Consider the following 72,089-nt stretch of genomic DNA (forward strand, 5'->3'; position numbering starts at 1 on the left):
TGTGTGTGAGGGTAATATCCTTTCACCATACTTATTCAATCTGTAAAGGGAGCAAAGAATCTGAGAAGCTGGATTATATGAAGAAGAATATGGACGGCTCATTTACAACCTGTGATATGCACAGCTAGCTCACTGAAAGTGAAGAGAACTGGAAGCACTTAGTGATGAAGATCAAAAACTACAACCTTCAGTATGATTTACAACTCAGCATACAGAAAACAAAAATCCTTACAACTGGACCAATAAGTAACATCATGATAAACAAAGTACTGAAGTTGTCAAGGATTTCATTTTACTTGAATTCACAACCAATGCCCATGGAAACACAGTCAAGAAATCAAACGAGGTATTGCATTGGGCAAATCTGCTTCAAAAGACCTCTTTAATGTGTTAATAAGCAAATATGCAACTTTGAGGACTAAGTTGTTCCTGACCTAAGCCATGATCTTTTCAATCACCTCATACGCATGGGAAAGCTGGGCAGCGAATAAGAAAAACCAAAGAAGAATTGAAGCCTTTGAGTTATGGCGTTGGTGAAGAATATTGAATGTACCATGGACTGCCAGAATAATAAACAAATCTGCTTTGGGAGACGTACAGCCAGAATGCTCCTTGAAGTGAGCATGGCAAGAGTTTTTCCCATGTACTTTGGACATGTTTTCAGGAGAGATCTGCCTTTGGAGAAGGACATCGTGCTTGGTAAAGTACAGAGTCAATGAAAAAGAGAAAGACCCTCAGTGAGGTGGATTGACAGGGTGGTTGTAACATTGGGCTCAAACACTGGAACAATTACAAGGATGACACAGGATCTGGCAGTGTTTTGTTCTGTTGTTCATAGGGTTGATATGAGTTAGAACCAACTTGATAGCACCTAGCAACAACAACGTTTATAAAATATATGCATACATAAAGCTTGGAAGCATCAATAGGTTCTCCTAAAAAAAAATTTCATTGTTTTTATTCTAAATTGATTTTATATTTAGATTTGAATTCCTCTGTAATTCTAAGAGTTTTTAGTGATTTTTTTCTTTCATTGTTTGTACCTATTTAAGTTTAATTTTGGTGGTGATATTTTATTTTCATTTTTAATTTGCTTCCTAATGAATAAAGAACATAACCTACAACTTATCAACTTTTGGTATTTATGAAAGTACCTTTTTTTAAAACAAATTGCATTATCAATTTTATAAATGTTTCAGAAGAATAAAATGAGAATGTGCATTTTCATTTTCTGAGATATCAAATGACACACATGTGCACACACACACAAACACAAGAAAACGTTTTGCTTTGAACCTTATTCTTACTCCACATGCCTCTCATTCACTCATCAAACGTATGTTGGCTACTTTCAACATGAAACACACTGTGCTATACACAAGCCATAATGACTTTTTACATTTTTCTGTTTGATAGTGTGTGCTACTTTGTCATCAGATAATTTATGAAAGAACTCTCTGGAAGCTTTTCAGTGTTATAGGTAATGCTGTAATGGAAATGATTATGCAAAGTCTTTTTGCTTCTGTGGAACTGTCCAGAGCACTAGATAAGTTAGGTCAAATAAAAAAAAATCATTTTTAGTCACCTTTGTTTCCTGGATTGCCACACTATTTTTCCAAAGGCCACATTAAATTAGGTTGTCCACATGATAGATCATTTTCCAGAATAGACCACATGCTAGACCACAAAACAAGTCTCAACAAATTTGAAAATTTTGAAATTATACAAAGAGTCTTCTCTGGCCATATTCGTATGAAGTTAGAAATCAACAACAGGAAGAAAAAAAAAATACATGCGAACTAAATAACACACTGCTGAAAAACTATTGGGTCATAGAAGAAATAAAAAGTAAGATTAAAAAAATACAGAAAATCAAAAGAAAATGAAAACATATCACAACCTTTGGAACACAGCAAAAGCAGTACTCAGAGGGAAATTCATAGCAATAAAAGTCCACATTAAAAAAAGAAAGATTCAATATCAATAACTTAAACTGACAACTTGAACAAATAGAAAAGGGAGAGTGAAAGAAATTAAAAGCTACCAAAAGAAATGAAATAATAAAAAGTTGAGCATAAGTAAATAAAATAGAAAAACAATAGAAAAAAATCAACAAAACTAGAAGTTGGTTCTTTGAAATAATCAATAAAATAGGCAAACCACTAACTACACTGACAATAGAAAAACTGTGAAGAAGCAAATAACCAAAATAAGAAATGAAATTGGAAACATTACAACAGACTCAAATGAGATAGAGGATCAAAACAGAATAGTGTTAAAAACTGTACTTTAACAAATTTGAAAACCTAGACGAAATACACAAATTCCTAGATACACACTACCTACGTGTGGCATGACTCAAAATGAAAAGAAACAGCTGCAAACATCCGTTAATAATAGGAACCTGGAATGTACAAAGTATGAATCTAGGAAAATTGGAAATCATCAAAAATGAAATAGAAGGCATAAACATTGATATCCTAGGTATTTGTGAGCTGAAATGGACTGGCACTGGCCATTTGGAATCAGACAAATGTAGTCTACTATGCCAGGAATGACAACTTGAAGAGGAATGGTGTTGCATTCATCGTCAAAAAGAACATTTCGAGATCTATCCTGAAGTACAATGCTGTCAGTGATAGGATAATATCCATACGCCTACAAGGAAGGCCAGGTAATACGACTATTACTCAAATTCACTTGCCAAACACTAAGGCCAAAGATGAAGAAATTCAAGATTTTTATCAGCTTCTGCAGTCTAAAATTGATGGAACATGCAATCAGGATGCATTGATAATTACTGGTGATTGGAACGTGAAAGTTGTAAACAAAGGAGAAGGATTGGTAGTTGGAAAATATGGCCTTGGTGATAGAAACAATGCTGGAGATCGAATGATAGAATTTTGCAAGACCAACAACTTCTTCATTGCAAATACCTTTTTTCACCAATGTAAACTGCGACTGTACACATGGACCTCACCAGATGGAATACACAGGAATTAAGTTGACATCTGTGGAAAGAGATGATGGAAAAGCTCAATATCATCAGTCATAACAAGTCTTGGGGCCAACTGTGGAACAGACCATCAATTGCTCATATGCAAGTTCAAGCTGAAACTGAAGAAAATCAGAGTAAGTCCACAAGAGCCAAAATATGATCTTGACTATATCTCACCTGAATTTAGAGACCATTTCAGGAATAGATTTGACGCGTTGAATACTAATGACCGAAGACCAGACAAATAGTGGAATGACATCAAGGACATCATCCGTGAAGAAGGCAAAAGGTCATTGAAAAGACAGGAAAGAAAGAAAAGACCAAGGTGGGTGTCAGAGGAGACTGAAAGTTGCTCTCGAATGTCGAGCAGCTAAAGTAAAAGGAAGAAGTGACGTAGTAAAAGAACTGAACAGAAGATTTTAAAGGGCGTCTCAAGAAGACAAAGTAGTAAAGTATTATAATGACATTTGCAAAGAGCTGGAGATGGAAAACCAAAAGTGAAGAACACACTCAGCTTTTCTCAAGCTGAAAGAACTGAAGAAAAAAGTTAACCCTCGAATTGCAATAGTGAGGGTTCTATGGAGAAAATATTAAATGATGCCGGAAGCATCAAAAGAAGATGGAAGAAATAAACAGTCATCATACCAATTAGAGGTAGAAAATTCAAAAAGACCCATAACAAAAGAAGAGGTTGAAATGTCATCAGAAAACAGCAAAGAAACAAAAAAAGCCCAGGGCCAGATGGCTTCACTAGGTAATTTGACAAAATATTCAGAGAAGAGTTGATACCAATTCTGATCAAAGTCTTCAAAAACGTAGAAGAGGAAGGAATACTCCCTAACTCATTCTATGAAACCAGCATCACCCTGATACCAAAACCAGGTAAAGATATCACAAAAAAAGAAAGTTAAAGACCAATATCCCCCATGGATATAGACACAAAAATGTTCAACAAAATTCTAGCCAAGAGAATTCAACAACATATATAAAAAAAAATTATATGCTAAGATCTAGTGGGATTCAAGGACGGTTCAACATTACAAAATCAATCAACGTAATTCACCACATAAATAAAACAAAAGAACCACTTGATCATACCAATTGATGCAGAAAAGGCATTTTATAAAATCCAACACTATTTTCTGATTAAAAAAACTCTCAGCAAAATAGGAATAGAAGGGAAATTCTTCAACATAATTAAGGGCATATATGTCAAACCAACAGCCAACATTCTCAGCAGAGAATGACTGTGCACCTTTCCCTTCAGAAAGGGAATGAGACAAGGATGCCCACTATCACCACTCTTGTTCAATATTGTACTGAGTGTCCTAGTCAGAGCAATAAGTCTCTTTCTTTAGATGAGCATGTTTAATTTTTATGAGGTCCCAATTAATCTAACTTGTCTTCTGTTCTTTGTGCATTTGTAGTTGTGTTTGTTAGCATATTTTTACAAAAAAAAAAAATGAAGTTCTGTAATTTTCTCCTTTTGTTTTCTTCCAGGAACTTTATATAGCTTTAACATTTAGGTCTTTGGTTCATTTTCAGTTAGTTTTTGTGTATGGTGTGAGGTATGGGTCCTATTTCATTTTTCTGCAAGTGAATATCCAGTTTTGCCAGCACCATTTAATAAAGAGATTATTTCTTTCCCATTAAATGGGATTTTGTCTACTTGTTGAAAATCCGTTGTCCACAAATGGATGTATTTATTTCTGGGCTCTAAATTCTATTCCATCAGTCTACGTGTCTATTATTGAACAAATAACAGGCTGTTTTGATTGCAGTGACTGTATAGTATATTTTGATATCAGGGAGTTTGAAGTCTCCTACTTTGTCCTTCTTCAACAGTGCTTTGGCTATTCAGGGCCTCTTTTCTTTCCTTATGAAATAGGTCATTAGTTTTTCTACTCCTGTAAAGAATGCTGTTGAGATTTGTATCAGAATTGCATTGTATCTGTAGATCACCTTAGAGAGTATTGACATTTTCACTGAAATTGGGACCTCATAAAAATTAAACATTTATGCTTATCAAAAGACTTATCAAATGAGTAATGAGTAAAAAGAAAACCTACAGAATGGGAAAATTTTTTCAGAAACATTGTATCTTGTAAGGGTATAATATATAAAATATATAGAAAACTTCAACAACTCAACCAAAAAAGACAAATAACTCTATTAAAAAATGGTCAAAGGACATAAACAGACACTACATCAAAGAGTGAATTCAAGTGGCCAACAACCACATGAAAATATGCTCAAGATCATTAGCCATTAGAGAGATACAAATCAAAACTTCAGTGAAATACCATCTCACTCCGACTAAACTGGCACTGATAAAAGCAGACAACACCAGGATACGAGGAGATTAAAACCCTTATCAGTTTCTGGTGGGACTGTAAAATGATACAACCACTATTGAAAATGGTATGGTACTTCCTCAAAAAACTAGAAATAAAACTACCTTATAATCTAGCAATCCCACTTCTAGGTATATACCCTAGAGACCTAATAGAAATGACAGGAACAGACACATGCACACCTATGCTCATTGCAGCATTATTCACAATAGGAAAAAAGTGGAAATAGCCTAAGGGCCCTTCAATGGATGAATGGATAAGCAAAATGTGCTACATAAATACAATGGAATACTACACAACCATAAAGAATAATGATGAGTCAGTCCATGAAACATATTATAACATGGGTGGATCTGGAGGACATCATGCTAAGTAAAATAAGTCAATTGCATAAAGACAAATATTCTATGATCCCACTTTTATAAGACAAGAAAAGATACATAAACAGAGACCAATGTTCACTGGTTGCTACCAGGAATTGGTGAGTGGGAAAAAAATTCATTATCTAGATTGTAAATACCTGTTATTTTTGGTAATGGGGAATTTAGCACAGAGCGTGGTTGTAATGAGCACAGCTTGACCAAAGTAAACCACACTACTAAGAAGTGCACGAGAGAAAAAAGATGTTTGTGCTAAAGAATATAACACATATAATTTGGCAATAACACCAACAATAACCAAAAAATGAGTGTATGGTCACATATATAATTGTATAGGCATATATGTGTACAGGTAGGTACAGGTGAGTACATATGTGTGTACAGGTAGAAGTATCTATATGTATGGGTACATATATTCATAGAGGACACAGTTACAGATACTTCTCAGATGTAACCAAAAGCATTGTGAGAATGATTTTCTGGGTTTAAAGGCTTAGGTCCTTGGTCTCAAGGAACGACTCATTCAACTGGTACCACAAAGTTCATGTTCTACATCCTGGTGAGATGAGTAGCATCTGGGATCTTAAAAGCTTGCAATTAGCCATCTAAGATACAACTGTAAGTCTCTACTCTTCCGGAGCAAAAGAGAAAGAAGGAAACCAAAGTCTCAGAGAAGAAACTAGTCTACAGGGCTAATAGTCTACACAACCCATAGCCTCATCTACCCTGAGACCAGAAGAACTAGATAGGGCCCAGTTACCACTACCAACCATCCTGATCAGGGTCACAATAGATGAACCCTGATAGAACAGGACAAAAATGTCGGATAGAGCTCAAATTTTTAGAAAGTCCAGGCTTACTGGACCAGTTGAGACTGGCGGACTCCGAAGACTATCACCCTGAGTCACTCGGTAAACCCTGAACTGAAACTATCCCCTGAGGTCACCTTTTACTGAAATAACAGGCTGACATATGAAATAAAGAATATCCGTGAGTATAGGGTTCCATTAAAAAACCACCTATAGGAGACCAAAAGATTAACAATTACTCTGAAGCAAAGATGAGAAGACAAGAGAAGCAGGGAAACTAGAATACTGAAAATGGAACAACCAGAAAGCAATTAATGAGAATATTGACACATTATGAAAAATGTAACTAATGTTGCTAAACAACTCATGTAGAAATTGTCAAATGGAAACCTAATTTGCTGTGTAAACTTTCATCAAAAACACAATAAAATATTATTTAAAAATATTTATTATATATATGCAAAAAGAAATAGGTTGTGCACAAAGTTGAAAAGAGTAGGCACATTTTCCAGCCCCTAGGCATTCATTTCAGGTCTTCCTCTGGAGTCCTCACAGAAAAAGCAGCTAAAATCCACAGTACAGGTACCTAGTTCTAATTGAATTGTGTGTGCATTCATGGAAGTGCTTCCTTTAGTCAACCATGACATACTTGTTTCTTGTGCCATATCCCAAGTGAGTCTGACTGTCCATTCTCCCACTACAAGTGAATGGACAGTATTTTTGTAATTACAAATTGTATATAGTTGCTCAGATAAGTGGGGAAAAATAGTGATCTCTGCTTTTTGAAGGTAATTACCAATTATAAATGATCTTTTTAAAATAAGTCTAGTGACCACATGACTGTATGCTGATACTTATGGCATAAAGGAAGTTAATCACTAATTTGTGGTTACATTGAATAGTTTGGGCAAAAGTTTAGGGTTGAAAATCTGCAGACCATGCTCCTATTTCTGCCTTTAGATTGACCAGGTATGTGACACTTGACTAGTTCTCTAGTCCATTATTCATAAGTGTTTCATATTTTGCATAGACCTCTAAGGCTTCCTACAGATAAACATTCTATATTTCTAAATTCAGACATCTACATCCATATTAAAAATCAGCAAACTAAAATTCTTAAAGCAGAACACTAAATACATACATTGGAAAAGAAGATCTGAAATCAACAACATTTGCTTCTACCATAGAAAACTCAAAAAGAAAAATTAAATCCAACATAAGGAGAAAAATAATAAAAATTAGAACAGAAATAAAAGAATTTGAAAATAGAAAAACAATAGAGAAAATCAATGAAATCCAAAGCTGGTTCCTTGCAAAGATCAATAGTATTGACTCACCTCTATGCAGACTAACCAAGAAAAAAAGAAAGAATGCAAAATTACCAATTTAAGAAAGAGGAGCCAGCACCACTGATTCCATGCATGTTAAAAGGAATGCTATAAAAGAATACTATGAATAACTTCATGCCCACATATTTGATCATTTAGATTAAATGGTTAAATTCCTTAAAGACACAAAATACCAAAACTTGCATAAGGAGAAATAGAAAATCTGAATATGTCTAATTCAAGTAAATTGATTATTAACTAATCAGTAACCTTAAAAACAAAACATCAAGATTGATAGATTAAAGGCCCAGTATCCAAAATATACAAAGAACATTTAAAACTCAGTAATAAGAAAAAAAAAAACAACTAAAAAATGAGCAATAGATATGAGAAGACAAATCTCCAAAAAAGATACATAGATGGCAAATAAGCATATGAAAAGATGCTCAACACCATTTGTTATTAGGGAATTGTAAAATAAAACAATGAGATACCACTATACAGCTATTCAAAGAGCTAAAACACAAAAGTAAAAAAACCTGACTATACCAATTGCTAGCGAGGATGCCGAATGACAGGAATGCTTATTCATTGCCACTTGGAATACAAAATGGTACAGTCACTTTGGAAGACAGTTTGGCAGTTTCCTTAAAAACTATCCATAATCTTACCATGCAGTTCACCAACTGACTCCTAGAGGTTTATTCAACGTATTTGAAAATATATGTCCACACATATACCTGCATGTGAATATTTGTGTCAGTTTTATTTACAATAATCAAAAACTGGAAGCAAGCAACATGTCCTTCAATAGGCGAATGGATAAAGAAATAAAATGTTATTCACCTCCCCCTTCAAAAAAAAGAAAAAAATAAATGAGTTATCAAGCCACAAAAAAAAACATGGAGAAATCTGAAATGCATATTTATAAGTGAAATAAACCAATTCAAAAAGGCTACATTGTATGATACCGACTATACAATATTCTGGAAAATGTAAAACAATACTGACAGTAAAATGTTCAGGCTTCCAAGAGGACTGTGTTGAATAAGTAGCTGAATAGGTGAAGCAAAGCAGAATTTTTAGGTCAATCAGACAATTCTCTATGATATTGTAATAGTGGATTCTATGAACCCATAGAATTTTGTAGCACAAATAGTGAACCTTATAGTATGAAAAAAACAAAAACAAAAAACCTAATCTAGGATATCAGGGGATCCCAGGATGGAATGCAGACTATAACAAAACAATCTAACTGTATTACAAATGTATAGAATGACCCATATGGTAATGGAGTAGAATTGAACACATTGGTATAAAATCATGTATAAAAAGAAAAAAAAGTATAGCTTAATATAAATACAGATGGTTACATATAGGCTAGTACACACATGTCTATTTCCTTGGTCTTCCAGATGAGAGGCTTAGAAACAATAGCACCTCAGTAGCGATGAGCACACTTAGCATCCAGATCTTGGTTTCTAATGCCACTGTCCAGTACAAAGAACCAGGACTCCTTGGAGACATGGCTAAATCTAAGATTGGGGCAGGAAATATACAAGACAAGCAAGGAGTATCTTGTAGTGCCAGAAAAAAAGAAGTGCTAAAAAAAATAAAAAACAATGATGAGAACACAAGAGGTACTGAAAAAATTCCCAAAGACAAAAGCTGAAATGATTTGAGCAACAAAATAAAGTATTGGAGTAAAAATCAAGGTATAAAGTAAATATTCATGTATTCATACTGATATTAATAAATGCTTGAATAAATGGGAGAGAACAGACAAGTCTCCAATGCAGAAGATTTCCAAAAAACTTATGTGTATACTCTGCCTCTAAGGAGATGGAGTATAACTTTCCACTCCTAGGTATGCCCTATACACAGTGACTTTTTGCCAAAGAGCAAAGTATGGAAAGGAGGAAAAAAGAGTAACTTTACAGTGGAGAAATCTGACAAACACTACCTCAGCCAGGTGATCAGGGTCAACATCAATAGTGATAAGTCATGTTGATAGTATGTACTCGTGATACTCTGTCATGACAATTATACTCTATCTGTGGTCTACCTTTTAGAAAACCATAATAAACCAGACCAGTTCCCTTTGTGTTGACTCTGACTCATGGTGACCCATGCATATCAGAGTGTAACTGTATTCCATAGGGTTTTCCATAGCTGATTGTTTGGAAGTAGATTGTCAGACCTTTCTAATGAGGTGTCTCTGGGTGGACTAAATAATAGAACCTTCAGTTACCAGGCAAGCATACTAACCATTTGGACCACCAAGGAACAACCCCAAAACCATAACATCAGACAAATCTCAGTAGAGGGGCATTCTACAAAATGCCCAAGCTGTACTTAAAACTATCAAGGTCATCAAACAAGGAAAGTCTGAGAAACTGACACAGCCAAGAGGAGCCTAAGGAGACTTGATGACTAAATCTAATATCCTGGTTGGGATTTTGGAACAGAAGAAAAGAATATTAGGTAGAAACTAAGGAAATCTAAATATTGTACAGGCTTTAGTTAACACTAATATGTCAATATTGGTTCACTAGTTGTAACAATTGTACATGACAAATGTAAGATGTTAATGAAGGATGACACTGGATATGGGCTATATAGGAACTCTCTTTAGTATTTCCACAATTTTTCTGGAAATCTGAAACTGTTCTAAAAATTTTTTATTTAAAAAAAAGTCCTGATGGAAGCACTCAGCAATGACTGAGGCGCAGAAAGCCTCATCAGCAAGGATGCATTTAAGCTTAGATAAGAAGGTGAGGAAGAGTTGACAGGTGAAAGAGGAAATTCTTTGCAGTCCTTAGAAATAGTTGATGTAATTGCTGGAAGGTGAGAAAAAGTGTGGTCCTTGAGAGGCACCAAAGCAAGGCATACCCCACAGATCCCCACCAGCTAATCTTTCTCTGTCAGCAGAGGCAAATGGCAAGAGCAATGGCAGACCAGGCTGGACAGTCTTGGAAGCCACATTCATTAAAAATCTTGAACTTTCAGGGGCAAATTTGAACTTCTAGGCAACTTTTTAGGACAAAGGGAAGCCAATGAAGAATTTTAAGTAGAAAGTAACATGACTCAACTTTTTTTTTTTAAAGATTACCCTTAATGTTTTTAAGAAAGTGATGGGCTCAGTTCACATGTTTCATTTCTCTGCTTCCCTTTATTCCTTGCCATTGGAGAACCATGAGGGGCTTCTTCTGTGACACCCTCCTTTGGATAGTTATGTGAAAGGGAAGTCTCTTGGTCCAATCCCCAATTCCATCCTACATGCTCGAGAGGGAGAAGCACATTATTACAAGGAGGTTAAAAATCTTCATTCATCTCAGCTGAATCTCCCCTCCAGCCACCCCAAGGAGTCTCAAAGATGTTTATCAGTTACCTGAAACTTTGGAAAATAGACTTCTGCCCTCCCTCCTTCACACACAATATTTCAGTAATTAGTAATCAATTACCACTCTGATCCTGAGTCAAGCTCAATTCCTTTTCCACCATTTTTTATCTTCACCAAAGCTGTGCTGACAGGCAATTGAGTCATCTCTCGAGCCTGCCAAAAACCACAATCTACACAAAGGAGAGAAAATAAAACCACGCACACTGGATAACAGATAATTGGATAATTAGCCCTAGCTGAAAGCACGCCTTGGAATTTGCATCAAAATGAAGAGAGTTGTCAAAAAGAATGCTGATGTCAGGTAATGGACAAATTTATTTCAGAGAAGTAACTCAGCGGGGAAGATTGAGTCATCCTCTGACTGATCCTAACTGCAGCATCCTCACTTGTTTCACCTCCTTTTATTTTCTTTTACTATAATCTAGGCTCCACACCATCACCAGAGAAAACATTCAAAAGCATCACGCACCTTATTTTTTTTAAAAAACAAGAGGTGGCAGGTTGTCCATTTGCTTTCACTTTTAGGATTAAATTCAGTTGTAAAAGACCTTCCATCAACTGGGCTTTTCCTGCATTTTCAGTTTCACCTCCCACTCCCACCATGACAGCCTTAGATGTTATCATTCAGCAGTATTGAGCTTTAGGTTGTATTGCAGGTCCCCAGACTCATGCCATTTCTTAAATCCACTGTCCATCTTTCCTAAGAGCTGTTAAAGACACCACCCTCATGCCTGATGCTCAAAACAACAATCAAGGAGTCATTCTTGTCCACTCTTTCCTTTCCCCCCACATTCAATCTGTCATAAATCCTGTTGATCCCCTCTACCACTTCTCACAATGTTCAGTGCTAATACCCTAGACTAAGCCACTGCCAATGGACACTAGAATGTGATCTCCTGACTTGTAGTCTAGGGCTCTCTGACTGGTCTTTGCAACATTTCCAAACTGGTTGTCCTTCTACTATTGATCTTCTACAATTAACTGGGCTATTAAAAATAGAAGTTGGATCACATTACTCTTCTACCTAAAACTTTCTAATGGCTTCCCATTGTTCTTACAATACAATCTAATTTTTTACGTTGTCCTACCTCATGATCCACCATTCGTCTGGCAGTTTATCATACTGTTGTGGCTTGGATGTTTCTATGATGCTGGAAGCTATGCAACTGGTATTTCAAATACCAGCAGGGTCATCCATGGAGGACAAGTTTTAGCAGACCATTCAGACTACCACAGACTGGAAAGAATGTCCTGGCAATCTGCTTACAAAATTTAGCCAATGAAAATGCTTTGATCACAACAGAGTATTGGAAGGTGAGCCCCCCAGATTGGAAGGGACTCAAAACATACAGTGGCCACAACAATGGAGTCAAGCATATCAATAATTGTGAAGATGACAGCATTTTGTTCTGTTGTACGTGGAGTCATCATGAGTTGTGCTGACTCAATGGCAGCATCATGGTAGGATGTATATCTACTACCACACACCTCACTGGCCTTCTCTCTGTCCTCAAATACTTCATTTAAGTTATAGCAGGAGTGGTAGAGCCCTAGGGATTGGAGGAGGCTGTTAAAAATAAACTCAGAACACCATTAATAGAGTTGATATACAGGTTTAATAGACAACTTTAAAATTGGGCAGCATATCACTACTGAGTAAATCAGTGCTCCAATTAAGATTTTTGGAGCACTTGTATATAAGTGGAGTCCTGTTGGTGTAATGGTTAAGAGCTCTGCTACAGTTGCAGTTCAAATTCACCAGTGTGCCTTGGGAGCCCCTTGGGGGCAGTTCTACTCTGTCCTGTAGGGTCACTATCAGTGGCAATTGACTCCAAGGCAAAAGGTTTGGTTATATATATATATATATATATATATATATATATATATATATATATAATATATATATATATAATTTCACCAGGAAGTTTGAACAAAAAATTATTGATTGGCTGATGATTATGTCAGAATACATAAATCTTATAAGAGAGCAATATTTGCTCAGACATTATAAAGAATAGGAACCTTGCTAAGACACGTCACAAGACCAGTGAGCCATGACTGTGAGACCTTTAGAGTCTTAGAAACAAGGCCTAGTCATTAATCTTCGATTGTTTTCTGAAAGAACAAGTTTCAAGGGGTTCCAGTGAGCAGAATCACCAAAATGCCATCACGTGAAAGTAGACAACCTACTTCTAAAGGCTACTTACAGTTTAAGGCACAGCTGTAAGCTTTAAAGATTATATATGTGTGCGTGTGTGTGTGTGTATGTGTGTGTGTGTGTGATGTGTAGCATATAGCTTTCTATCATTTAATAAGATGACCTTTAGTGTTCTGGGCAAGAGAATGCTCTGTTTTCCTAAAGCAAAACATATACTTCTATTTCACAACCCTTTCTTGAAAACCTCTGATACAGCCTCCTTATTGCACAGCTGAGAAAGGTAATAGGAATTGTCCTTCACATTTCAGCCAGGTAAAATGTTGGGGCATGGGAATCCAGGTGCCCTGACCCAGTCCAGTGCTATCCATGCAGGGCAAAGTATCCAATGGCGAGATGAACACAGTGCTTACCTTGCTTACCAGATCACCTGCAGTGAACAGTTTCACATTTTTTCACCATATCAAAGACTCTGCTTCTAGGTATGGCTGGCATCTGTCTCCATCCCAACCTCACAGCACCTTCCTACAGAATCAAAGCTTCTTTTCAAATTTACAGTCCGTGATAGGGGTGAATGACCTGGTAAGCATAAGGAAGAGCAGGCTTGTGCTTACTTACTAATCTGTAGTGAACAATTTCACGGGAGCTTCACCACGTCAAAGATATGAAACCCATGTGAAATTGTTCACTATAGGTGATCTTGTAAGCAAAGTAAACACTGTGCTTGCCTTGCTTGTTGGATAATCCGCACCTGAATCTATGCTATACAAAACTGCCTATGCTCAGTAGTTTCCCCATGATCCAGGATCAGACAGCTTGGGTCCAGGGTCCTTGTTTCCAGCACAAAGAGGATCTGAACCAGGAACCACAAGCTCACATCTTAACAATATTGATCCTTTTGACCCATGAAGTAAATATACTTTCCCATTCATTTTGGCCTTAAAAAATTTTTTTTAACTGAAAAAAAAGTTATCTCACCAATATTTTGTAGTTTTCAGTGTGCAGGTTCTTGCATAGTTTTTGTCAGATTTATCTATAAATATTTGATATTTGTGAAGCTATTGCAAATGACACCTAACAATTGCAAATGATACTGTTTTTAATTCAATTTCTGATAGTTCTTTGATGACACACAAAACTATAATAGAGTTCTGAGTGTTGATCTTGTATTCCGTAACCTTGCTAAACTAACTTAATAACTCTAGTAGCATCTTTCTGGATTCTATCAGATTTTCTACTCAAATTATTATGTTTTCAGTGAATAAAGGCAATACGGATGACTTTTTTTTTCCTTTCTTAATTGTACTTGCTAGAACCTCAAGTAAAATTTTGAATAAAAGTGATGAGCAGACATCTTTCTCTTGTTCTTGACCTATAAAGGTGAAAGCATTTACTTTTTCATTAATTAATATGTTAGCTTTTATTATTGTTATTATTTTTATAGGTTTTCTTTATCAATTTGGAGAAGTTCCCTTCTTTTCCTGTTCTTCTGAGAGTTTTCATCAGAAGTGGATGTTGGATTTTGTCAAACGCTTAGTCTGCATTTATTGAGATAAGTATGTCTGTCCATCTTTCTATCCATTATCCATCATCCATCCATCTATCAATCGATCTATCGATTTATCTATTGTTTGTTAATGTTAAACTATTTTGATAGATTTGCAAATATAAACTTTCATTCTTGGGATAAATATTGGTTGTGACATATTATCCTATTTATATAGATTGAATTATATCTGCTAAAATTGCATTAAGAATTTTTCCATGTTAAAGAGATATTTGTCTGAAATTTTCTTTTCTTGCAAATACTTGCATGGTTTTGGTATCAGGGTAATGCTGGCTTCACAAAATGACTTAATACCCTATTAAATTTTCTGAAAAATCTGTGTAGGATTGGTATCACTTCTTCCTTAAATGTTTGGCGGAATTAACTAGTGAAGTCACCAGGGCCAGGAATTTCTTTTGTATAAAAGATTTTATCTAAAATTCCATTTCTTTAATAGATACAGGACTGTCCATATAGATATAGCTAGCTACTTATTGTTGAACCAGCTTTGGTAGTTTGTTGTTGTGGCGGTGGTGGCAGCAGTGGTTGTTTGTTCCTTTGTTTTTGTTTTTATAGCGATTTGACAATTTCATTTGTTTACTGGCATAAAGGTTACTACACTGTTTCCTTATTATCCTTTTAATTTATAGAAAACGTGTTGTAACCTTTCTCACTCTTGATACTGATAATTTATGTTTGCTTTCTCTCTCTTTTTCCATTTTCCTTTTTTCTAGTCTGCCGAGAGGTTTATCAATTTTCCTGACTTTCTAAAAGAGCCAGGTTTTATTGATTTTCTCTGTTGTTTTTAATTTTTTCTATGTATCTGATATATACTCTGATCTTTATAATTTCCTTTCTTCTGCTTACCTTGGATTTCATTTGCTCTCTTCTTTCTTAGTTTTTATAAAATCATAGAAGCTCATTTCTTTGATTTGAGAACTTCATTTTTAGTACAGACATTTGCTGTGTAAATTTCCCTCTATAAATTGCTTTAATGGGATCTCATAAATTTTGATATTTTGTTCTTTTAATTTTTATTGAGTTCAAAAAAACTTTCTAATTCTCACCCTGAGTTCTTCTTTGATCCATAGATTACTGAATAGGTCATTGAGAAGAGTGCTACATAACTTTTGTATATTTTGAGATTTTCCAGATATCTTTTATGCTATTGATTTCTAATTTAATTCTACTGTGGTCAGAAAACTTACTTTGCATTATTGATTCTTTTTAAACTTACTGAGACTTCTTTTATTGTCAAGAATATGGTCTATCTGTTCATACGTTTCAACATTTCAGGTGCACTTGTAAAGAATATGTATTTTGCTATAGTTGTGTGGGGTGTTCTATAAATATCAATTACATCAAGTTAGTTGGTAGTGTTGTTCAAGCCTTGTATACCTTACAGAATTTTTTTCCATGTTCTATCAATTGAGAGAGTAGTATTAAAATCTTTGAGTATATTTGTGATTTTGTCTATATCTCATTGCATTTCTTTCAATTTTTACTCTATGTATTATCAAGCTGTCCTTCAAATGCGTACGCATTTGTGATTACTCTGTCCTCTTGTTGATATAATTCCTTTATCATTTAAGTAGCTTTCTATATACCTGAAAATATTCTTGTCCTAAATGTCTAGTTTGATATTCATACAGTCATTTTAGCTTTCTTTGGATTTGTGTTTGCATGACATATCTATTTTCTTTTTCCCCCCACACATTTAAATTATTTGTGTTTGAATTTTTTTTTTCCTAGATAGCATATATTTGGGTTTGATAATTTTAGCCAATCTGACAATCTTCAACATTTAATGGGATTTTTTCCATGATTAATTTTAAATCTACCATCTTGCTATTTGTATTCTACTTGACACATCTATACCTTTATCACATTTTCCTCTTTTTCTACCTATCTTTGAATTAATTTAATATTCTTTACAATTCCATTTTACCTTTTTTGGCTGGATTTTTAACTAATTTTTACTTTTCTTTTGTTGTGGTTGTTGTTAGGTGCCATCGAGTTGTCTCCTATTCATAGCGACCCTGTGTACAACAGAATGAAACACTGCCCAGTCCTGCACCATCCTCACAATCGTTGTTATGCTTGAACCCATTGTTGCAGTCACTGTGTCACTCCATTTCCTTGAGGGCCTCCTCCCTTTTGCTGACTGTCTACTTTACCAAACATGATGCCCTCCTCAAGGGGCTGGTCCCTCCTGATAACGTGTCCAAATTATGTGAAATGAAGTAGTGGCATCTAAGGAGCTTCCTGGCTGTAATTCTCCCAAGACAGATTTTTTTGTTCTTCATGCAGTCCATGGTATATTCAATATTCTTTGTCAACACCATAATTCAAACCCATCAATTCTTTTCTGGTCTTCTTTGTTCATTATCTAGCTTTCACATGCATTTGAGGCAATTGAAAACATCATCACTTGGGTCAGTCACACCTTAGTCCTTAAAGTGACCTCTCTGCCTTTTAACACTTTAAAGAGGTCCTTTGCAGCAGATTTATCCAATGCAATGCGTCTTTTGATTTCTTGATTGCTGCTTTCATGGCAGTTGATTGTGGATCTAAGTAAAATGAAATCCTTTACAACTTCAATGTTTTCTCCATTTATCAAGATGTTGATTATTGATCCATTTGTGAGGATTTTTGTTTTCTTTATGTTGAGGTGTAATCCATATTGAAGGCTGTGGTCTTCTATGTTCTTCAGTAAGTTCTTCAAGTCCTCTTCACTTTCAGCAAGCAAGGTTGTGTCATCTTTGCGTCACAGGTTGATAATGAGTCTTCCTCCAATCTTGATGCCCTGTTCTTCTTCATATAGCCCAACTTCTCAGATTATTCTCTTAGCATACAGGTTGAATGAGTATGGTAAAGGAATACAACCCTGATGCACATCTTTCCTGACTAAACCACACATAGTATCCCCTTGCTCTGTTCAAATGACTGCCTCTTGGTCTAAGTAGTTTCCTCGTGAGCACAAGTAAGTGTTCTGGAATTCCCATTCTTTCCAATGTTATCCAAAATTTGTTATGATCCACACATTTGGATGCCTTTGCATAGTCAATAGAACACAGGTAAACATTTTTCTAGTATTCTCTGCTTTCACCCAGATCCATCTGACATCAGCAATGATATATCGTGTTCCACATCCACTTATTTGTACATAGATTACTTGGTCTTCTTTTCATTGAGTTCTAAGAGTTCTTTATAGATTCTAGATACAAATTTTCTTATAAGCTACATTATTTGCAAATATTTTTTCACAGTCCGTGGAATGTCTTTTCACTTCTATAATGGTATCCTTTAAAACAAAAAAGTTTTAATTTTGATGAAGTCCAATTTACCTGTTTTTTCTTTGTTTACATGTGCTTTTGGTGTGATATCTAAGAAACAATTGCATAATGTTGGTCACTCAGGTTTATACCTATGTTCCTTCTGAGGGAAGGGGCCCTGGTTAAGTGTGGTTAAGTACTTGGGTGTTAACCAAAAGGTCAGTGGTTCGAACTCAACAGGCAATCTGCCAGAGAAAGATGTGACAGTTCTTCTTCCATAAAGATTACAGCCTTGGAAATCCTATAGGGCAGTCCTGTGCTGTCCTACAAGGTCCCTATGAGCCTGAATTAATTTTTTTTTCCCCTAAGAGTTTTACATTTTTAGCTCTTACATTTAAGCCTTTGATCCATTTCAAGTTAATTATTATGTATGGTGGGAAGTAGTCTTCAAATTCATTATTTAGCATGTGGATATCCAGTTGTCCCGTTACCATTTGTTGATAAGACTCTTCTTTTCCCACTGGTCTTGGAACCCATGTTGAAATCATTTGACTATAGATGTATGGGCTTATTTCTGAACTCTTAGTGAGTCCATATGTCTATTCTTGTGCCAGTGCCACACTGTCTTGAGTATTGTAGCTTTATAATATGTCTTGAAATTGGGAAGTATAAATTCCCCAAATTTGTTCTTTTTCAAGATTATTTTGGATACGCAAGGTTCTTTGCATTTCAATGTAAACTTTACGATCAGCTTGTCCATTTCTGAAAAAAAATTACATTTGGAATTTTGATAGGGATTGCATTGAATATATAGATCAATTTGGAAAGTATTGCTGTTTTAACAATATTGAGTCTTCCAATCCATGAATACAGGGTGTCTCTTCAATTATTTACATTTTCTGTAATTTCTTTCAACAATATTTTGCAGTTTTAGTGTACAAATCTTGCACTTATTTAATTAAACTTATTTATAAGTGTTGTATTCTTTTAGATGCTATTGTAAATGGAGTTGTTTTCTTAATTTTATTTTCAAGTAGTTCATTGCTAGTGTAGAGAAATACAATTGATTTTCGTATACTCATCTTTCATACTGCAACTTTGTTGAACTTGTTTGTTAGCTGTAATAATGTGTATGTGTGAGTGAGTGTGTGTTCTTAAGGGTTTTCTATATATAAGATTATGTCATCTGCAAATAAGGATAGTTCTATTTTTTTTTTTTCAATCTGGAATCCTTTCATTTCTTTTTCTTGTCTAAATGCTCTTGTGAGAACCTTAAGTACAGTGTTGGGTAGAATTGGCCAGAATGGACATCATTGTCTTGCTCCTGATCATGGGGGAGAAGTATTTTAAACCTTAACCATTAAGTGTGAAGTTCTCTGTGAGTTTTCATAGATATCTTTATTAGTTTTAAAGAGTTCCTTTCTATTGGTAGTTTGTTGAGTGCTTTTTATCATGAAGGGTTGTTGGATTTTTACAAATGTTCTTTCTGTGTTTTTTAAGATGTTCCTGTGTTTTTTCATCCTTTATTCTATTAATATGGCATATTACATTGATTGATTTTCATATGTTGAACTAACTTGCATTCCTGGAATAAATCCCACTTGGTCACAGTATATAATCCTTTTAATATGTTGTTGAACTTGGATGCTAGTAATTTGCTGAGAATTAAAATAAACACGTATTTTCTTTAAGCAGACACTAATTTTTAAAGAGATTTAAATGAGAAAAATCTTATATACTTACCCGTGTAGTTACTTGTTCTTCATTCCTTTGTGGATATCTGTATGTTCACATGGTATCATTTTCTTCCTGCTTACAGGCCTTCCTTTAACATTTTCTTGTAGTTTGGGACTTGTAAGAGTGAATTATTTCAGTTTTTGCATATCTGGAAAAAAGACTTTGTTTTGTCTTTGTTTTTGAAAGATATTCACTAGCTATAGAATTTTAGGTTGAGAGAGCTTTTCTTTCAGTATTCTAAAGATGTTGCCTCACTGTCTTCTCACTTGCATTCTGATGATAAATTTGCTGTCATCCTTATTTTTGTTCTTCTGTATTTACTGTGTATTTTTCTTTTATTGGACTACCTTTAGGAATTTTCTTTTTATCACTAGTTTTTAGCACTTTGTAATGTTATTGATGTGATTCTCTTTATATTTTTTGTGCTTGGAGTTTGTTGACTTTTTGGAAAAATGGGCCTGTATTTTCTGTCAAATTCAGAAAAATATGACCATTATTTATGCAAATTTTTTTCTGTCCTCTTATCCTTGAAGTCTCCAACTACACATGAACTAGATCATTTGAAGTTGCTGCACAACTCACTGATGCTCTGTTTTTTTCTAAAAATACTTATATTTTTCATTTTAGTTATTTTCTATTTTTATGTCTTCAAGTGAACTAATCCTTTCCACAATATTTAATTACCATTAATTCCATCACTGTATTTTTATTTTAGGCATTTTAATTTTCATCTTTAGAAGTTTGATTTTTTAAAAACCTTCCATTCTTCCACATAGCTTGTTCAATATTTTCTCTAACACATATAGACTACAGTTATAACTATTTTAAAGTTTTTGTGGCTAATTCTAACACCTGTGATGGAGCTGAGCTTGTTTTAATGGATCTATGCTGTTTCTCATAATTGGTTATATTTTTCTGCTTTTTTCTCTTTCTTTTCTGGAAATACTCGATTGAATTCTAGACTTCGGAATTGTACCTTTTTAAGGTGCTGGATGTTTTTGTTTTCCTATAATTATTCTTGAGCTTTGTTCTGGAATTCAATTAGGTTACTTGGAAACAGTCTGAAGGTTTTGGGACTTACCTGTAAAATCTGTTAAGCATCACCTTTGAAATTTTTAATCTAGGGTAATCATTCTAGTGCTAATTACTCTCACTACCGAGGCCAGACACTTCTGAATACCCTACCCAAAGTCCTATAAATTATGATGTTTTCCATTCTGGGTAGTGGAAATAGATACTACTCTCAGGCCCATGTGAGCATTAGGCATTTTTCTCTAACACTCTTAGGTGGTTCTTTCTCTGCCTTTGGCTATTTTCAATATACAGATGAGTTGATCAGTGCTCTGCTGAATAGTATCAGGAACCCTCTGCAGATCTGTCCTCGCTGGTGCTTTGCCCTGAGAATTGTGGTTGATTTTATCTCTCTCACCCCTTAGCTCCATTTCCTCCACTCAGGAAGTCTGCCAGGCTCTGCCTGAGTTCTACTCTCTTTGGCACAACCTGGAAATCCTGTAAAGGCTATACTTTGAGGCAGTCATAGGGCTCATCTCCTTTGTTGTCTTTCTCTCAGGGATCACTGTCTGATGTCCAGTGTGTTGAAATCCTGTTGTTTCAATTTCTTTTTTCCTGTTTTTCTTTTTGGTTGTTTTAGGCATGAAAGTAAATAGGTTTAAACATAAACTATTCTTCTACTCCTGGGATAAACCTTGGTCATGACATAGTATCTCTTTTATAATCCATTTCTCCTTAATGTTTCAGCAAGTCATAAGTCCCACACACTCTTCCCTATCTTTAGAATGCATTTCCCTTTTTTATTAGTCATTCTACAAATGTTTTTCTTTTTTCTTTCTTTTTTTTTACCCCACTCTGTGATCCCTTAGCACTGTGTCCTGTTGTGTATGGTAATTTTTATGCTATTTTATAGTTAATTGTGTGTGTGTTTGTGTGTGTGTGTCTCCAGCATCTCCAGTGTATGGTCAGCTCTGTGAGGCAGTGAAGGTTCAGATCGTGTCTTATTTATATCTGCAACTATTCTTCCATGTACTAATACAGAGTTGATTTTTAATAAATATTGTTTGAATGGCTGAATGAATTGAATAAGTGGATGAAAAAGATCTCATAAACCTGTAGCTATAAGATATTGACTGGTGTGAGAAAGGATATTTTGGAATGATGGTGTGTTATTCTGGGTGCTTCAAGAAGTAGACACCAAGTTGAGACAGATATGCAAGAGATTTGGTGGAAAATATCTCTGAAGGACAAAGGAGGAGAGGCCAGGGACAGGTGAGAAGAAGCTTCCTGCCAAGATGCTGTTCTGACGCTTGTGAAAGCATAAAGGGTCAGAAGGAGAATTATGAAAAAAGAACTTCACGATGAAATGCAGTTCTGAGAAAGTCTTGGACAAGCTGATGGTGTCTTAGGCTGGGTTCTCTAGAGAAGCAAATATATATGGGGGGGTGGGGAGAGAGAGGGAGAGTTAAAACAAGGAAACAGCTCACACAATTGTGGGGCCTGGAATGTCCCAAGTCCATGGATCAGGATAGAGCTTCTCTTGATGCACGTAGTTGCAGGGTTTGGCAAACCCAAGATCAGCAGGTAAGCTGCTAGCTCAAGTCCCGAGACCCAGAGGTCAAATGAACAAGAGGCAACCGCAGGATCCAGAACAAGCCAAAAACCTTGGCAAGGCAAGTAGGAAGGAAGTAGGTGGTGGAGGGCAGAGAGATGAAGGCTGAGGGGGTGGTGAGCCCCCGCAGGTACCACTCAGCAGACTCCATCATGGTGGTGATCTCATATCAAATTTCAACAGGGAAGTGATCACAATATTATATAACTGCCAAAACACTGAGACTCATGGCCCAACCAAGTTGACACACAATCTTAATCACCACAGATGGGAAGTTCCCAAACAAATGTCTGTTACAAGGAGTCCTGTATTAGACAGAAATGGCCTAGTGTTGGCGGCACCATCATGCTCAGTCATGATCTGGGAGCTATCCAGGGAAAGCAGGGCTTCAGCATGAGCACTGCATCAGATCCAAAGACATGGTGCCTGTAGGCTGCGAGTCTACTGTGCACCCACAGCAGGTTTTCCTGAAGGAAGACAGATCCCAGAAGAGTGAATATATGACTACCATAGATGGGTGAGAGGTGGGAGAGTGAATAGCCATGGTGATTCAAAATGTTAGCTGCTCACCCCTATGACTCTCTGTGAGAGAATTCAGTGAGCAACTGGAGCTGACCCTCAGGTGCATTCAAGGGCAATCTACTGATCTAACCACACAAGGCGTTTGTGCTTGTCTATAGCTAGATCCAACCTAGGTTCCAGCTTTCTCTATGAATCTGATAGGCCACGGTAAAGAGCCCCACTACTTATCCAGGAATTACTTTATGAGTCTCCTGCTTTTAATGTTGGCAGATGTAATTTGTTGCCTTTTTTATCTTGTAAAGATGTTAATCTCCCAAACACAGCAAGTGATTTCTTTTGTGATTGATTTTACTTCATTACTCAACATGTTGAAGAGCTTTCGGAATCTCTGTGCCATGTTTGCCAAGGTTTCTGCATTCCTGATCTATCACGGAGAATGTGACGGGGATAAAGCTCTACAGGCAACATCTTGTCACATTTTGCCACAAGCATCCATCATGAGTCATGGGGTTAAGGGATAGTAGAGGAGCCAGATGTTCCAGCACCCTGTTTCTGAGCTTGGATGAAAGGTATGAAATCTGCAGAACTATCGCTAAGCTGGTGTAACTAAATTGGGCTCTGCTCCAAACACACCAAGATCTGATACGGTCCATGGAAAACGTGAGTGAAATAGAACATGAAGGCTGGATTCTGAACCTTACAAAGCACTTATTTTCTTGCATCTATGGCCCTAGAGCCACTCTGTTTTCCGACTTACACGCTGTGCTCGTCCAAGTCCATGCTCAGTTCTGTTTCAATATTCCACCTACATTCATGACATCTGTGAGTGTAGCTTTGGGGTAACTTAAAGACACTTTAGCAAGGATTCTGCTCAGATATCAAGACATCCTTTTTTATATTTTAATTGGTGTCAGATATTTCTGCTTGCCTTTTCAAAACTATGGGGTTCCAGAATGTACCACTCGTTCAAGTCATCTATGCATGTCCATTCAGCCTCAATCTTTGAAGCTCAGAGATAGGTTTCAAAGATATACCCAAGTGTCCATACATTTAGTCATTACGACACATGCCCACACTGGCTGTATGGACTTTTAGATGCCAGGCGTCAAATATGGTACTGGGAGGACAATGGTAACCAAAAAAACAGAGCCTGAAACCCCAAGTCATCCTTTCAAGTGTGCTTTTGACATCTTCTCTCTGCTTCTTTCTCTGTGTTGTTGTGGGGTGTGCTCAGGGACTGTAGCTGTGATGATCCCATAATAGACAAGTGATTTGTCCAGAACTTCTATTACATCAAGTTCTTTAGCCACGAGGCTACTCAGAGGCAAGAGCAATACCCACAGTGTCTCCTGACAAACCTTTGGAATGAACCAAGTAGAGTGCAGAGATGTGAAGGAAGAGGAAGAGATTAAGAGATGCTTTCCCGGGTCTTTCATCTATATGGGACAGAGGAACAATCCAGGATTTGTGCAGCCAGATAGCAAGAAGTTCCACCCAGTGATTAGTTTGATTGTCGTCCCAGGCCCCCACATTTTACTAATCACTTTGTTTTTTTACTGATCCCTGGAGTCCTGACCACTCAGTCTTTTTCCATTTCTTGCCCCATAACAAATAATATCCAAGCCATGGCTGTGCAGTGATTAAGTACTTGGCTGCTAACAGAAAGGTTGGCTGTTTGAAAGCATCAGCGGCTACATGAGAGAAAGATGTGGCACTCTGCTTCCTTAAAGATTACAGCCTTGGAACGCTTGAGGACAGTATACTCTGTCCTACAGGGCCTCTATGAGTCGGAATTGACTTAACAGTGATGGATTTGGTTCTTTGGTTTAGTATATCTCTATTTTTCATCTCTCCCAACTCCTTGCATCTAGTCACATACATGCCACACACATACCAAATAACCCATGAAGCAAACGTGGGCTTTGGAGACATAACTGGGTAAAATTATGACTTGACCACATACAGTGTGATATTATACTTAGTTTCTCTGCTTTGTCCTGCACCCCTTCATACATAGCCCTCAACAGCACACGTGGACTCAAAGGTCTCAGTTGTATTGCCCATCAACAGTGCCTGCTGTTAGCTCTCATTCCATCTGAGCAGAAATGATAGCCAGACTCTGTTGGTTTAAAGTGGCAGACTCTGTCAGGCACAAAAGGGGCTTTCCCAAGCCCTGTACTCACTTCTACTCTGTCCTATAGGGTCGCTATGAATCGGAATCGACTCAACACCAGTGGCAGTGGGTGGGTACTCACTTTTGGCTTTGTCTTGAGCAAGTCACTTAACCTCCTTGAGATCCTTTCACCTTTTCTGCAAAAGGAGGGTGGTAGTAGGAACAATTACTGACTCCACAGCTCTGTCATAATTATTAAAATCATGACCTGGTCAGCAGCCCCTGCCAACTCAAAACCTATTAGCTCAACTTGAAATAAAAAGAATGAGCTCAGAGTCTAGAAGGTTGGATTTTGGTCACTAACAGGCTATATGTTTCTGAGGAATTCAACCTCTTCCTATGCAATAATGATGATCTCCACAGGAAAATACAGGGATGAAATGAGGCATTTGAGTACGCGGTAACAGTTACTTATACTTGAAGGCTCACTGTATACCTCAAACTGCATTGCTTCACAATAAACTCAGGTAGTTATGACACAGATGTGGACGAGAAAACAGGGATTTAAGTGGCTGGACCTAGGTCCCAGTGCTCATGAGGGCAAAACTGGAATTTGAACTCAGGTCTGTGTAGCACTTCTGGGTAGCAGAGCTCCAGTTCTGGTCCCTTGGTATTCTGGCGAACAGTGCCCCTGAGTTGGGTGTGGAGTGCAGCCACTCTGAAGCCAGTACTCTTGGTCAATATGTTCTATCCCACCTCTCTGCAAATCCCTGGGCTGCGCACAGTAAAAGCTAGAGAACCACAACCCGTGTCCTCCATGATTTAATCTTTTTTTTTTTTTTAATGGGAACTATAGGCACATGAAGGAGCCCTGGTGACACAATGACTAAGCCTCAGTTGCTAACAGAGAGATCAGTGGTTCTAACCTACCAGCTGTAGGAGGAAGATGTGGCAGTTGTCTTCCTTAAATATTACAGTCTTGGAAACCCTATGGTACAGTTCTAGTCTTTCCTATAGGGTCATTATGTGTTAGAATCAATTCAATGGCGAGTTATTCTGTTTTTTTTTTTCTTGTTTGTTTGTTTTTGAATAGATATATGTAAAATTAAGATAAACAAAACAGAACAGATGCTTACAGTAGAAGCTTAAAGTAAATATCAAAGGGTGTATTTGTTTTCTATTGTTGCTATAAAAAGACTACCTCAAACTTAGTGGCTAGCCTTGCTGGAGGGTCTAGGGATGAATCTGCTTTTAAGCTTATTCAGGTCATCAGAATTCAATTCCTTGTGGTCATAGGACTGAGGTTCCTGTTTCCTTGTGGTTGTCAGCCATATGCTATTTTCAGCTTCTTAAAGCCATATGCATTCCTTGCTTCATGAACCTCTTCCTCCAGGTTTAAAGACAGCAATGGCAGACCAAGCCTTTCTTATACTTTGAATGGCTCTGACGTTTCCTTTTTCCTTCTGCCTCATTCCTCCTGCTCCTCTTCTCCCAGAGAACTGGAAATGGTTCTTGTGAGAGCTTCTGTGATCAGATTAGGCCCATCCGGATAATCCAGGATAATCTCCCTAATTTGAGGTACATAACCCTAATCACATCTGCAAAGCCTCTGTTTGCCGTGTAAACAGAACATGTTCACAGGTTCTGGGGACTAAGGCATGAACATCTCTGGTGTTACTAGTCTGCCTACCATGAAGGATGAGAGAGAGAGAGAGAGATTAAAGAACATAGAGTTGTAAAGGATAAAAACAGGCCATTTGTAGGAGATAGTTAGATGAGGAAGTGATTCCAAGTAGTGAGAATGACTTAACAAAATTATTGAAGAAAGAATTTGGCCACAGGATTTAAATAGAAATATTCATTTTACTACATTCTCCTTTAAGAATGGGCCCACGTCTTCCAAGACGTGCTTCAGAATAACTGGATAATTTGGCCCCACCTTCTCTGTCTAGTGGATGCTTTTGCAGATATTGAGAATCATAAAAATATCATTTCCTTTTCAGTATAAAAGAGTGGATGATTGCCGTAAATGCTGGTACTGAGATACAAAATAGAGGCATTCTGAATGATTTCTTAGAAAAAATATTTTATTGTCCTTTTGGTGAAAGATTACCCAGCAAGTTAGGTTCTCATTTGACAATTTACCCACAAATTATTCAGTGACATTAGTTACATTTTTCACATTGTGTCAACATTTTCCTTAACTGTCTCAGGCAGTTCTCTGGTCTCAACTGGTCCAGTTAGTCTGGAGACACTCTGAATGACTGATAAACCAAACCAAACCAAACCCAGTGCCGTCGAGTCTATTCCGACTCATAGCGACCCTATAGGACAGAGTAGAACTGCCCCATAGAGTTTCCAAGGAGCGCCTGGCAGATTCAAACTTGCGACTCTTTGGTTAGCAGCCGTAGCACTTAACCACTAAGCCACCAGGGTTTCCTGAATATTTTCTAAGTTGTATGCTTCAAATTGGAAAGGCTTTTGTGAAAATGTTAATTGTCAATTGGAATTGAAACCCAATGCACACATACATAGGAGAACCGAGAGAGTTCCTTGGGGTAAAGTTTTATCATGTTGACGTTTCCCAATGTTCATACCACAGCTGGCTGTATGAGAGTTAGGATTATTCCAAGATGTCAGACAAGAGAGGAATTAAGGCAGCATCCATAATCTATGTAACCAGTCTCTTAATATTAAGGCATTGTCAAAGATTCCAGACTGAATGCCTCGAACATGAATAGAATAGGGAGGCCTGACAAGTAGAGAAGGACTGAGGAACAGAGGAGACTAGCTGGAGAAGAGAAGACCCAGAAAGTAAGGGGGTGACCCATAAGAAGTTGATGAATTTGAACCATTTTTGACCTACATAAATGGCAATTTTTATAATTTAAGATGACAGCTTCTTCAATTATTCCAAGGTCTGTAATGGGAAATATAAGCTAAATCAGTCAGTACAAGAGCCATAGAAAAACTGATCATTAGTAGAGATTTACTTGGAAACATAAGGTTTAAGGAAGGATTTTAGTACAGTTAACTCATCTAAAGAAAGAATGAGTTATTATCAGAAATACTGAATTCCCTGTAAGTGAAGGTGTTAAAAAAAATAGCCTGGACCAGGACATAATTCATTCCTCCCTTCTAACCTTGAGGCTCTGGATTTTAGAATAGAAAAATCTAAAAATTATTGTTCAACTTTTAAATCCAGTGTATATGATATATACATTTTTAATAAATTAATAGAATATAGAAAGTTAATTAAATGGGTGATTTACTTTATTGAACTTGATTAATATTTACTCCTCATCTATGTCCCAAATATCTAAGGTGAATTATTAGCCTAAAATAAAAAAATCAGATTGAACATGTTAGGAAAAGTATAATTTGCAATCATTTTGCATTACTTAAAAATAAATTAGATAATTCTTTAAACTATGAGAGTTATTTTGCTGAACACTGATTTGAAAGTACATTTGTTTCCTTGGTTGTTAGTTGGCTTATAAAAAGAAAAAGAAAACCTTTATTTTTCCCTCATTAAAATATTCAGGAGAAGCCATAATTTTCTGAAATTCCTGATTAAAATCATATATGCTGCCTGGTCTACAACCTGTTCTAATTTAGTAAAGGATACTTTAATGAAGTTCACTGGACTCTTGGAAAAGAACCCAAGTAAGATGAATGACTTAAATGACTTTTAATCATGAATTTATTCAGTAAATTTTAAGTTTCTTTTAAATGCCAGAATGTACAGCACCTATAGGTAAGTAAAGTCAAACAAAGTGTTTTATGACTAACCAAAAGGTGTGACATTCCTCCCACAGTCTATTAAATTGTCAGTTCCAAGAGCCCCTGGTAGAGAAGTTTATCAAACATTGAATATTACATCAGATTATCTGAGTAATTTGTGAGTATTGAGATGTATAAATGTGTAGATTATCTGTTTATTTTTCTTATAAATAAAACCTCAAGTTCAGTATACAACAAATTGGAGCACAGTTTAATAGCTGGTCATAACAGAACATGAAAATCCACCTTAACCAAAACAAAATAAACCTTGGAGAAACCCTAGAACGTCCCAAAGTAGTACAGGAAGAAAGTGAAAATGAAATGAAAACCATTCTTTAGGACAGATGGATCCCCTAAAAGCTGTAGCAAAACGAGTGACTCAACATTTTTCCCTTTTCTGTGCTAAAGTGAGGGGTGTTGGTGAAGCGCAGCCTGGGAGGGACTAGGGTGAGGTGAGATTAGGTTTCCAGTAAATGAGCTTCCTTCTCCCAAGGCCTCAGTCCTTCTTCTCACCTGCTGAGTTGGGGAGGCCACCCTTCCCAGCCCTGCTGAGCACGCTGACAACACTGTCCTGCCCATTCCCCCTCCACCCCTCAGCTGGCCTCAGCCTAAGAGGCACAGATAGATAATCTCTAATTAGGAGCCTGAGGAGGGTACCATAGTGATGTCAGCCTGCAGGCTAAACAAACACCCTAGTTGCTCTTGGCCAGAGGAGGGCTGTGGTGGAGATGAGTGGCTCAGCTAGCCTGGCTTGATTCTGAAAGACAGCAAGTGTGTGGCTTTGGCCTCTTCTCAAACCTTCAGACAAAGAGCACTGAAGGTGGCTCTGGGCCAGGGTAAATTTTGTTTTTTTTATTTAAACTATCAGGGAAAAGAAAAAAAATCATTAGGATTTTAGCAGAAAGGGCTAGTAGAACAGTGTATTATCCTTGGCTCTCTCAAGGGTCTTTGTTCTAAGTACCCATTGAAGTTGTAAGAAACCAGGTCAAGGGTGTAAGAATGTATACAGTGGGAGTGCTTAAATTTCAAATGAAATTAAAAGGAGGAGTTTGTCTTCCCCGGGGCCTTTTGTCATACATCATTCCTGTGAGAGTTTTCTTTTGTGATAAGGAAGACAACTAATGTTCAAAAAATACTTAATGTGATCTAAAATCCCACCGGGGAAACTTCAAGCCCTGGGAGGGCGAGTATTCAATCTGTGCCAACTTTGTAGTGGAAAATAACATTGTGATAAACATCTCGGAAGCAGGAGGAAATTTTTCATTTTTGTTTTTGTTCTTTCTCTTATAAATTATGAAGTTTGACAAAACTACCTTGGAAGACCAATTAGATTTGAAGATCTTCTTCTACAAAAAGTGAAAGATAATACTCAGCAAATTATTGCAACTTTGTCTTTGACTTTTGGAAAGTGTTCAGGCTGAGAGACAACATACCCAGTTTTAGCATTTGTGTTGTCGTTAGTTTCTTGGAGTAGCTTCTGGCTCATGGCAACCCCGTGTATAACAGAACCAAACATTGCTGATCCTAGGCCAACATGATGCTCTCCAGTATATTGGAGGCTATTATTGTGGCCACTACAAATTTTGTGTGCCTTCCAACGTAGGGGTGCATCATCTGGTACTATATTCTACAGTATTCAGTTGTGATCCATAGGTTTTTCACTGGTTAGTTTTCTAAAGTAGCTTACTGGGCCTGTTTTCTTAGTCTGGAAGCTGTGTCTGCTGAAACCTGTCCATCACAGGTGACTCTGCTGGTACTTGAAATACTGGTGGCAAAATGGCAAAACTTCCAGCATCATAGCAATACACAAGCCACTACAGTGAACAAACTGACAGTCGGGTAGTTGCACATCAGTTTTAGTGTTTACCTTATTTTTAATGCAAATAAAGTGTACATTCTATGACTTTTACCAACAGCGCCCTTCCCTCTTCAGGTATTTTCATAAATGCACTATGCTAATATTTTTAGCAATGTGTAAGAGATTAGCATAGTGCACTTACAAAAGTACCTCGTGCGGGGGAGGGTAGGGTTGCCAAAAAACATAGAACACGTGAGTTATATGCACAAATATATGGTATTTAATGATTTGCATCTAAATTTTTTTTTCAGGCTATTCAATTCAATTAAAGAAATATCTATTGATACTAATGCTGGGGTGATAAAAAAATGAATGAGATGGAGATACTAGTCTTAAGCATTTAAAAAAGAGAGGCAGATTAGTAAGCAACCTGAATTGGTTTTGAAATCAATTTTAAGAATGCTTTACATCCATCTCATCCATCATCCTTTTCCAACTGTCAGCCGTGTGGACTTCATGCTCCAGCCTCAGATGCAGGGAACATAGCCTTATAGAGACTGCTTGACCCACTCCCACAATGGTGCAAGGTCAAATCCCTGTAACAAATTCTGCTTCTCTGATTGAATCCTGACTGATACAAAAAGAAAATGAACATGAGAAGAAGAAGAAAGGAAGAAAAAAAAATACATATATATATATATATAAATTGGAAACCCCGGTGGCACAGTTGTTAAGAGTTTGGGTGTGAATCAAAAGGCTGGCAGATTGAATCTACCAGGTGCTCCTTGGAAACCCTATGGTATTCTGTCCTATAGGGTGGTTATGAATTGGAATTGACTCAACAGCAATGGGTGGGTTTTTTAAATATATAAATCAAACCAAATGGATTTCTAGAGATGAGAAAATACAACATCTGAAATGAAAAATGTATTGTAAGAGCTAAAAGACAGATCTGATATTGCAGAAGAAACAATTAGTAAGCTTGAAAATACAGTAATAGAAACTATCCAAACTGAAACAGAGAGAAAAACAAAATAGGAAAACAAATCAAAAAACTTCACAGCCTCAGTGAACTGTAGGCACTATCAAGTATGTCTAGAATAGAGAGGATAGAAAAAAACATTTGCAGAAATAATGACTGACATTTTTCCAGTTATGATAAAAACTGTGAAGTCATAGATCCAAAAACCTTGTTGAAGTCCATACAAAATAAACAATAAGAAAACCACAGCAAGACACATCATAATCACATTGATGTGTAATGGTGAAACACATAAATCTCAAAAGAGGTCAGAAAAACAAACAAAAATATATTATATACAGGGAAACAAAAGTGAGAATAATGGATAACTTTTCAACAGATAAAAAATGCTAGCCAGAAAATATTAGAATGACATCTTTAAAGCACTGAGAGAAAAAATTGAAGAGGTGAAATAAAAACAGTTCAGAGAATTTGTCACTAATAGACCTGTACTGCAAGAAATAATAAAGTACATTTTTCAGGTGGGAAGAAAATTATACCAGATGGAAATTCAGATCTATACAAAAAAATGAGTACCATAAAGTAATATGTGATTATATATAACATTTTTTTCTCATTTAAAAAACTTAAAAAAAATTTTATCTCATTAAACAAAAGTTGTGGAGTTTGCAACACACATAGATGTAAAATGTTTGAGGAAAGTAGAAAAAAGAACAGGAGAATATGGAAGTATATTGTGATAAGTTTATTAAGCTGTATATGAATTGGTCTAATATTTGAAGAAAGAATGCTATGTGTTAAAGATGCAAATGACAAAATGTAAAGCTTTCAGTAAAAGTAGAAGATAAACAGTTAAAAAACCAATATAGGGGATAAAATTCTTCAGATGGTCTCTAAATTCAGGTGGGATATACTCAAGGTCATTCCAATCACCTGTAACTATCAATGCATCTTGATTGCATGTTCAATCAATTTCAGACTGCAGCAGCTGATAAAAATCTTCCATTTCTTCATCTTTGGCCCTAGGGGTTGGTGTGTAAATCTGAATAATACTCGTATTAGCTGGTCTTCCTTGTAGGAGTATGAATATTACCCTATCACGGACAGCATTGTACTTCAGGATAGATCTTGAAACGTTCTCTTTCACGACCATTCCTCTTCAAGTTGTCATTCCCCGCGTAGTAGACTATACGATTGTCCAATTCAAAATGGCCAATACCAGTCCATTTCAGCTCACTAATTCCTAGGATATTGATGTTTATGCATTCCATTTCATTTTTGACGATTTCCAATTTTCCCAGATTAATACTTTGTACGTTCCAGTTTCCAATTATTAATGGATGTTTGCAGCAGTTCTCATTTTGAGTCAAGCCATATCGGCAAATGAAGGTCCCAAAAGCTTTACTCCATCCACATCATTAAGGTCAACTCTACTTTGAGGAGGCACTCTTCCTCAGTCATCTTTTGAGTGCCTTCCAACCTGGGGGGCTCATCTTCTAGCACTAGATCAGACAATGTTCCACTGCTATTCATAAGATTTTCACTGGCTAATGCTTTTCAGAAGTAGACTGCTGGGTCCTTCTTCCTAGCCTGTCTTAGTCTGGAAGCTCAGCTGAAACCTGTCCTCCATGGGTGACCCTGCTGGTATCTGAATACCGGTGGCATAGTTTCCAGCACCAGAGCAACATGCAATCCCGCACAGTATAACAAACTGACAGACACGTGAGACAGACATGTGGAACCAGGGATATCATTGCTGATGTCAGATGGATCCTAGCTGAAAGCAGAGAACACGAGAAGGATTTTTACCTGTGCTTTATTGACTATGCAAAGGCATTCAACTGTGTGGATCATAACAAATTATGGATAACACTGTGAAGAATGGGAATTCCAGAACAATTAATTGTACTCTGGAAACTTTACAAAGATCAAGAGGCAGTTGTTTGGACAGAACAAGGGGATACTGTTTGGTTTAAAATCGGGAAAGGTGTGCATCAGGGTTGTATTCTTTCACCATACCTACTCAATCTGTATGCTGAGCAAATAATACGAGAAGCTGGACTATATGAAGAAGAGCGAGGCATCAGGATTGGAGGAAGACTCATTAACAACCTGTGTTGTGCAGATGACACAACCTTGCTTGCTGAAAGTGAAAAGGACTTGAAGCACTTACTAATGAAGATCAAAGATCGCAGCCTTCAGTATGAATTACACCTCAACATAAAGAAAACAAAAATTCTCACAGCTGGGCCAATGAGCAACATCATGATAAATGGAGAAAAGATTGAAGTTGTCAAGGATTTCATTTTACCTGGATCCACAATCAACAGCCATGGAAGCAGCAGTCGAGAAATCAAAAGACGCGGTCTCACCATCCTTGCTTCTAAGGAGCATTCTGGCCGCACCTCTTCCCAGACAGATTTGTTCGTTCTTTTGGCAGTCCATGGTATATTCAATATTCTTCGCCAACACCACAATTCAAAGGCGTCAACTCTTCTTCTATCTTCCTTATTCATTGTTCAGCTTTCACATGTATATGATGTGATTGAAAATACCATGGCTTGGGTCAGGTGCACTTTAGTCTTCCAGGTGACATCTTTGCTCTTCCACACTTTGAAGAGGTCCTTTGCAGCAGATTTACCCAATGCAATGCACCTTTTGATTTCTTGACTACTGCTTCCATGGCTGTTGATTGTGGATCCCGGTAAAATGAAATCCTTGACAACTTCAATCTTTTCTTGGTTTATCGTGATGTTGCTCATTGGTCCACTTGTGAGGATTTTTGTTTTCTTTATGTTGAGGTACAATCCATACTGAAGCTGTGGTCTTTGATCTTCATTAGTAAGTGCTTCAAGTCCTCTTCACTTTCAGCAAGCAAGGTTGTGTCATCTGCATAACACAGGTTGTTAATGAGTCTTCCTCCAGTCTTGATGCCCCGTTCTTCTTCATGTAGTCCAGCTTCTCGTATTATTTTTCTCAGTATACAGAGTAAATAGGTATGGTGAAAGAATACAACAAATAGTGCTGTGAAAAACTGAGTATTCATATGGCAGACAAACCAACAAACTTTGATGCATACCTCACACCACATAAGACCATTAAATTAAAACAGATCATAGCCCGAAACATACATGTTAAAGTTGTAAAGCTGCTAGAAGAAAATATGAGAAAATTTTCACAGTCATGAGGCAGTAAAGAATATCTCATTTAAATGAGAGGCACACTGTCAATTATATTATGGTCAATTAGGTCTTTTTGTTTTTGTTTTTTCCCTAAGGTTTCTATGCTAACCTTGTTAATTGCATTTCTTGACAAGCCAGGGAAATATTACAAGAGATTTTCTGTCTCTCTGGAAGTGAATGACAGTTTACAAAGTCTAGCTATCCCTGAGTGGACCACCATTCAAACATGACTTCTTAGAGACAGACAAGACCACTGCTTGTACTCATAGCTTAAAATCTTGCTAGAATCTGCTTGGGAACATTTAGGACTAAAACGAAAGATCATGCAAGTTTCTTGTGTGTTTTTTTTGTTTTTTTTTTTAATTTCACTTACGTGTAAACATGAGCCCTGGTGGCGCAGTGGTTGAAATGCTTAGCTGCTAACCAATAGGTCGGAAGTTTGAATCCACTAGCTGCTCCTCAGGAGAAAGATGTGGCACTCCGCTTCCATAAGGATTTATAGCCTTGCAAACCCTATGGGACAGTATTACTCTGTCTTTACAGGGTCACCCACTGGCAATGAGTTTGGCTTTTGGTGTGTGTAAACACCTGTTCCAGCCTCGAGCCCCGTAGTCATCACACAGAAGCCACTGTGTCCAACAGGGGTTGCCTATGATGGGTTGCAGTCTGCAGGCCATTATGAGCTGTTTCACCTGAAATGCTGGTGGCATGCAAAATATATGAATAGAACCCTAAGAGGAAGCATAAACAGAACACATTTTCCTTCTGAGGTTTCTGTTTTTATCTCCTCCCAAATTTACTTTTGACATTCTTATAACCTTTGAAGTACAACAGATCATTATTAGTAAGGGCTTGGTGTAGGTGAGGGTTTGATGTAAGAGTCAGCTGCTGCAGGTTTGAGTGGCGGGGGAGACATTTATTGAGAGATGCAGTCTAACAGATTTGCCCTGGTCTGCAATGACAAAGCTTGGGCTCTGGACTGTAGGTCCAGGGGAAGCAACGACAGAAAGACTATCCCAGGGACTGGGATGGAGGGCAGAGCTATGACCAGGTGTATTTTAATGGGCCCACACCCTCCTCTAGAGTAAGTCCACAGACTAATTTCAAATTCCGCCATTGTGTAGCAGTGAGATTCTTAGTATATGTCCTTCCTTGGCCAGGGCTGTCTCAGTGCATGAAGGCCTCCACATCTGTAGGTGAACAGGAGTGGAGAGGGCAGGTTTGGCACCATCAGCCTTTCAGCCAGCATTTCCTGACACATATTCTTGTATTGGGCTTCATCAGACATTAATCATGCTTCTGTGGTGGCTGATATTATATTTTACTGTATACGTCTGCACACCTGAGTCCCTGTCAGAGGTGAATGTCTTGAGAACAAGGGCCAGGCCTAATTTATCTTGTCTTTTCAAAGTCCAGTGTAAGGCCTGACAAATGATATAAATTTGATAAAGTTTAGTGAAAGAAATGAGGACATTTTTTAATCCACAGATTTATCAGGTTTCTAGTTGGAAGCAAAGTGAAGTAGGAATGGGTCGTTGTTGTTTATGTAATGTTCTACTTTTTCGTAATTTCAGGATGTGTTTGTGTGCATGTCTGTGCCTTAAAACAGGACTGGTTCTAAATTATGAGATTGTCTGAAGTGGCTAAGAGTTTATGATCAAAATGTGCAGAATTTGAGTTACTTGCAGACCCACCAAAGTTTATTGTTCATTTTTCTAATTTGTGCCTCCTTGATTTTGCTGGAGTTTTGGTAATGCTGCTTTTTGGTTTTTAGCTTTTTTTTCCAGAAGATTAATGTTTGGGGTGATCTGTTCTCTTGCTTCTAGATGTTCCTTGGGGATAGAGTGGTGTAGAAATATGTAAAAACAACAGCACATTTTAGTGTTGTGAAATGTAGTAATCCTAGGAGTTGCTGAAGTATTAGAGCATGCTGTATTCCTACAATAAAGCTCAAGAAAGCTTTTGTCCTTTCTACTGTACAATTACTGAGAAGGTAAAATAGACAACTTGAGAAAGTAGAAAGAAGATATGAGTTTACTGCATAAGGTACATTTAATACTCCAATTTGCACAGGTGTTGTTTTGACTCAGAATGAGTCCTACCCAAGCCTGGGGGAAAAGTAAATGCAGGCCTGTCACATGTCAGCTTAGATGACAATGGAGAAATTTGAATCCTTCTCTGAGCCTCAGTTTCTTCTTCTGTGAAATGGAAATCATAAAATTGTGAAACTACTAGGGTGGTTCTAAGTATTAAATAAGAAAATAAGTGAAAAGCAGTGTGCACAGTGACTAGGACATAGAGCTCAATGAATGTGGCACTCATTTTCATATTACTGCAGTGTTTCAGTACTGAGGGTTCCAGCTCTTCTACCCACAGGCGAAGTGGCCTTGGGCAAGTCACTTCCCTCTCACAATCTCAGTATTGTCATCCATAACTTGTGCATAATATGAATCCACAACTCAGGAGCAGTCAATAAATGAAATATATGAAAACTGCCATGTACAACACTAAAAAACGAGTAGATTACACTATCATTATTATTACTGTTATTTTTATTATTAATTTTGTCCTTGGAAGAAAATAGGTGCATATAACTACTTAGATTTATTTTTTTAATTATCAAAACTAGGTCCTTTACAACCCAAACTATTTTTTCTTAGATCATGAGAATAATGATTTTTCTGAGAGTCTTCCAGGGAGTATATGACTTGCCTTTTAAAGTTTTGCAATAAAGGATGATGGACTTTTATTTATTTTAGTTTTTATTTGGTTTGGTTTTCATTTTCTAATGTGATATATAAAACACTCAGAGAAAGTATACAAATATAACTGTATAATTCAATAAATTATTACAAAGTGAAACCACTATTTGGATTTCTAAAATTGCAATTTAATTTTGCCTGACTTCAAACTTCATCGTATAAATGGAATCATACAGGATACATTTTACTGTATCTGCCTGTTTTCCTGTCAGAAGTGTATTTGTTGTGTATGTTCATAGGGTAGTATGTGAGAGTGGCCCGTTTACTAAAATTGGTGTCTAGAGCTCTATGGTATGAATATGCTACATTTCGTGTATCTTTCTATTATACATAGACACTGGGTTGTTCCAATTTTAGGCTAGCATGTAAAGTGCTAATATGAGCGTGGAAACCCTGGTGACATAATGGTTAAGTGCTAAGGCTGCTAACCCAAAGGTCGGCAGTTCAAATCCACCAGGTGCTCCTTGGAAGCTCTATAGGGCAGTCCTACTCTGTCCTGTAGGGTCACTATGAGTCAGAATCAACTCGATGGCAATGCGTAATGGTAAATTATGGGCATTCTTATACATGTCCCTGGTACACATGTGCTGAGTCATACAGTGTGTTTATGTTGAGCTTTAGTAGGTAATGCCAACTGTTTTCCAAAATGGTGTACCAACTAATATTCTCACTAGCAGTATGCAAGACTTTGTCTTGCTCCGTATTTTTGCCAATGCTTGGTATTGTCTTTTATTTTGTATATGTATGTATATATATTTAATTTTAGCCATTCTGGAGCCGATAGAGTATTTCATTGTAGCTTTAATTTGCATCTCTGTGATGACAGACCACCTGTTTGCTAGTGTGTCCTACAGTGATAGCTTGCTATGATGTTGCTATGATGTTGGAAGCTGTGCCACTGGTATTTCAAATACCAGCAAGGTCGGTTATGGTAGACAGATTTCAGCAGAGCTTTCGGACTAAGACAGACTAGGAACAAAAGCTTAGTGATCTACTTCTGAAAATTAGTCAATGAAAACCCTATTAATCAGAACAGGATATTGTCCGAGACTTCGATGCACTTATTTAAACATGTCATCAGGACAGACTGTTATCAGAATAAGGTTCTTGCCTCTCATTGGTCAAAAATGAGCAGGTAAGGCACCTAGAGCTTTCCACAGGAGCAAAGCTTTATTGAAGAGGCTTGCAAGCAGAGACGAGGAGGGCCTAAAGCAACGCATAACCTCGTCTCACAGAACAAAAGATGGGCCGGAGTTTTTAAAAGTTCTTGGGCAAGAAAAGATTCGTGTTTATTCGTAGGCACAGGTGGGGATATGTTAACTAAGGTGTGTGCGCAGCAGCTTTCTAAGATGGCCCCTGTCCCAGAGGCCTCTGGGGTTCGTAGCAGGTCTTATTATGGGGTGTCACACCTGCGCGGTCTCTCGCTCCCCTGGGTTCAATTTCCCGTCTGGAGCTGTAACCCTTCACTGTCCATGGTGGAAGGTCACACAGCGGTCACAGGTCGATGTTCTGCACATGTCTCTCAGGCTGGTTTTCTCCAGCTGCTTCTGAAAGGCAACTTTAAAGAAGTTTGCAGGCTATTTTTAGATACCCTGCCCCATAGTTCTGGGGAATAGTTTTGTTTCTGTGCCCTGGCCCATTTCTTGTTATTTTGTTTGCAGATTTGGGGGCCCCTCTGTTCTCTATCTTAAGACCAATTGCAAGAGAAAGATATCATGATTATGTTTGAGAAAGTAGAGGGACTGGGAAGGTGGAGGAAACCCTCAATAAGATGGATCGACACAATGGCAACAATAATGGACTCAAACATACCAACCATCATGAAGATGGCCCAGGACCAGGCAATCTTTTTTGTTCTATTATGCATATTAGACTTATTCCTGGGTATTTGATATTTTTATGCTATGTAAATAGCATTTTTATTCAAATTTCGTTTTCTGTTTCTTGATGGTTTATAGAAATAGAACAGATTTTTCTTTATGTTGACTGGTGTTTATACTAAACCATTGTATTAATTACATTTTAATATAAAAAAACAGGTTTTTTTTTCCCCCTTTCCTACTGTGCCTATGTATATCTTTGTTGTTGTTTTGTTCTCCCTGTGTTTTGTTTCTCTGTTTTCTTTTTCCTGCCTTCCTGTGGATAACTTGAACATTATTTAGAATGCTGTTTGGATTTATCTATAGTGTTTTTGAGTATAGCTCTTTGTATATCTTTTTGGTGATTTCTTGAGGTATTTAATACATTATATATACATATCACAATCTATTAGTGTCATCATTTTACCAGTTCTAATTTGGAGCCCTGGTGGCACAGTGGTTAAGAGCTCAACTGCTATCAAAAAGGTCAGCAGTTCAAATCCACGAGCCACTCCTTGGAAATCCTATGGAGCAGTTCTACTCTGTCCTATAGGGTTGTTATGAGCCGGAATCAACAGGAAGGCAATAAGTTTGTTTTTTGGGTTTTTTTTTTTTTTTTGTAGAGTATAGAAGCCTTACCTCCCTTTGTGTTCCTTTATCCTCCCTCATTTACAATGCAATTATTTTAAATAAGTCTCTAGAAACTGAGAACCACATCAAGCAGTGTTACAGTTTCTGTTTCAGCAATCAAACATAAGTTAGAAAACTCAAGAGGGAAAGGAAGTCTTTTATATTTACCCATGTTTTTACTCTTTCCGCTGCTGTTTTCTTTCTTTCTGATATTCCTTCTTTTAGCATTTCCTCTCTGTTTAGAAAACTTCTTTTAAGGTAGGGCTATTGGTTTGCTATGAGTTGGAATCAATTCAACTGCAAGACTTTTTTTTTTTTTTGGCAAAAAAGTCTTTTAGTTTTCTGTTTTTTGAAAATTTCTTGATTTCCTCTTCATTCCTGAAGGATCTTTTTGTGGATATAGGAGGCTGGGTTGACAGTTCTTTTCTTTCAACAATTAAAAAAGTTCTGCCACTTCCATCTGGCTTCCATGCTTTCTGATGAGAAATTCATTGCCATTTGAATTTTTTTTTTTTGCTCTGTAGGTAAGGTGTCATTTCTCTCTGCTTTCAAGGTTTTTCCATGGCCTTTAATTTTTGGAAGTTTGATTATAATGTGTCTTGTCAGGGATCTCTTGGGTTTATCTTGTTTGGGGTTCACTCATCTTCATAGATCTGTAGGTTTGTGTCTTTTCCAAATTTCTGAACTTTTTAGCCATGGTTTTACCAAATGCTTTCTCGGTCCTCTTCCTTTGAGACTTTAACAACATAAATGTCAGATATTTTGTTATAGTCCCACAGGTTCTTTAGACCCTGTGTAAGGGTATAGAAGTGAAGATGTGGGTCTAAGTATGAGGAAAGGAGAGTGCAGGAATGTGGAAGCATGTGGAAGAAAGGGAAGAAGAGTGAGAGTTTGGGTAATTGAGTGTGTGGGTTAGCATGAGAAAGGATAAGTGTTCAAGTGTGTGAGAAAACTTGCAAGAGTGTGTGACAGTATTAAAGAGTGCATGGGCCTGTGTGGGTGTGAATATGTGGGTGAGCATGAGAGGGGATGAATGTGCATGTATTTAAACCTAAACCTAAAACTAATGCCAAGAGTATGTGAGAGAATGTTGGAAGTATAGACTGTGTGTGTGTGTGTCCATGCAAGTGTGCATGTGTGTGTCTGAGAGAGAGAAACAGTATATTGTTATAGAGCGGTGCAAGTGCAATGATTTAGGGTTTGTGTCTACAAGATGGAGACATTGAGTATGTACTTGTGATTGTCCCATGTGGGGGTGGGGCTATGTCCACATCCATGTGAGTGGGGGGTCATTATTTACGTGTGTGGTTTCGGATGCCATTTAGGTCTGACTGTATTGGGAATTGATCCTCTTTGTGATTTGGGTTCACAATATATATGTGAGGATGTGGTTGTAAGGGTGACTCTTCATGTGGGTGTCTGTGTGGAGGCTGACTATATAACATATGTGTGCATATATACATGTTATAATGTAGTATACTGTATGTAGCTTACAGAGATTGAGAAACTCTCATTGTATTTTTTTACTATGATATTTATGCCTATGAGGAAACAGAACAGCTCCATTTACTTTATGAGGATGTATGTTGAGCTATGAGCAAAAATGTCAAGGCCTCAGTTTATATTTGGTGTAATTAACTACCTCTTACTTTCTTCACCAATACTGTCTAAGTTTGTATGCAGGAAAATCTCATACTGCAATACTAAACCCTTCAATTGAAACACATCTAGCATCAAAATTCAGTGATTCCGTTGGTTACCAAGAAAACAGAAAATGTGCCTTTGGCTCTGATTTGTTTTTCTCTCTCCATACTGTGGGCTGAAAAGAGAACATAAAGTGATTTGATTATTATCTACCACTATTTCTGTGGTAGGAAACTACATCTAAGACATAAATTGGATGGAGTTGTATAAGTGTACCCAGTTAGGTCCTTGGGAGGAAGTGCCTCAGCTTTGGAGCCCTAGAGTTGAACAACCTAAAATCACTTTTAATACTTTTGCACCAAATCTTCCAGCTCTTTTTCTTTTTCTCATTTCCCTCATGGCTGATCCAAATGTCTCTTCCTGGCTTTGAGGCCATAGACCACCTTCAACACCGAACACATGAGAGGGCTGGGCATCAGCTTGTTTTACACTGGAACTCAAGGTTTTCCAGCCTCCAATGCCCTCAGAGTTCTAGTCCCTGCACACACACACGTATTTTCATCTGTACCCTTTCTCGTAGCCCTTCCTTTCACTCTGAGAAAATGAAGGCCATCTTTCCTGACCAAGCCAAACCCTGAGAACTGTGTCCTTCTTGTCTCCTCAGGTGTCATCCACTACCCCTCTGCCTGTGTTACCTTCATCCTCGGACATTGTGCTGGATTTCTCCCCTCTATGAATGAATGTGTTTATGCCATCCCTATTCTCACCCATTTCCCTCTCTCCTGGACCACTCCTGAGACTCTGTCTCCCCTTCCTCTTCTCTCACTCTGCCATCTGGCCACCAGCTCCCCCACTCCATGGATCTGCTCCCTAGTCCACAAGCCCTATCTTACTTCATGGTCTCAAAACAGCCTCCCCCTTAAAACTTTCTCTTCACTTAATTTCTGTGACATCACACCCCTGGTGCTTACCCTTCTTTAGCCATTTCTTCTCAGCCAAAATCATGGAGATGGAATGGAAAAATGAAACTTTTATGAATGATGAGACTGAAGCTCAGAAAACATAACAATGAGCTGAAGTCACCCAGCAATAAATGGCCAACTCACACCAGGTGCACTTGATCCTCATCTAGATGGTGTCTTTCTCCTCCTTTCCCTTGACTGACTTAATTCCTCCTAGAACTGCTCCAAAAGGAAGAGTTCAGCACCTGGCCACTAATTCTATGCTTCAACTCATATGTTACTTTAGCACAGTGGTTCTCAGCTGGGGTGATACTACCCACCAACCTCTCCCCAATGGGATATTTGGCAATGTCTGGAGATATGTTTGGTTGTTATACTGGGGAGGAGGTTGCTATGCCATGTGGTGGGTAGAGAGAGGCCAGGGATGCTCCTATAGACAGTCTCCCACAACACAGAATGACCTCATCCAAAATATAATACTGCTGAGGTTGAGAAGCCCTGCTTCAGGCAAATTACAAAGAACAATGGCATAGTGTATGCATTTTTTTTTCTCTTACAAGAAGGGAGAAAGGAGAAAGCAAATAGAAGAGAGGTGAGGTGGAAAAGGAAAGAATAGAATGAAAGAGAAATCATCTTCCGTGGGGTGAAGTTTCATAGCACATGGCTTGAGGAATTAAATCTCAGCATCCTTTCTCATTCCTATCAAGGCTCTGATGCAGCTTGTGGTAATGCAGGTGGAATGAGAGCATGAGCTGAGTCATGAGACTGCCATGAAAGGACTTGGAACAGGGCAAGGAAGGAATCAGGGATAAGATTCTCTGGTAGTGGGTGGATAGAAAGACCATGGGGACCCAGCTCCACCCCTTACTATTGCTCAGCATTGGGCAAGTTAAGGAACACTCCATATCTCAAATGCCTTTAAGGCAAAATGGAAATCACAATACCACCTTACCCAGTTATTCTGAGGCTTAGACAAGGCAATCAAGGTGAAAAAGCCTTGTTAAAATATAAAGCAAATAGGGAACACTGAGCTCTGTTAAGGGTGATGGTATAATTTGGAAACGGATAAGGGTGATGGTTAACAACATCATGAGCATAATTAATGTCACTTAATCAGACTCGATGGCAGTGGGTTTGCTTTCTTGGTTTAATCGGATGTGTGAAAATTGTCGCAGTGTCAAACAAAACTGTTACATATATATTTATCACAGACATGAAGAACTGTGGCTTGATGGTGTGGTGGTGAGGGAGTCTGAATGAAGGGGGAGGTCAGTGTACGAAAAACGTGGGAGGGTGAGCAGGAAACAAGCAAGGAAAGTCAGGCAATTAGCAGGATTAATGGAAGAAGGTTGGCCATTCCATGGAGGGAGGGGCTGAAAGGGTTGAGTGTAGGAGAGGCAAGGGAGCAGGGGTGGGTTGAGTGTGTGTCTCTGGGGCCAAGAGAGAGGAAGGAAGGGCCAAGGGGCAGGAAGGAGGCAGAGAGTGTGTGTGTCAGGGAAAGCCAGTGACACTTGGAAGAGTCTGGAAAAGTGCATGAGTAATAAAGAAATGTGTTGGCTGATTTGGAAAGAAGCTGGTTACAGTGGAAGGAATGCCCAGTCCCCACTGTAGAGGGGAGCTGAGAAAAGAGGCAGGTGGGCAACTGAGTGAGGGGGAGGACAGGAGTCTGGGCAGGGGAAGGTATAGAAAAGCTGTAATAGTGTAGAGAAGTGAGCTCAGGTTTCCTGTCCAGAAGGTGTGATTTCTCTGAAGAGCCAGTTGCCTGGATCGAGTCCTTACCACCTACAGTGCAAGTCCTGCAAATAGTATGCTTCTTTTAACTAGATGTCACATCTGTGACTGATGATTTGTGCTACATTTCTCCACGTATCACACAATTCCTTTATGGTATTTTTCCAGTTGAATCCTTTCAAATGGAAATTCCAAACAAAGGAGATTTCTCCATTTTTTTTCCCCCAAAAGAAAAACATCTGATGACAAAGCTTTACATTTTTCCAAAACCTATAAAGAGTATTTAAAATTCACCAGAAGTGTTCCTAGGCAATCTTGGGAGGGTTTCCATGCCAGATGGTTCTGAAATGCACCTTTACTTGTAATAGCCTACAACTGTGCCTGGGTCCTTGAAATATTTTATAGAAATACATAGCAATATTTGGGGGAAATACTAAGTGAAATAGTCCCAATGAAGACAATTTTATGGAAAACCAAAGGACCTGAAAAGGGAGCAGAGATCAGACAAGGGCAGTAAGATTTTGAGTAAGCTCATGTAGCAGGAAGTGCCGGGCAAGCATGAGTACAATCCAAAACTCAAAAGTATTTGGTGCACAGCTAAGGCTATCATGTCTAAGTAGGGGTATTTTTACTGATGTAGACTGCTTCTATGTTTGTTTTAGAAATAAGCAACATGGAAACTTGCATTATAAGACAACTGCTAAACATGATGCCTCCTTTTATGTGTGAAAATATGCAAGACATTACTTATCCTCCAGTACATTAGCTACAGATGACAGAATCCCCAAATACCAAAACACAGGATGAAGAGCCAGCACAGTGTTTCTACTGGAAGCATATGTCTCGAGAGCTTGAAATGGAGAGTGGAGGGAATGAAAGGGACCAATGGCCTGACTAACTCTGGCTTCACAAGTTGGTCATGGCTAGCCTAGAATTTTCGGCTTACAATAAATAGTTCTATAAAAGTGTGTAAAGTATCATTTGCTGTTATTTTGTTGTTGCTGTTGTTGTTAGGTTCCATCGAGTCAGTTCTGACTCATAGCGACCCTATGCACAACAGAATGAAACACTGCCCGGTCCTGTGCCATCCTTAGAATCTTTGTTATGCTTGAGCTTATTGTTGCAGACACTGTGTCAATCCACCTCTTTGAGGGTCTTCCTCTTTTCTGCTGACCCTGTACTTTGCCAAGCATGATGTCCTTCTCCAGGGACTGATTCCTCCTGACAACATGTCCAAAGTATGTAAGATGCAGACTTGCCATCCTTCTTTCTAAGGAGCATTCTGGTTGTACTTCCAAGACAGATTTGTTCATTCTTTTGGCAGTCTATGATATATTCAATATTCTTCTCCAACACCACAATTCAAAGGCATCAATTCTTCTTTGATCTTCCTTATTCATTGCCCAGATTTCACATGCATATGATGCAATTGAAAATACCATGGCTTCGGTCAAGAGCACTTTAGTCTTCAAGGTGAAAACTTTGCTTTTCAATACTTTTAAGAGGTCCTTTGCAACAGATTTACCCAATGCAATACGTTGTTTGATTTCCTGACTGTTGCTTCCATGACTGTTGATTGTGGATCCAGGTAAAAGGAAATCCTTGACAATTTCAATCTTTTCTCTGTTTATCGTGATGTTGCTCATTGGTCCAGTTGTGAGGATTTTTGTTTTCTTTACATTGAGGTGCAATCCATACTAAAGGCTGTGGTCTTGGATCTTCATTAGTAAGTGCTTTAAGTCTTTTTCACTTTCGGCAAGCAAAGTTGTGTCATCTGCATACCACAGGTTGTTAATGAGTCTTCCTCCAATCCTGATGCCCTGTTCTTCTTCATATAGTCCAGCTTCTTGTATTAGTTGCTCAGCATACAGATTGAATAGGTATGGTGAAAGAATACAACCCTGACTCACACCTTTCCTGACTTTAAACCAGTCAGTGCCCTCTTGTCCTGTCCGAACAACTGCCTCTTGATCTATGTAAAGGATCCTCACAATTAAGTGTTCTGGAATTCCCATTCTTCTGAACGGTATCCATAATTTGTTATGATCCATGCAGTTAAAAACCTTTGCATAGTCAATAAAACACTGGTAAACATCCTTCTGGTCTTCTCTACTTTCAGCCAGGATCCATCTGAGATCAGCAATGATATCCCTGGTTCCACATCCTCTTCTGAAACCAGCCTGAATTTCTGGCAGTTCCCTGTTGATATACTGCTGCAGCTGTTTTTGAATGATCTTCAGAAAAATTTTGCTTGCATGTTGCTGTGATGCTGGAATCTATACCACTGGTATTCAGATGCCAGCAGGGTCACCCATGGAGGGCAGGTTTCAGCTGAACTCCCAGACTATGACAGACTATGAAGAAGGACGCAGCAGTCTACTTCTGAAAATTATTAGCCAGTGAAACGTTATGAATAACAGCTGAACATTGTCTGATATAGTGCTGGAAGATGAGCCCCCCCAGGTTGGAAGGCACTCAAAAGATGACTGGGGAAGAGCTGCCTCCTCAAAGTAGAGTCGACCTTAATGATGTGGATGGAATAAAGCTTTTGGGACCTTCATTTGCTGATGTGGCATGACTTAAAATGAGAAGAAACTGCTGCAAACATCCATTAATAATCAGAAGCTGGTATGTACAAAGTAACAGTAGAAAAACTGGAAATTGTCAAAAATGAAATGGAATGCATAAAGATCAATATCCTAGGCATTAGTGAGCTGAAATGGACTGGTATTGGCCATTTTGAATTGGATAATCATATAGCCTACTATGCTGGGAATGACAACTTGAAGAGGAATAGTGTTGCATTCATCGTCAAAAAAAAGCATTTCAAGATCTATCCTAAAGTATAACGCTGTCAGCGGTAAGATAATATCCATATGCCTACAAGGAAGACCAGTTAATATGACTGTTATTCAAATTTACACACCAACCTCTAAGGCCAAAAATGAAGAAATAGAAGATTTTTATCAGCTGCTGCAGTCTGAAATTGATTGAACATGCAATCAGGATGCATTGATAATTACTATCGTTACTGGTGATTGGAATGCGAAAGTTGGAAACAAAGACAAATGATCGGTAGTTGGAAAGTATGGCCTTGGTGATAAAAACAATGCCAGAGATCAAATGATAGAATTTTGCAAGACCAATGACTTCGTCATTTGAAATACCTTCTTTTACCAACATAAAGGGCGACTATACACATGGACCTCGCCAGATGGAACACACAGGAATCAAATCAACTGCGTCTGTGGAAAGAGACGATGGAAAAGCTCAAAATCATCAGTCAGAACAAGTCCAAGGGCCAACTGTGGAACAGACCATCAATTGCTCATATGGAAGTTCCAGCTGAAACTGAAGAAAATCAGAGCAAGTTCACAAGAGCCAAAATACAGCCTTGAGTATATCCTACCTGAATTTAGAGACTATCTCAAGAATAGATTTTACATGTTGATCACTAGTGACCAAAGACCAGATGAGTTGTGGAATGACATCAAAGACGTCATACATGAAAACAGCAAGAAGTCATTGAAAAGATATGAAAGAAAGAAAAGACCAGGATGGATGTCAGAGGAGACTCTGAAACTTGCTCACAAATGTTAAGCAGCTAAAGCAGAAGGAGGAAATGATGAAGTAAAAGAACTGCACAAAAGATTTCAAAGGGTGGCTGGAGAAGACAAAGTAAAGTATTATAACGACATGTGCAAAGAAATGGAGATAGAAAACCAAAAGGAAAGAACATGTTAGGGATTTCTCAAGCTAAAAGAACTGAAGAAAAAATTCAAGCCTCAAGTTGCAATAGTGAAGGATTCTATGGGGAAAATATTAAACGATGCAGGAAGCATCAAAAGAAGATGGAAGGAATATGCAGAGTTATTACACCAAAAAGAATTGGCCGATGTTCAACCATTTCAAGAGGTAGCATATGATCAGGAACTGATGTTACTGGAGGTAGAAGTCCAAGCTGCTCTGAAGGCATTGACAAAAAACAAGGCTCCAGGAATTGATGGAATATCAATTGAGATATTTCAACAAAGGGATGCAGCGCTGGAGGTGCTCACTCATCTATGCCAAGAAATATGGAAGACAGCTTCCTGGCCAACTGACTGGAAGAGATTCATATTTATGTCTATTCCCAAGAAAGATTATTTTGTTAGGTGCAATGAATTCTTGTAGTCCAAAGGAAGAGACAAATAGGTAAAAAGGTCGTTTTAGCATTCAAACACAGAGATGTGGTCCCACCCTCTGTCTTCCTAGGATCAGGAGCTTCCCAAGAAGACAGTGTCCATTAAAGGAAATATGTTGGCTGGCAAGGGTATGCCAAGTACTCTTTGTGAACCATTTAAGTTAATCCTCCCAAAATGCCCTTGAAGTGAGTTTTATATCCCTGATTTTATAGATATAGAAACTCTGTCTGAGAAAAAATTTGGTAACTTACTGAAGATGATAGACCTGGTGGGTGATACATCTGGGATGGGGACCCTGATCAGCCGGGTTCGGCATCTTCTCCCTATGCAAAGATATTGCCTTATATGAAGTTCTCAGGAAACCTTGGCTAAAATCAAGTAGACTAGACATGCTCAGCTGACTCTGGAAAGCCTGTGTGCATCTTAGAGGGAGAAAGTGATGACCCCTATTGGAACAGAAATGTGCTGATATTGGGGGCAGGAAGGTTACCCTGCAGTGGCAGAGCATGGCTAGGTCGTATGAAACACAGGCACAGAGAGCTCAGGTTAGCAAATTCAGCAGGTACAAGTTAACAGGAACAGGTCACTCAGAAAACCTATCCACCATCACTACCTGCAGAATGACAGGCCTCAGGGTCTGAGATGCTAGAGCCACGAAGAGCTGAGGTTAGTAACCACATCTTCTATATTTCAGCCAACACCCCATGACCCCAAGGCTGTTATTAAAGTGAGAGAACAAATTATCCTCATGTTTGTTTTATTATTTTAGTAAGTCTAACTTTTTTTAATGTATGGTATAGTGCTGTATTTACTTGTTTAATTCTTCCAGTAACCAAGAGACTCTCAAGAGGAGAATTCATAAAATCAATAAACCTGATCCCACAGAAAATTAGAGAGACTGTTCCCTCAGAGTAGTTCAGTAAATGTTTGTTAAGTGCAATGATGAACCATCTCAGATGGGAAGTATAGGGTCACAAGCCATTAGATAATGACTGTTGTAACCTGGCCAACCTGCAGTCTATACTTTTAGAAAGCATGTTTGTCCTATCAATAGAAAGTGGCTTTACTTAAGGACAACAAAGAAGGGACGGATTATTTAGTTGAAATAACACCTTGGAAAGATTTTGCATCCAACTTCTGACCCATGCTCTCTGTGGTCCAGGGTAAAGCTGGAAGTGTTTTGTTGGCTTCCTGAGGCATTTGCTGATGGGAGGCATGGGAAGAACAAGTGCTCTCGAGGGACCAGCAGGAGTTCAAGGATCAGCAACCTCCAGGTCTGTGTGGACATTTCATGAGACCAGATTTTCTGCCATCACTCTTGAAGTGCCATGGAAAGCAGGTTTCTTTCAGAATTTTTTTTTTTTAATTGAAGATGGAAGAACAACATTTGTGGAATAAAAAAAAAGTATTTTCTCTTCACATTTTCCTTACTTTTGATTTCTTTCCTGCGTCTACATGGAAAAAAAAAAAAAGCTTAAACAAGTCTGGAGTGTTTTAGAATCTGAAGGAAGTTTCCATCCTAAAAGCTGTAAATGATCTGTGTATCTAAGAGATTTCATTAAACAACAAAAAACAAACTATGTATACTATTTTGATTGAACAGGCAATCCTAGTGAACATCTAACTTAAGGACACCACCTCATACCTGCCCTTTAATGTTATGTAAATTTCCCCTCACTTAGAAACTATTGAACCAACCTCTGTTGTTGTTAGGTGCCATTGAGTCAGTTCCAACTCACAGGGACCCTGTATGCAACAGAACAAAACACTGCTTGGTCCTGCACCTTCCTCACACTCATTGCTGTGCTTGAGCCCGTTGTTGCAGACACTGTGTCAGTCCATCTCATTTAAGGTCTTCCTCTTTTTTGTTGACCCTCTGGTTTACCAAGCATGATGACCTCCTCCAGGGACTGATCCCTCCTGATACCATGTCCAAAGTATGTGAGATTTAGTCTTGTCATCCTTGCTTCTAAGGTGCATTCTGGCAGCACTTCTTCAAAGACAGATTTGCTCATTCTTTTGTGAGTCCCTGGTATATTCAATATTCTTCGCCAATACCATAATTCAAAGGCGTCAATTCTCCTTTGGTCTCCCTTATTCATTGTCCAGCTTTCCCATGCATATGAGGTGATTGAAAACACCATGGCTTAGATCAGGCACACCTTGGTCTTCAAGGTGACATCTTTGCTTTTTAACACGTTAAACAGGACTTTTGCTGCAGATTGGCCCAATGCAATGTGTCATTTGATTTTTAGACTATTGCTTCCATGGATGTTGATTTTAGATCCAAGAAAAATGAGATCCTTGACAACTTTAATCTTTCCTCTGTTTATTATGATGTTACTCATTGGTACACTTATGAGAATTTTTGTTTTCTTTATGTTGAGGTGTAATCTATACTGAAGGCTGTAATCTGTGATCTTCATTAGTAAGTGCTTCAAGTCCTCTTCATTTTCAGCAAGCAAGGTTGTGTCAACTGCATATTGCAGGTTGTTAATGAGTCCTCTTCCAATTCTGATGCAGTGTTCTTCTTCATATAATCCAGTTTCTCAGATTATTTGCTCAGCATACAGATTAAGTAAGTGTGGTGAAAGAATACAACCCTGACACACACACCTGACTTTAAACCATGTAGTATCCCCTTATTTTGTTTGAACAACTGCTTCTTAATCTATGTACAGATTTCTCATGAGCACACTTAAATGTTCCAGAATTTCCATTCTTCTCAATGTTATCCACAATTTGTTATGATCCGCACAGCCAAACGCTTTTGCATAGTCAATAAAACACAGGTAAACATCTTTCTGGTATTCTCTGCTTTCTGCCAGGATCCATCTGACATCAGAAATGATACCCCTGGTTCTGAGTCCTTTTCTGAATTCAGCTTGCATTTCTGGCAGCTCCCTGTCGATGTACTGCTGCAGCCACTTTTAAATGATCTTCAGCAAAATTTTACTTGGGTGTGATATTGTTTGATAATTTCTGCATTTGGTTGGATAATCTTTCTTGGGAATAGACATAAATATGGATTGTTTCCTTGTCTGTTGGCCAGGCAGCTGTCTTCCAAATTTCTTGGCATAGATAAGTTAGCACTTCCAGTGCTGCATCCATTTGCTGATACATCTCAAATGGTATTCCAACAATTCCAGGAGGCTGTTTTTTGCCAATGCCTTCAGTGCAGCTTGGACCTCTTCCTTCAGTGCCATTGGCTCATAATCATATGCTACCCCCTGAAATATTTGAACATCAACTAAGTCTTTTTGGTATAATGGCTCTGTGTGTATTCCTTCCATCTTCTCTTGATGCTTCCTGCATCGTTTAATATTTTCCCCATACAATCCTTCACGATTGCAACTCAAGGCTTGAACTTTTTTCAATTCTTTCAGCTTGAGAAATGCCAAGCGTGTTCTTCCCTTTTGGTTTTCTAGCTCCAGGTCTTTGGACATGGCATTATATTGTCTCCTCCTGTCAGCTCTTCTAATTCACCATTTCTTCCATTTGCTTTAGCTAGTCAATGTTTAAGAGCAAGTTTCAGAGTCTCTTCTGACATCCATTTTCATCTTTTCTTTCTTTGCTGCCTTTTTAATGACCTCTCACTTCATGTATGTTCTTTATGTAATTTCACAATTCATCTGGTCTTTGGTCATTAGTGTTCAACACATCAAATCCATTCTTGAGATGGTCTCTAAATTCAGGTGAGATGTACCCGAGGTCATACTTCGGCTCTCATGAAATTCTAATTTTCTTCAGTTTCAACTTGAACTTTCACATGAGCAGTCGATGGTCTTTCTGCAGTTGGCCCCTGACCTTGTTCTGACTGATGATATTGAGTTTTTCTATTGTTCCTTTCCACAGATGTAGTCAATTTGATTCCTGTGTATCCCATCTGGCAAGGTCCATGTGTACAGTTGCCATTTACATTGTTGAAAAAAGGTATTTGCAATGAAGAAGTCGCTCTTGAAAAATTCTATCATGTAATCTGCAGCATTGTTTCTGTCACTAAGGCCATATTTTCCAACCACTGTTCCCTCTTCTTTCTTTCCAACTTTCACTTTTCAATCACCAGTAATCACCAATGCACACTGATAGCATGCTTGATCGATTTCAGATTGCAGAAGTTGGTAAAAATCTTCAAATTCTTTATCTTTGGCCTTAGTGGTTGGTGTGTAAATTTGAATAATAGTTATATTAACTGGTCTTCCTTGTAGGTGCATGGATATTATCCTATCACTGACAGCTTTGTACTTCAGGATGGATCTTGAAATGTTGTTTTTGATGATGAATGCACCACCATTCCTCTTCAAGTTGTCATTCCCAGCATAATAGATCATATGATTGTCTGATGCAAAATGGCCAATACCAAACAAAAAAAAACAAAATGGCCGATAAATTTCAGCTCACTAATTCCTAGGATATATATGTTTATGCTTCCCATTTCGTTTTTGAAGATTTCCAATTTTCCTAGATTCATACTTCATACATTCCATGTTCCAGTTATTAATGGATATTTTCAGCTTTTTTTTTTTTTTTCTCATTTTGATCTGTGCCACATCAGCAAATAAAGGTCCTGAAAGCTTGACTCCATCTATATCATTAAGGTCAACTCTACCTTGAGAAGACAGCTCTTCCCCAGTTGTCTTTTGAGCGCCTTCCAATGTGAGAGGCTCATCTTCCATCACTATATCAGATAATGTTCCGCTGCTATTCATCATGTTTTCACTGGCTAATTATTTTCAGAAGTAGACCACCAGGTCTTTCTTCCTAGTCTGTCTTAATCTGGAAGCTCAGCTGAAATCTGACCATCATGGGTGACCCTGCTGGTATTGAATGCCAGTGTCATAGCTTCCAGCATCGCAGAAACACGCAAGCCCCCACAGAATGACAAATTGACAGAGGCATGCAGGAACCAATCTCTACATGCAACAAAGTCTTCATCATGATCATCTTCACTTGCTGCAAGTGTAGCTTTTAAATAATTGAAAGGTCTTCGAGCCTTTTCTTGCACTCAGGTAAGGCTAGATAAGAACTGTATGCACCTGTTTCAAAACTTCCATATTTGACTTAAAGACACAGTTAGGAATGGATCTTGTTTATAACCAGGAGACTGCTTGTATTCCTAATAAACCAAAAACCAAACCCATTACTGTCAGGTCAATTCCAACTCCTAGCAACAGTATAGGACAAAGTAGAACTACCCCATAGAGTTTCCAAGAAGAGGCTGGTAGGTTTGAACCGCCAACCTTTTAGTTAGCAGCCTGAGCTCTTAACCACTGTGCCACCAGAGCTCCATGTTCCTAATGAAACTCACTGCTGTTGAGTCGATTCTGACTCAGAGAATAGACAATCTTAATCATTCTTTTAAAAGTGTAAAAAGTAGCCTACATAGTGAATATAATTTTCAAGATGAAATAAGTATCAGTAATGCCTAGCTCAGCCTTCTCTTTTGACAGATGAAAATTTGAAGTTCAGAGTGGTAAATGCCTTGCCTAAGACCCCACAGCAGTGCCTGTGGGGAGCAGGGGCTCCCACCCTGCAGCTCAGGGCTCTCTCTGTGTTTGATACACACATAGATTTAGCCTAAACAGATACACACTGTTCACCCATCACCTTCCCCTTCATCTTCTTCCCAAGAAAGCCTTCTTTATTCCCGCCTCCTGTTAGCATCATACACATTTCTCAGTCACTAAGCACTTATCATCATTCATAAATGACTTCTAATAGATTCTCTCTCAGCTCATCTAAATTTCTATATTACTTAATATATGCCCATACTCTTAGCAACTACTTACACATTTCTTTGTTGGGAGATGGTCAGTATTTCCATACTCTTTTTTTTTTTTCATTTTTTATACTATCTTGATCAGTGCTAACCTCTCATTTACATACAACTTATCACTTAAACTAGTTATTTAGATCCTTGAAGAAAATAATTGTGATTTGTACGGCTTTATATAATTCACAAATTCTTGAATTTAGGAAATTAAGATGTTAATGGATGTCCTAAATCTCAGTTTCCTCATCTGCAAAATGGTAGAAATAACTACTGTCTGAGGAGCCCCTGGGTGTTGCAAACAGTTAATGTGCTCAGCTGCTAACTGACAGGTTGGAGATTTGAGTATACTAAGAGGTCCCAAGAGAGAAGGGCCTGGTCATCTACTTCAAAAAATCAGAAACCGTAAATCCTATGCAACATAGTTCTACTCAACATATATAGGGTCACCATGAGTCAGAATTGACTTGATGGCAATTGTTTTTTTTTTCTTGTTTTAAGGATATGAGTTATAAATGCAAAATGCTTGGAACATCAACAAATGTTAGCTATTAATGTTATATAAACTGTGAGCTAACTTACATATTATTGATTGCTCCTTCTTCTGTTGATATTCTGTATGAACATGGAGACATCAGCTTCATTGGGGGGTGCTCATCTTCCCCAGGGGATAACCAAAATACTTGTTTGGAGTAAGTCACGTTCAGACATTAATGCTGATGGATGGCAAACAAATTTCATCTCCGCCTTTAAAAAAAAAAAAAACTTTAGATTGTATAAACACCAAAGTACAGATAAGGAACAAAAGAATGAAAGGAACAAAAACACTAGGTATTTTTAACAGAAATAATTTAATAAAGTAATTCAATAAACAGGGATCAGAAAACTAAAAAAGCAAAAAGGGACTTCTGAGGTAATTTTAGGAGGCAGCTACCATCCTCAGGTGGATAGCAGAAATATGTAAAGGCAAAAACTATAACGTTGTAGAATATAGAAGATATTTGCATAACAAAAGTAAAAGCCATAATAGGAAAAATGATTCATAAATTGGACTTCTCCAAAATAAAATTTTTAAAAAACTCCTCCAAAGGCACTGTTATTAAAATAATAAAACCACAGAATAATAATGATAAAATCAGTACATATATTTGACAAATACTGACATCCAGAATATTTTTAAAAAACAATAATAATTCACCTCAGTAATAAGAAGACAGGCACTCAGTAATGAAGGGGCAAGATATTTGACAATACTCTTCACCAAAGATATAGGAATAGCAAAAAGCACGCGAAAAGAAGTCCAGCATCATGACTCATCAGATACATGCAAACTAAAACCACAAGAATTGTCATTGCACACACTTTAGAAATGTCTAAATTAAAAAGACTGACAAAACCAAATTTTAACAAAAATACGGTGCACTGGAACCTTCTTACACTACTGGTGGGAGTTCGAAATGGCACAACTTCTTTGGACAATTGTTTGATAGTCTCTTAAAATTTTAAGCATACACCTAATATATGACTCAGATATTTTACTTCTAGTTATTTACTCAAGAGAAATGAAATCATATGCCCATACAAACTTTGTACACAAATGTTCACAACAGCTCTACTCACAATGATCAGAAACCGAAAGCAACCTAAATGTCCAAGAGACAAATGGTTGAACGCATTGTGATATATCCATAGAATGAAAAATTCAGTAATTAAAAACAAAACAAAACAAAAAACTACTGATACATGAAACGTAGATGAGTCTCAAAATCTTAAAACTAGATGAAAAAAATCAGACCCCAAAGAGTACATACTGTGTGATTCCATTTGTGGAAAATTCTGTAAAATGCAAAATAACTTATGGAGATTAAAAAAAAAAAAAAAAAAACAGCAGATCAATGATTGCCTAGGGCCAGGAGCATAGGGAGAGATGGATTGCAAAAGGGAACAAACAATCTTTGGGGGGTAATGGAAATGTTTGGTATCATTATGGCACTAGATTCATGGGTATATACATTTGCCAGATCTCAATGAATTGTATACTTAAAATGAATGCATACGTTTAAATAAAGAATACAAAAATATACCTTCAAAAAGATTATAGTCATCTGCATAACAACAGAAGATACATTGAAAGTGGCTTAAATATAATAGAAGTTAATTTTTTTTCACCCAAGAGAAATCTAGCATGAGGTGGTTCAGGGCTGATATAGAGGCTCCATTATGGCTTCAGGGTATGGGCTCCCCTCTTTCTGTCATGCTACTTTCACTGCGTGCTCTTAGTCCTCAGGTCTCTGCTTTGTCCAAGGTGCCTACTATGACTTCAGTCATTACATCCATGTTCTAGACCCGTAGCAGAGGAGTTAGAATGCTAAAAAGTTTTCCCACACAATAAACATAGCTTTCCCTGAATTCAGTCCACACAACAATTTTGCCTACATCTTTTTCTTTTTTTGTAGTTGTCTTTGAGAATATACACAGCAAAACATACAGCAATTCAACAGCTTTTACATGTACAGTTTGGTGACACTGATTACATTTTTCAAGTTGCATAGCAATTCTCATTCTCCTTTTCTGAGTTTTTCCTCCCCCTTTAACTCACTGCCCACTAAGGTTCCTACCTAATTTTTCAAGTTGATGTTGTTAATTGCTTACATCTTGTTGACCATATTTTAGTCACATGGTAACATCCAGCTATAAGAGAGACTGGTGTTCACTTGAAGATAGTTCATCTAAAGCTGAGCTATAACCTATCAGGAGTACTGTAGAAGTAATCCCTATTCCTGGGGGAAATGATTCTTCTGAAAATTTGTAAACTCTTCCATGAACAAGTAGAGAAATGAAGGTACAGGCTCAACACTTTCACCCTCACATCGTATGTCCCTCTACAGGAAGATGAGAGAGTGAGAGAGTCTAGCTTTTACCAGTACCATTTGCCATGGCTATATTTTTTTTTTATAGGCCACAACTCCTCCGTGGCTACATGTTACCACACCTGGGAAATAAGGAGTACGTCTAGGAATCTAAGGTCCCTCCTGGTCTAACTTTCTATGTTTCCTATGAAACATTTCCTAACACGGGCAATGTGGGTGGCATTTTGACGTGTCTGTAAACAATAGAAAGTAGATGAATTGACGCTGCATGAGTTTTGAAATTAATTGAGAAAAGTTGATGCATCTTCTGCCTTGTTCACTGGACCACTCCTACTTGGAACACTGAGCCACTATGTAAGAAGTCCACCAGAGGCCACCAGGAAGGAAGCCAAGCCACCTGAGAGGCTCCTATTAACAGTCCTACACTTTAACTCCCCTCAGTCCAGGGGGCACACATGATAAAGAAAGGGAACGTCACATGATTCCAGCCCCCAGCCATTGACAGCCTGATAATGTTTGAGTGGGCCAGCTAAGGCACCATCATGGAGCAGAGACAGGCCATTGCCACCTGCTGTGTCTGAGTCCCAACCCACAAAATCCATTGGCATAATCAAATGTTTTTCATTTTATGCCACTAAGTTTGAGATTACTTGGTATGCAGCAATATAACTGGAACGTACACATATGCAGAGTAAAAATTCTAGAGTCTTAGAGCAGACACCTGTTTAACTTCATTTTACCAAGCATGTCCTTTGACACCAGAGCCCCTTTTTCATGTAGCAATTATTAATATCCCACACAACTATATTCTGTAAAACATATTTTAGAAAGTGCTATCTTATCTGATGTGAAACAAGAAGTAATTTTAATATGATTTGTAGGAATGTAAATTTTACATGAATCATAAAGTGTGTGTCTGCATGCTACAAACAAGCCAGATGATTTAGTTACTTGAAACAACTGATCATCTTACTTTAAAATATTCAGCCAAGGCAACTCCTTAAATTCAGTAGAAGCTGTTGATCTAGGAATGCAGGATAGGTATAATTAAGAATCATTTCTAAATAATTCAGCTACATTGTGATATTTATATGTTCACATCTATTAAAGAATAGTTTGCGAAGTAGTTAGGAATGTGAATTCTCCATTCTCTTCCAAATCCTTGTTCTGGCCCTTAGATAGGTGCTGCCTTAAATCTGTTACACTGTACCTATTTCTTCATCTGTGAAATTGGGATCATACAGTTTCTACTTTACAAAAATCTTATGAAAATTGAATTAAAAATGTGCTGAAGCACTTGATACAATGCCTGGCACATGGTTATCACTGAACATGCTACTATTTATTGTTATAACATGTCTTAGTCTCTTTGTGCTGCTCTAAGACAAATACCACAAGTGGGTGACTTTAAAGACCAGAAATTTACTTTTTCATAGTTCTGGAGACTATGAGCCCAAATCTAGGTCTTGGCTGCCTCAGTTCCTTCTTCATTGGTAGCTCTGGGCACTCATTTCTTCCTTGGGGATCCTCACATGCCATCATGTCACATTCCCCGTTATGAGCATCTCTGTGTCTAATCGGCTTTTTATAATTCAGAAGTGCTTAGATTTAGAACCCACTCTACTTGGTTAGTTTGGAGCCCTGGTGGTGCAGTGGTTAAGCTTTCGGCTGCTAATCAAAAGGTGGGCAGTTTGAATCTACCAGCAACAACTTGGAAACCTTATGGGGCAGCTCTACTCTGTCACATAGAGTCACTATGAGTCAGAATCGACTTGATGATGATTTTGTTTTGTTTTGTTTTGTTTTTTCCACTGGTTTATGGTCTAATTAACAAAACAAAGAAAACCTTATTTCCAAACAATTATATCCACAGATATAGAGGTTAGGATTTCACCAAATATTTTTGGGGGGATACATTTTACAATATAACATAACATAAATTCATTTACAGTGAGAATAGAATTACCTATGTCTTCTTAGGAGACCTGGTGGCACAGTAGTTAAAGCAAACCAAAAGGTTGGTTGTTTGAACCTACCAGCTGCTGAATGGAAGGAAGATGTGGCAGTTTGATTCCATAAAGATTTACAGCTTTGGAAACCCTATGGGACAGTTCTACTTTGTCCTATATGATTGCTGTAAATCAGAATCAACTTGATGGCAATGGTTTTTTTTAAAGTCTTCTTATTAGAACAATAGTATTGAATAGAACATTTAAATCAATATATCCCCATCAGTTACCCCATAGAACAGAAAATAAAATGGAATTTAAAATCATGGGGAATAGAAAAAAATGGAGCTATGACATTAGAATGAAAACAATCTTAGATCATCCTTTTAGATGGGATATGGAGTAAAATGAATTTAGAAAGCATTCATGTTCTCAAAATATGAGTAAGCAATATGTTGGCAAGTTTTAAAGTTACTTTTATAATTACCTTCTACATAAATAAAGGAAGCCACTGGGATGTAACTGCAATTATAAAGCTTCTAGAAATGTAGGTTCAGTTTAAACCAAGACTTCCATGTTTTTACCTAGACAAACTAAGACTCTGAATAAAAAGGAAATTTATAATTTTCCTTCCAAGAGTTTATAAACTTCCTTAAGATAAAAAAGAACAGCAAACTGTGTCCTTCTAATTGCAGGATGTTATAATCATGGCCCTGGTGGTGTAGTGGTTAAGTGCTGTGGTTGCTAACCAAAGGGTCAGCAGTTCGAAACCGCCAGGCGCTCCTTGGAAACTCTATGGGGCAGTTCTACTCTGTCCTATAGAGTAGCTATGAGTTGGGATCGACTCGACGGCACTGGGTTTGGTTTGGTTTTTTTTTTTTTTTTTTGGATAATCATGGCAACAGGCCTGTCAGAGACAGCACTTGAATGCAGATTTTCTTGGGACAAGTACTGTAGAAGGCTTAGCATTTTTTGGTAATTGTTCACTGAACTTCAATTTTAGACCCAATAAAGCGTCTTTAAAGATCAGTGGCAATTACAGCAGTGTTACATTCAGGGGACATATCTGTTTTCAATTACCTTTAACTTGGCTCATTGTTTGGAGAGCACCAAATGATCCCACTGGAAACTCTGGAGGCGTAGTGGTTAAGAGCTACAGCTGCTAACCAAAAAAATCGGCAGTTTGAATCCACCAGGCACTCCTTGGAAACCATATGGGGCAGTTCTACTCTGTCTGATACGGTTGCAATGAGTTGGAATCAATGCAACAGCAACGGGTTTTTAAATGATCCCAGCAGATCTTCAAACAATTACCACTGAGACACCACTCCCTCCTTTCACATATTGGCTTAGAATACCTAGACAGTGAAGCTCAAACCTGGAAAACACTTCCCTTATGGGTAAGGTTACAAGATTTTGCAAGTTGAGATACAGACTGGCCAGTTAAAAATGAATTTCAGATAAAAAACAAATACTTTTAGTGTAAATATATCCCATGCAATCTTTGGGACACACTTATGCTAAAGTACTTTTCATTGTTGATATGGAATTCAAATTTAACTGAGTATTCTGTGTTTTATCTGGCAGCCCTACTCTACGGGTGAGGTAGAATAAGGTCCAGCCAAGGCCCATAGTTGAAGCCTCAAGATGAGTGCAACGGCTCTTTGTGAATATCCAGGGGAACATGAGCTGTTACAGTGTCGTCTTCAGGACTCCCACGTGCTGTCTATGAGCCTGACACTCCACACACCAAAATCAAAAACTGTTTTTCTGTGTGTGTGTGTGTGTGTGTGTGTGTTCACATGCACATGTGTATGTTTGCATGCCCATGGTCTTGCATATACAGGACTAAGGTGCAGCAAACTCAGGCAAATCAGCAGCTGCACAGATACAATGCTCCTGGAGAGATGATGCCTTTCATCTGGCTGGGCCAGTATCAGTCAAATGTGGCCTGCATCTTGACATAATCACATCACAATTACCAGAGCAGTTCTATAACTGAATTCTGGCACCACGGCAAAAACGTTTGTTGATAGTGACAAGCCCACTCACTGGGATCACAAAAAGGGATGTGATTAGCCACATATAAGCATAGATGGTTACAAGACATCATAGATACAAAAGGAGATAAGGATATATGGTAATCTGAGATATTTCCACTTCTCCCTCCCCAGTGAAGCAGATGGACACTCAGCCAGGGGAGTGTGCTGTCTCTGGTTGTAGACATTGTTTGCCTTCAGATTTTGGTGATCCTGGAAGCCAACACAGCTCACATCCCAGTGCTCTCTGTATTAGGACTCTCACTATTCGGTCTTTGCTTTGGTACCTGGTGAAAGTTGAAATGTTAAGGCTGCATAGTATCCTGTGAGTGAGGGTCTGACTCTACTGTCCAAATTCAGCCCCTGCTCTACCAGGAGCTGCTCAAACTGGGGCAAGTTCTTTGACCACTCAGTTTACTCCTTTGTGAAATGGTGATACTGGTATCCAACTCTTGGGGCTGCAGGGGAGGTTAGATGATTAAACACTTTGTTCTTAGAACCAGAAAGTGTTTTATTAATGGAAATTGTCTTATACCATTTGATAGAATAGTCTAGAATGGGGCCCAGGCAATGACATATTTTTAAAAGCTCTGAGGGTAATTCTAATATGCAACAAGGGTTTTAAAACTTCCCTGAAGACATTGATCTAGAAAAGACACAGTCATAGGACAGTGGCTCTATGACATGTTTTGTCTTTGGTCTCTTAGGAGTAGCCAACTCCGCTCCCCACAATTAATGAGGAGATTAATTGATTAGCATCAACTGTAGGTTTGTAAGTCTTAACTGGTACGGACCTCTTTGGGGATTCTGCATGCTTCTCTTTACCTACCCAAATCCTTTTCCTCTCTGTAAAACAACACAGGTACAGGGAACAATCTAATGTCCAGTAAGGTACTTACCCCACATTTTATTTTTACTACTACTAGAAGCCCAGGTTACCCAGCCTCAAATTGGTGGGGACAGGATGGAACAGTGAGGGTGCTATGATGACAGTGATACTTCATGGGATGGGTCAGCTGCTGACTGACTTGGAAGCATTCAACAAGAAGAAACTGATCTCTAGAGCCTGGAGCTCCTAAAGAGCCTTTTCACACCTGCCCACATTAGGGAAATGCACACTTTTTAGAGACAGCTTTAGGTATTAGCCAATAAATTATAGTTAACAACAAATGTTTCAAGGAGTCACAGAAGAGACTAATTCCTTTTAACTATTTCACATGTACTTATTTACAGCCAATACAAATCAGATGTTGTAAGTATTTGAGACACACCCATCTGAGCGGTTTCAATAGAAAACTTATTAACTAGAGAAACACACAACCAGGTTCATTATGAATTGCAAAAAGAAACTCTTTAAAAAATGAAGCTTATTACATGACTGTTTTAAGACCAATCCCATCAACCCACTATTCATCGATTTAAAGCAATTTGTTTACAAACCATAAGGTATGTTAAGAGCCTCTGAAACTTTGCAAGAGCAGGTAAGGGTAGGAAAAGCATTCCAGAGCTCCTCGTAGGGGTGAGAGTAGAGAAAATCCTACAGGGAGAGCAAGGCTTCCAATTTTGCCTCAGGGCAATATCCAAGGTAGATTATATCATGATAGGACTAAGTGTTTGTACTTTAAAATGAACACAACACAGGTGAAATGCATTAGTCCACATATTCCTTGTGGGAAAATTAATGTCTTAGTCATTTATTCCCATTTCGACATCATAAGAAAATAACATGCAGCCAAAGCCTGTTTCTCACTTCTTGTTAATTTGACTTTGCTCTTGTATTTGCTGTTCCCCTTCCTATCTTTGGACAAGGTAATACTAGGCATATCCTGGTTGATCTAAGGCATTGGCTATCAAGCCTGGAGGTCAAGAGAATCATCTAGAAAATGCTCAGGCCCATACTAGACCAAATGATTTAGAATCCCAGGCAGAGCTGCTATGTAACACGTGCTGTCCAGAGTAAAATGAAAATATAAGACACCTTGTTCAAAAAGGAGGATAAGGTACTAAAATATATAACTTTTTCCTTTAAAAGGATTTTATTACTTATAAAATGTAATAAGGGTGATAGTGATATAAGAGTAACATCATAAGCTTACAAATTGCATGAATAAGTCTGTCACGCAATACTTTTACATGATATAATAAATAACCATGCATTGTTAATATGATGTCTTGATTGATTATAGGATTTTTATGGCTTTTTTGCTGCAAATTTATTAGGTCCTCAAAATTTATTTTCTTAGCAACTTTGCTTTGAATTAGTGTAATTGAAAGTGATGTCAGTCATTCTTGGCAAACTGATAATTTTTAATATGAAAAGGATTTTTATTATGATGCTACTGTTATTACTGGAGTTGTTAAGAGTATTTCATACAGTGTGATATCATTGGGATACTTTTCTGATAAATTATTTCAAAATATAAATTAATACAACTAGAACTGATGATTCAGAAAAAAAATTTATAAAGATTTAACTCTTCAGATAAATCGGCTTTGTTTAAGTCTGATTTTAATTTTAAATGTGATTTTATACAATGGTCTTTTAATATTTACTCTGACATTTCCTGTAACTTGTGGAGGTCATGCAAGAAACAAAAACTGGCTTCATGATTTGCATATATTCAAAATACCTGTTTCTGCATATTACCAGTCTTCAACTGTAAGGAAAAATAATTTTAAAACTCTACTGTGTTAATCACTGTGTGATGGTTAAGACGTGTGTCAACTTGGCTGGCCACGATTCTCAGTGTTTATATGTGATCACTCCCATGATGGAATCTGCTGTGAGCAGCCAATCAGTTTAAGGTGAGTTTCATTGGGAGTGTGGCCTGTATCAGAATATAAGCAGATGTTCTGGCTTTTTGTTTGCTCTGGATCCTATGGTTGCCTCCTGTTCATCCAACCTGTAGTTCTTGGAACTTGAGCTATCAGCTTATCTGCCAGTCTTGGGAGTCATTGATCTTCACAGCTGAGAACAAGAGCCCTGCTCTTTAACCTATGGATCTTGGGTTTGTCAGTTTTTACAGCTATGTGAATTGAGAGAAGCCTCTATCCTGATTCATGGACTTGGGATGTTCTAGCCTCTACAATCTCGTGAGCCGTTTCCTTGATATAAATCTCTCTCTCTATATATTTATACACTTTACTGGTTTCAATTCTCTAGAGAACGCAGCCTAAGACACACTGGTTCATCCATAACTTCATACAAAAATAGAGTTCTTTTCCATTGAATACAATTATCTTTAAATGTAATTGGTCTTTCTAAGCCTGTGGATATTTGCCTTATAATATTCCAGTAGTTTTCAAAATGAGATTCTAAATTCTTTGAAGAATTTTAACAACTCAATGGTATACTTTATCAAAATGTCCATGTGCTTGCATTTAGTGTGTAATAATTTAAGTTATTGGAAAGGATAACTTCATGAGTCTATCATCTGTCAGTTTGTGATACGGTAGTGGCTTGTGGGTTGCTGTGATGCTAGAAGCTTTGCAACCAGTATTTCAAATACCAGCAGGGTCACTATTATGGACTGAATTGTGTCCTTCAAAAATATATGTCAACTTGGCTAGGCCATGATTCCCAGTATTGTGTGGTCATCCACCATTTTGTGATCTGATGTGATTATCCTAGGCGTTGTAAACCCCAACCTCTATGATGTTAATGAAGCAGGATTAGAGGCAGTTATGTTCATGAGGCAGGACTCAATCTATAAGATTAGGTTGTATCTTGAGTCAATCTCTTTAAAAGTGCTAATAGAGAAAAGAGGAGAGGGACCTCCTACCAACAAGAAAGAAGTACAGGACACAGAGCACATCCTTTGGTTCTGGAGTCCCTGAGCTGAGAAACTCCTAGACCAGAGGAAAATTGATGCTAAGGACCTTCCTTCAGAACTGATAGAGAAAGAAAACCTTCCTCTAGAGCTGGCACCCTGAATTCAGACTTCTAGCCTCCTAGACTAAAAAAAAAAAAAAAAAAAAAAAATTTTTTTTTTTTAATTTTTTTAGACTGTGAAAGAATAAATTTCTGTTTGTTAAAGCCGTCTATTTGTGGCATTTCCCTTATAGCTATACTAGATAACTAAGACAGTCACCAATGGTGAAGAGATTTCAGGGAAGTTTCCAGACTAAGACAGACCAGGAAGAAAAGCCTGGTGATTTACTTCTGAAAATTAGCCAATAAGGATCTTATGGATGACAACAGAGCAGTATAAGATATACTGCTGGAAAATGAGCCACCTAGGTTGGAAGGTACTACACAATGGCTGCAACAATGGGCTCAAACATACCAACAGTTGTGAAAATGGTGCAGGACTGGGCAACCTTTACTTCTGTTGTACATGAGTTACCATGAGTTGGAGTCAACTTGATAGCAACTATCAACAACACCTACATGAGTGATGGCAGTTTCTGTCCTGGTACTCAGAGTTAATATTTGTGCAGGTGCCACAGGGGTGAGCTCACGGACTGATGGGCAAGTTAACCTCCTCCACAGGCCCTTCCTTTCTCTAGTAGCTGTGACCACTACTACCACTTCTGCTGCCACTACCACCACCATCAATCTCAGCTCAACTACTCCTTCAGGGCCCCATGGTACCCCAGACTGCCATAGACATGAGTGTGCTGGGCAGTCAGTCCAATGGCTAGTGCACACACTTTGGCCAAGCCTGTGTTCCTGTGTGTGTGCATACTGCCACCCAGCATGGACCCTCTGCTCACTCACATGCTCCATTGTCCAAACCCATTTCTGATGAGTCAATTCTGACTCATAGAGGCCCTATAGAACAGAGCAGTACCGCCCCATAGGGTTTCCAAGGAGTGGCTGGTGGATTCAAACTGCTGACCTTTTGGTTAGAAGCCAACGCTTAACCACTGTACCACCAGGGCTTCAAGTGTAGGCCCTTCTGAAAGCTGAGCTCTGGCAACTGCACAGGATGCACACCTCTTAATCAGCCTCTAGTCCAGGTGAAAGGAGCCCTGGTGATGCAGTGGTTAAAGCGCTTCACTGCTAACAGAAAGGTCAGCAGTTCAAACCCACCAGCTGCTCCACAAGAGAAAGATGTGGCAGTCTGCTTCCATAAAGATTTACAGCCTTAGAAACCCTATAGGGCAGTTTTAATATATCCTGTAGGGCCACTATGAGTGGAAATTGACAGCAGTAAGTTTGGTTTTGTCTTTGGTCTTTTGATTCTAATGTAAACTAAGCATTAAGAACCATGGGTCTAAGTCAATCACTATGAACCCATTTCCTTTGCCACAGAGTAGTGCAGCATTTGACCAACCTATGACCACTGGTACATCGTGGGTGCCTGCAGGGGCAGGGGTGAAGCTTCTAGGAAAGTCTCCGTGGCTCCTAAGAAGGATATTGCTGAGCGGATTGCTCCCTTCTGCCTCTGGACCACACAGTGTCTGATCTTGGAGCAGCCAAGATATAACCTTGAAGGAGGCAGGGCAAGAGTACAGCCCACATCTCGAGGAGAGCAGCGTGGGGAGCTTGGGAAAGGTTGAACCCTGATGGCAACATGGAGCTGTGAGTCATTGAACATCCACACTTGCCAAGCCTCTGAGATTTCTGTTGTGAAGTACATACTTCCTTTTGGTTTTTACTACTTTCCTGTTACTTACAGCCTAAATTACTTTATCCAATAAAATAAGGCTTAAAAACTGCCCATGGTCTGACACAAAGGCCTATGCATTTTCTACCATAGCAAGCTGTATCTATTTTTATTAGGATGCAATAAAAAAAAAAAAAAATTTTTTTTTTTTCCTGGGCAGGGGAAAAATTGTAGCATACTTCATTGCTTTTCTCTGGCTTTTTTTGTCCTCTGGAGGGTTCACTGTGGCAGTGATTGATGCCGTGTTGAATCCTGGGAGTGGCTGCATTTGAGCAGCAGTGACAGCAGGTAGGAGTTAGGAGGGGACTGGAGTCAGGTCCACATGTATTAACACCAGAACAGCAAGAACTGGTAGACTTTGAAACAGAATTAGGAAGAAAAGGGAGGATAACACCCATAAGAGGAAATACAAGATTATCTGGAGCAGGTGTTGGAGCCAGGGAATCACCAGGGGTGCACCTAGACACTCATCACAGTATAATAGTAGTAAGCCAGTTGCCGTTGAGTCAACTCTGACTCATGGTGACCCCAAGTGTGTCAGAACAGTACTGTACACCATTGGGTTTTCAATGGCTGATTTTTGGAAGCAGATTGCCAGACCTTCCTTCCAAGGTACCTCTGGGTGGACTTGAACCTCCAACCTTTTGGCTACCAGCTGAGTGCATTAACAATTTATACCACCCAGAGATTCTCCACAGGACAACAGTAGCTGATAAACAGGCTGTGTACAGTCCTGGAAAAAGAATTGGCTAGGGCAGCAGTTCCCAAATTGTACTGCACATTAGAACCACAGGGGAATTTTAAAAAGTCTACGTTCAGGTTTCACTACATATAATTTAATCTGATGGCTAGGGTAGAAATCTGGCAACAGCATTTCTGAAAGATCCCATGTAATTACAATTACAATAAATATTCAGAACAGAGTGAGTGTCTGAGGTGTCCACCAGGTCCATATTATTGTGCTAATTGCCAAGTGAAACTATATTACTATTTTTTGATTTATAAGCAGTAACATTCCCTTAGTTTTGTGTACAGTTCTGCATTCTAGCACATACATAGATTCATGTGCCCTTCACCAGGGCACAGAACAAGAGTATCACTCCGAAACCTCCCTTTTGTTACCCATCTGTAATTGAATACTCTTCTGTATCTCTTACTCCTGGCAACCATTGATCTATTCTCCACAGAAGTGTCATGTAAGTGGAAGCACAGCATGTATAAACATTTGAGACTGTCTTCTTCTTAGCTGATGCATTTGAGATTTACCCCTGTTGTTGCATGCATCAGATTTCTTCCTTTTCATTCCTGAGTACTAGTCCATTAAATACAGTTGCATGAGTGACCCCAGCTGACACCATTTGGAACCAAATAACAGTCCAGCTGAGCCCAGGCATTCTACAGAATCAGGTCTGAAAATAAATTGTAGCTTTGAGCTGTCATGTTTTGGGACTGTTTGTTATGTGGAGAGATAACTGAAGCAAGGGGGATTCAAATGTAGATTGTTCTGATGGCATCATCACACCACAGCCCCACTTCTGAACCATGTAGTGACTTTGAGAATTCATTTTGCAGTTGCTGAGAGGTAGGCTTTGTGGGCACCCATAGTAAGTGAGTGTCTTCATCTCTGGATCTGGACAGAGAAGTGGCTTCCAACCAAGCTCAACGTTGAGCCATGGGTCTGAGGTTCACTCAGCGGTCACTCTGCATGCTCTGCTGCCTCACCCCACTCTGAGTGCAGTTTTAGTGCAGCAAAGGGGTTGATATTATTGGGGAACAGCCAGAGATATTTCATAGTGGAAAAAAATGTTACAAGACTATTCTCCAAACACAGATTCCTGGGTGTAATTGGAGCTGCTGATACTTCATTTGGGTGGAAGGACGGGCTGAGTTTCTGTTTGACCAGTGGCTCATCGAGCCTGCTGTCCATCCCTCTCTGTCCACAGCAGTGTAGTCCCTGGGCTGTGAGCCACAGAGACCATGTTTCATGGTCTGTGAATAAGGGCCTCCAAGAACCCAGCTGCAAGTGACACTATGAAGCATGACTGAGGAGATACCCTCACCGTCTGCTCTCCACTGGGTTCACACATAATTTAGAACACAGAGAAGCTACATGTTGGGGCCTTGTGAACTTAGCTGTCTCAGAATCATCTGCACAGACCTGTGTATTTTCAAGGATGATTTTTGTATAAATTTGAAAGGTGCTTTACATTTGTTATGAATAATATTAATGTCCTTGTAAAAGGCCTCATGTCCTAAGTTTCCTTTCAACTCAAATACCAGAAAATGATATTTTCTCCTAGGGTACTGTTTAATTATTTATTTGTTATCAGATGGGGAGAGTTCCAGGACTCATCTCTTTTCCCTTGTTTTAATATAAACGAGTCAAAGATAGCCTCTGTGCCTTGGCCCCAAGCTGTTTACTTGTTTATAACAAGCTGAGACCCATTACCCAAAAAGCCCACAATTGCCGAACTCCAAATTGTACACATCCAATAAGAAGATACTAGCCCTTTAGAGCCTTTCTGCTTTATCTGCCCCACAAAACTGTGCCTACAATTTGCTAGCCCTAGATACGCTAAGGAAACCCTGGAGGTGTAGTGGTTAAGTGCTACAGCTGTTAACCAAAGGGTTGGCAGTTCGAATCCACCAGGAACTCCTTGGAAACTCTACGGAGCAGTTCTACCTTGTCCTCTAGGGTCTTTATGAGTCGGAATCAACTCAACGACACTGGGTTTGGTTTTGTATTATATATGCTAAAACCCTATAGTTATAGGGACTATAAAGTGCTGCTAACTTCAGAGCTCTCTGACCCACAGACACTCCACCTTGATGCGGAAGAACATTACTCAGGGAAATGTAAGCTTCCTTCTTTCCTTCTTCTCTTCCCTGGGGTTGTCATGTCCTCCCCTTCTTATGGTTCCCTGCTTTGCTTGCCGCTGGAACACTTCATGCTGTGGGAACCAGATTGACCCCTGCTTTAGCTGTTAATACCTTGGGCCTAACAAATACCTTGTCCAGCGCTGCTAGCTGCTGCTCATATCTTCTTGCTTGATTATCCCCAAATTCTCTGTAACTCCATATGCCCTTATAGTCGGTTATGAATATCACAGACAAAGTTAACCTTCAGGCTGAGGAGTAAGTTTCAAGTGATGGAAGACAGGATTGGTGAAATTGAAGACAAACACTTGGGTACAGCTCTGAGGAAAAATCAGAAAACAGAAGGAAGAAAAATGAGGAAAACCTGAGAATTATGTGCGATACAATCAAAAGCAAAAATTTCCAAGTGATCAGAGACCCAGAATAGGGAGAGAAAATGGAAAACAGAGAGAGGATCATTGAAGAATTGCTGACAGAAAACTTCCCTAATATGATGAATGATGAAAAGCTGACCATCCAAGAAGCTCCGTGAACCCCATATGGGATAGAGCCCAAAGAAAAACACCAAGGCATATCATAATCACACTTGCTAAAACAAAAGACAAAGAAAAAATCCTTGGAGCAACTCGAGAAAAACAAAAAGTCACATACAGAGAAGAAACAATAAGACTAAACTCTGATTATTATGCAGGCAAGAAGACAATGGGATGATGTATATAAAACCTTGAAAGAAAAAAAATGCCAAACATGAATAATATAACCTACAAAACTTTTGTTCAAATATGATGGTGAAATTAGGACACATCTAGATAAACAGAAATTAAGGGAATCTGTAAAAACCAAGCCAAACCTACAAGAATTATTAAATGGAGTCCTTCAGTCTGAGAACAAACAACATCAGACCACAGCCTGAATCTAGGATGCAAGATTGCAGTAGCCAGATACCAATGTAGGAAATGAACTCTCAAGGACTATCCAAAACCAAAAGAATTGCAACAGGGAGCCAGAGAGGTTAATATGTAATCAGAACAATAAAAAAGGGAATAAATGGTGTAGGTATAGGACTTTCTAATAGAGAGGAAGACAAGCTGAAACCAAGTAATAATAGACTAGTTCAAGCCTATGAACATAAGGGTAAACTTCAAGGTAATGATAAAGAAAGTTAATAAACCTACTCATCAAAATAAAGAAGAAAAACATAAAGCCTCAAAAAAAAAAAAAAAAACAGTCTACAAAAACAAAAGAACTGAAGAAGAAATCTACGCATACGCAAAAAAAGGAACTCAGCACGGGAGAATAAGAGGAACAAAGAAAACGCTGTTGTTGTTAGGTGCCCTTGAGTCGGTTCCCACTCATAGCGACCCTATGCACAACAGAACGAAACACTGCCCGGTCCTGTGCCATCCTTACAATCGTTGTTATGCTCAAGCTCATTGTTGCAGCCACTGTGTCAATCCACCTCATTGAGGGTCTTCCTATTTTCCGCTGACCCTGTACTTTGCCAAGCATGATGTCCTCCAGGGACTGACCCCTCCTAACAACATATCCAAAGTATGTAAGACGCAGTCTCTCCATCCTTACTTCTAAGGAGCATTCTGGTTATACTTCTTCTAAGACAGATTTGTTCATTCTTTTGGCAGTCCATGGTACATTCAATATTCTTCGCCAACACCACAATTCAAAGCCATCAATTCTTCTTCAGTCTTCTTTTTTCATTGTCCAGCTTTCACATGCATATGATACAATTGAAAATACCATGGCTTGGGTCAAGCTCACCTTAGTCTTCAAGGTGACATCTTTGATTTTCAACATTTTAAAGAGGTCCTTTGCAGCAATGTGTTGTTTGATTTCTTGACTGCTGCTTCTGTGGCTGTTGATTGTGGATCCAAATAAAATGAAATGTTTGACTACTTCAATCTTTCTTCCATTTATCGTGATGTTGCTTATTGGTCCAGTTGTGAGGATTTTTGTTTTGTTTATGTTGAGGTGCAATCCATACTGAAGGCTGTGGTCTTTGATCTTCACTAGTAAGTGCTTCAAGTCCTTTTCACTTTCAGCAAGCAAGGTTGTGTCATCTGCATAATGTAGGTTGTTAATGAGTCTTCCTCCAACCCTGATGCCCCATTCTTATTCATATACTCCAGCTTCTCGTATTATTTTCTCAGCATACAGATTGAATAGATATGGTGAAAGGATACAATCCTGATGCACA

Source organism: Loxodonta africana, chromosome 8, assembly GCF_030014295.1.
Source record: "Loxodonta africana isolate mLoxAfr1 chromosome 8, mLoxAfr1.hap2, whole genome shotgun sequence".
Lineage (NCBI taxonomy): Eukaryota > Metazoa > Chordata > Mammalia > Proboscidea > Elephantidae > Loxodonta > Loxodonta africana.